The sequence below is a fragment of the Salarias fasciatus genome, chromosome 10, assembly GCF_902148845.1.
Source record: "Salarias fasciatus chromosome 10, fSalaFa1.1, whole genome shotgun sequence".
NCBI classification, from domain to species: domain Eukaryota; kingdom Metazoa; phylum Chordata; class Actinopteri; order Blenniiformes; family Blenniidae; genus Salarias; species Salarias fasciatus.
In genome coordinates, this window is record NC_043754.1 from 14324504 (window position 1) to 14385451 (window position 60948).

Here is a 60948-nt window from a genome sequence, read left to right on the forward strand (position 1 = left end):
GATCGTCTCCTGCTGCGAGTGTTAGCGGTCAAGGACACACAGTCCTCGTGGTCCTGTGTCTTCTCCATCTGTCCTCATGCTCGTTGGTGTATAGAACATGTTGTTTTGGTATCCTTGCACACACACGCTCGGCCTCACACCTTGAGTCTTCCAAGAACCCCGAAGTGTTCTTAGGAGAGCAAACCGCTGCTACAGAACCATCTGCTCGAGACATCCTGTAGAAGGCACAAAATACAAAATCACTTAAGTGCTTTACATGGAGGATGTTTCAGAATTGCATTATAACTTATTTTTCTTTCTGTATACACATTCTGTTTGTGTGCCAACACAAATCATCTGTTAATAAAGAAGTAGTTCATGGATGGTAGCCTGTTCTCGTTTGTTGTTGAAAAGAGCGTAGCGGTATAAATCAAATGGGCTAAAACTGAATCATTTGATGAATTTGCTGGTCTAGATTTGGTCCATCCATGCCCATATCTGACTGGACTACCCTGGAAGAGAGCGTGAGGCCAGAGGAGTCTGGGAGTGGAGCCAGCAGCAGTCGGCCAGACACAGCGAGCCACCAGGGAGTTTCCAATCACCTCCCGGCCGCTCCCCTCCTCCTCCTCCTCCGCTTTTTACCAGAACTGAATAAAAGAGCTGTTGCTTTCAAACTGCTGCGATTAGTTTAGCTGTATCCTGATACTACAACAACTGTGATTTGCGTCTCCACAGCGACACCTGCCTCTGACTTATTTAAAGAAAGAGGCGGAATCGTCAGCCTGCTGCATCCACGATGCCCCAGTCGGATGGAAGTGATGCGGATGCATGAGGAAGTGAAATAATCGAACATCCGTGTTGCCCCCCTCTCCCCTGTGTACAGATGATTATACTGACTGCTGTCTGGCTTTCCTCACAAAGGATTCCCAGAGCTGCACTTATAATGGCACCATGAGTCAGGAACCCCCCACCACCCCCTCCTCCCCAAGGAGTCTGAAGGATCTAGTGCTCTACAACAATGAGTGTTTATTAGTTGGCTTGTTCCACTTATTTCTGTCTTTCCTTTGTCAGGTTTACATCATCAAAGTGTCCTGGAGCGATGGCAGCACGGAAATTATTTATAGACGCTACAGCAAGTTCTTCGATTTGCAGGTGGGTGAGCGTGTTCACCGTCTGTACGTGTGCCTTGTTTGTCTTTGTGTGCGCGTGTGTCTGCAGCTTATTGTTCTAAAGGAAGAGAAGGCAAGTGCTGTCTCCATTATAAAAGACTCTTCCCTTGGAGACCTTGTCCTTGCTGGCAGCCTCTCCCTGCTCCACCCGTATGACACTAGTAATTACACCGCGCGAGACGAGCCGGAGAATGTCCCAGTGAACTTAATAGAGGACGGCGATGAATGCAGTGACCACACCGATGACCGCAGAAATGTCTGAATCACTCGCGGACGTCACGCTGGTGGTGTGCGTTGCACAAGGAGGAGGCAATCTCATTAGTATCCCAGTTTCCTCTTTTGAAGGTAATGGATCTCAGGCCCTGGCTGCATCTGGGTTTACAGAGCGTGGACTCCAGGAAGTCCTGTGAGGCAATTGCTTTTAATGAGCACATAGTCAATTCAGGCAAAGCACACTGTCAACCCTAATTAAATTAAATTCCTTTTAATTGATTGGGATGGTCGGAGCATGAGCAATGAAACGCGGAACTCCGAGGGCTTGGCATGGTTTCTGAGAGGTCAAAGACGTAAATCTAAACAAAAGCATGTGAACTATTCCATTAACAATTTTATTAGCATGACGTGAGCTTGTAAATACTGGCAACAAAACACTCATAAACATGCTCTTACATCGCTTTATGTTGCTGCAGCGTAATAAATTAGCGTAATATAAGAATTATGTTACAAATCCATGTTTTTGTCACCTATATTTCAACACACATCACGAGTTACTGTGAGGCTCAGTATGGAATCAGCTCGCATGAGATGCTCAGCAGGGGCTTTCCCCGCCGGTCCTCACCCCTGCCGCGCCGTTCAGCTGCTTCCTGCTGCGCTGACAGCCTGTGGGTGGGCTCTCAGCAACCGACGGAGATATAGATAAGCCTAATTGGATAGATTACAAATGTATCTCCAATCTCTCAGGTTGGTTTGGCACAAGTAGAGTAAGAGTCACACTGGAGCTGCGGCATTTCTGCGAGAATGCTCCAAATCTCGTCAGCTTCACGGTGATCAGCGGGATTATGCATGTCTGCTGAATTAGTTTCAGAAGGACATCGTCGTTTTAAGGTTTCATACTGTGGGCTGTGAGGATTAATGAGAAGTTTCAGCTCATCGGCCATCCTCCCAGGTCCCTACCGTCCTACGCTGACACACAACCGAGTCATTCATTTCCTCTCATTTTTCATTTCCTGTAATCTTCCATCTGCCTTCATCCAATCGTATCCTGTCTTTTCTCATAAACTACTCTGGTCATCTCTCATTCTCTGAACTGATGCCGTTGTCTTCTCATTCGGGAGGAGTCGTATGTTAATGGAAAAGGATGACACGGTTGATAAATGACATATGAGCTGTCTGAGGGCATTTTAGAGTTTCGCAGCTAGACAGGAAGTATTATTCACTACATCCTGTCGACGCAGCTGGAGCGGGCAGCTGAGGATGTAGTCTGATCGCAGCAACATGTTTCTGTGTGTTCACTGGCGCCGACTGCTTTTATCCACTCACCTTGACTCATGAATCGAGCAGTATTGATTAACGTGATGGATTTGAAGTAAAATGTGTAACCTGCTGTCGTATGGATCGGGAGTTTTAAAGTCTTTTTGAAACGTGATAAATGGGGTCAGATTTGTTTCTGCGGCCTCGTCACTCCTTGATTTGTCCTGTTACCTCATTGTCCACCTTTCTGTGACGCCCCTTGAATTGCGGCAGTATAAATACATTTGGACCTGTTTAAGACGGTAGTAGTAGTTGTCTTTATTGCATTGACACGTACAGCCATCTTTTGGAAATAAAACCAAACTGTAGAAAGTCAGATAGTCTGTCTCTGAAAAAGTTTGGCATCTCTTGTATTACCGGTGTCTTCCATGTCTGACAGCGTTCACTTCTAGAGAAACATTTAGCTTGAACCAGATGATTTTCCACACCGAAAATATTCCTACCAGCCTTTTTCTGAAAGGCCTGAACCAGATTATCCGCCTCGCAAGAATGAAAAACTCTGGATTTGCTAAAAAAGAAACCGAGCATTTCATTTTCATAATGATTTGTTTTCCCCTGCATCAGCATGTGAAATACATCATCCAAGTCTGACCGTAGTGTTTACTGGGAGAGATGGAAAGTTGAATGTTTTTTTTTTCTTCTTTTTTCGTGCCATTGGATCATCCTTTCTGCCTGACAGTTATATTTCTGTGTCAGAGACAAGAGTTTCCGTGCCGCACACGTGTCCTATTAACTTCACAGGCTTGAACTTCCATTGCTGTGGATACATAAAACGCTTCTGCTCCGAATCGGTGTGCAAACGCTGACACATTGTTCCCTGATTATTCCGAGTTGTACAGCTATTGCGCATTTTTCATCTACGTGAATGAACCAGCTCAGATGTGAAGTAGCGCTATGAATGTCTGCAAAGGGTTAAACATGACCTCATGAGTGAAATGTACAGAGAGCTGGGTTTTAGCTGCAGAGAGAGCAATCATTGTTCATGTTCTCATTCAACAGTCTGTTTCTTCTGGGATTGTTTTAATTGGGTCTTTACGTGAATGCTGATGTTGTTGTTGAAGCGGATACGAGCTAGACAAATGATAGCCTCTGGAAGATTAAGCGACACTCTGAATCAGCAAGAATATATTAGGTGAAATAACTGTGTTTAAAACTTTACAGGATCACAGGCGTATTACGGGACTGGCAGCGTGACATGATGAGAATATAACAGTGTTGTTTTCTCTGTCCTGCTTAATGGAGTTTGAAAGGAACAAATATGTTATGTTGTTATGAGACCTTTTTGAACACAGTTCATTTTCACAGTGGAGTCATTATTTCCATTGTTCAAGTTTCCTGATCGGGATTTTCCTCTTTAGTGTGTGTAGTATTGGTGTTTTCTAAGCAATGCATGGAATAAGATTTAACTTTGAAGTTTTTGGAGTGAATTTCTGATGTTATTTTTTTTGTGGAGTCCGACTGTTGTCATGCTTCTCCCTGTAGACCATGAATACTTGATGTCGAGCGGATGATGCAATGCGTACTGTGTAGAGCGGACTTGACTCTCTCCGCATGCCTTTCTTTTTGTTGTGCGTCTGATTACAGAGTAGATACAAGTTTTGGAGCAGACGCAGAGGCTGGGGTTTGCCTGCACTCACGGGCAGACACATGGGAACAATTACAGTGTGTGGGGCATTGGTTCGTCTGTGTGCTCTCCGTCTGACCATCTCTGTGTTTATACCGTCTTCAACGTCAAGCTGTGCCATCTGCAGAACGTCTGACTCTCGAGGTCAAAAGTTTGATGATTTTTCCGAGTTCACTGCTTTTCTCTTCTCCTTTCTAAACATCCTTTGCCTTGCGTGTTACTGCATAAAAGAGAATTAGGGAAGAAAGCTGCTGTGTCTTCCACATTTCTGGTTTTGCTTTTGTCGAAGTATCGCGTTCTTTCTTGCAGACGTCTCCTGTTTGATCTCACAAATGAAATTTTAGCTTAACTGTGCAGCGATTTCACTATCAAAGCTAATTACAAGTCATTTAATTACAATCATATCTGGATTCCTTCATGCCTGAAGGCTGATCTTCAGCTTCATAAAAAAAAAAACAATTTTCTACAAACTGGTGAGGTACAATTACTGCTGAAGCTCTTCTTAATTACTTTTTTTTTCCCCCAATAGTATTTATCACCGTGAATGTTAACAATCTCAGATTAGTTTTAAATAAGAGTTAATTGAATTCTTTTTTAATGGCATGCATGGCATGTTGGGCATAAGAAGCCTTGTAAAGCTTATTAGGGGTTAAAATTAGGTCAAAGTGATGAAATCAGGCTCTTATGAAACTTTTGAGAGCTCTTAGGAAAGATCAAATCCAAATTACAATAAGTAAGAAATGGCGCATTACTTTTTTTTTTTTTTTTTTTTGTTGAGTCCCAAATGCTAACAAGATTTTAGGAATTGTCACTTTAAAAAAAAAAAAAAATCACAAACAGCAATTTAATTGTTGTCGAACTAAAGTTCCAGCTAAGAATGTCTTGAAATAATCAGATGAAGTATAAAATGATAGTGTTCTTAGTAAATGAAAATCTTCACAGAAAAAAATGCACAGTCTTGGCCTGGCATATTTTTAAATGCCTCCCGATGATTTTATACTTTATACCAGTCACAGTTCTGAGATATTTACCTGGAAAGACATGGAGGTCATCTCTGGCTGATATGTTTGGTTTTGACCCTCAGGTGTCTCCACCAGCTTCAGCACATTCTTCTGTCAGTAAAGAGCGATACTGCTGAGGAAGAGAGTCTTCTTCTCTTAAAGCCCTGCATGACCTACACTGGATTCTCATATCTGCAGACGGGCCAGAGAGTCTTTAGGAGGACTGATTTATCCACTGTGACGAGCCATAAATCCAGTTTCTCATTGGTTGAACGGCTGCTGTGTTTTTTTCCCAGACTCTTCCCAGATCTCTCAGAGATGGATGGCATTCTGGAGCTGCCAAGTGTTTGTTAAATTTTTAGTAACATTTCTTTTCTCCCACACTATGGATCTGGATTTTTCTGGCTTGAAGCTCATGTGGGCGCAGGTTGTTAATGCTTCCAGAGCCTCCAATACCCACCGACTCCCTGGGTGTGTGGTCCTGTCACTGTCAGGCCGTCTATAAAGGCCTTGATGGGCGGCTTGGTCAGAGACCCCAGGCACTGAACCTCAGCAGACTTAACAAGCATGGTGAATCCATTGATCACTTTCCTTCATACTTTGGGGTTTGGTGAGCAGCAACGGGTTTGGTCTACTTCCTGGCCATCTTTCACCCTGTCTTCTGTGCTTCTCAGCGTAACTTGCCACCTCGAGCTTCTTCCCACATCACCTACTCTGCCATAGTCCACAATATGAAACGTGTCAAAAGTTTAAACCATCTAATGGTAACGGTCATGCTGTGGAGGTGATGATCCGCTTCCCCATTGGCCATCGTTTCCAAGATACTTGCATGTTTGTCAAGCTGGAGACGCTCTTTGAGGACACTGGAGACGGTTCAAAACCAACGTCAGAAAAGTGCATCGGGAGAAATCAGGAATCACTGCTTAATAGACGACTGAAGATAATGGAAGCAGAAATGTTCCACTATGTCACTGTTGCCTTGCTGCAAACAGCCCCTTCGCTAAGGCAACACATGAGGCGGAGCGGAAAACCATACCATCTGCTCAGTACATTCCTAATTATTGGCAGGCCTGTCTTTATTGGCCAAATTCCTTGTAGAAACTGCACGTTTTTTTTTCCTTTTAACAAATCAGCGTTTCCTTCCCACCTTCAGCTGTTTGAGTTATTTATATATGCAGTGTGTGTGTGTGTGTGTGTGTGTGTGTGTGTGTGTGTGTGTGTGCGCGCGCGTGCGTGCGTGTGAGCGTGCGTGTGTGTGTGTTAAAACTGTATGTCTTATAACTTTTTTTGTGTGACTTCAGATGGAGTTGCTGGATAAATTTCCAGTGGAGGGAGGCCAGAAAGACCCAAAGCGCAGGATTATTCCATTTCTACCAGGTAAGAGTTAAACTGTGTCATAAGCACACTTATTATAAATGATTGTTCATCATCCAAGTAAACACAACAAGAATTTCTTCTTCTATATGTCAGATTTAACTGTTTTACACTGTCTAACTGAAACAATCTTGGAATAACTGAGTTTGAGCAGTCATGGTGCATGTTTTTCATTCTTTGTTATTTAGTCCAAATTAACTAAAAAGGCAGCTTATCTCCAAGAGCAGCAGATTTATTTCAACCATCTGAATTAAGCACCTCGTTTCTCCCAGAAACAGACATGCTCTGGACAACCTATGAATCACTGATAAGCTTTGAATAAACAAGAGATACCATCATTGCGACTGGAATGGCGAAAAGCACATTCCGTTTCAGCGTCAATGAAGTTTGTCTTTCAAGCTCTGGGTGTGCTCGACTAACTTTAGAGGTCCTGCTGAAAGTAATCCTTTCTGAGAAAAAAAAAGAAAAGCCTCTCCCATAAACTCCACCCATGTCTCCCCCACCAGGCTTGGATGGGTGGGGGATCGGATTTTTTTTTTTTTTTTCTTTTAAATGCCCATGCAGGTCTGGAACTCATTTGACAAACGCTCACATGCACTCAGTGTTTGATGAACTCTGAGTAGGAGGAGGAGAGACGTGGGGTTGCTCAGTGCTATCCCCTACTGCTCTATAAAGCCTGACAAACAATAAGTAGTTTTTTTCCCCCCCTATCTTTTCTGTATTAGAAAATGAATCTCCCTGAGGGAAATCCTGAATCCCCACCTGCTCCTGCAGAACATATAGCTTGAGAAAGAGCTGGATGGAAGGAAACGTCAGGGCTGGAGCTGTTGTCGTGCAGATTCCTACTCTGCTCTTAACTCCGTCCATGTGACCTGCTCATGTTTCCTGACAGCCAAGAAAAGGTTTCACTGACAGAGCAGGAGTCTGAAGTGTGGACTGAGGTCAATCTAACAAGGCACGGAAGTGGGTTTTTCTTCTCGGTTTGGTTTGATCACACCCTTAAACTGTTTTTATACCGCTGGTATCTCCACATCAGCAGCACTGCGGCTTGCCTCTGGGTGTGCACAGTGCAGGATCGCCGCTCAGTTTCATTCCAGGTGCAACTACCACGATCCGCTTTTCACTCTGACTCTTTGACTCCTCAGTGAAATTTCCCAGAGGTCCAATAAAACTGGAACCATAATGATTTTCCCCCAGTCTTTTATTATTTCAAAATTGCTGCGTGAATAGAATGCGCATGCTATCAATTTGTTATAATTTGAATACCTGTCGTGGGAGTTGGTTTTTGAGATGGGATCGTACATGTCACTGAGTGAAAATGAGTTTCATGTCATTTTTTTCCCAAACACCTGAGAAGTTATACCTTATTTTTTTATTAGTATTTCACATTACTTCCATTTGAAAACACTTGTTGGAAACGTAAAGTTTTTAGTTTAAGCAGAATAATCTACTTTCCACAGTGGAGAAAAAAAGAAAAAAACAAAAGAGCTAAAAAGATACTCAGACCTCATTGTTTGTGCTTCAGTCATATCTCATTCATCTCTTGTCTACAGGAGAAAGCAGACACTGTTTTTTTTTTTTTTTTTTTTGTGCCAATAGCAGATCTCTCTGTCTACACTTAGTCAGCAAACTTTCCACGGACGGCCATATTTGCAGCTCAGACATTAATCAGTATTTCATCTTTTGTAGCTCACAAACTTCACATATTTGTTGAAGTTTTATCTGGAGAATTTACACTCAAGGCTTTCTTTTAGCAAAAATGACAGTGGGCTTCAATACTGAATCCTCAAATGTTAAGCTGCAAAGCATTAAATGTCGAATAAATGTGTATGAAGTTTTTCAAGAGTTTTGAATCACACTAAGTACAGAACAAATATTATTGAGTATTTCATTGATTTATCTGATTTTTACTATATTTATTGACTACTATTATACTTTAGACCAGGTGTATGAACACAGTTTTGTTGTCATTCTGTAAAATGACAATAAAAAGAAGCGTCTTATCTAAACTCTTACTTTTACAAATAGCAAGTGACCGTTTCTCAGTCACTTTAGCTCCAGTCTGTTCTTCTGGCATTCAGAGTTTTGACTCTCTGGCTCTTCTCCTTGGCTCCGTTTTCCGTTTTCTTTTTTGCCAAGTCTCCCCGGCCTCAGCCACGGCGGCAGCGCTCGCCGTCTCCCTCCCCAAACAGGCGCTTTTCATCAGCTGCATCCCTGAGCCGTGGTGCATACAGAGTGGGCAGTGTTCAGCCAGCGCCACTCTCCTGACCCCAGAGAGCTTTGGAAAGCCTTCAAGAACACTTTGTGTTTGAGGAGTGACGGAGGAAGGAGAGTGAAAACAGGACGCCGAAATAGGGGCGTCGAGGAAAGACGCTTCTAAGAGCTTCACGTAGCAAGATCAAATGATAGCTGGGATTCATCTTTGAATATCAGCATCGCATTTCATGACAAAGCACCTCAGTTTAAAAAAAGGAAACCTTTGTTCACTCAAGCACTTCTCTCTCTACATGCCACAGTGGTTTTTGGTTTGTGTGTGTGTGTTTTTTATACCTGAGTCAACAAAATTACAGTCATAACAGAGGTGCAGTGTTTCGAGCTGGGTGTTGGCGGTTGTGGTTATTATGTAAAATCTGCAAAATCTGCTTTATTTTTTCCTGTGTTGTTTTTAGCTCGCCGCACATTTATCCTTACAACTCAGCAGTTTTCACCTAATTACACATTTTCTCTCTTTTTCTTCTCACCTTGGGCTTCATTTTAAACTCCCCCTCCAAGACAGAAAGCAGCATCTGATCATACATATTCATAATCAGACACTGAGGTGATCAGACACTGTCTGCTGTGGATTTCAGCTGCATGGGCCGAAGCAGCAGCAAAGTCCTTTTCATCTGTAAAGAGTAGAAACTGTGGACCTGCGGGGGGCTGATTACTCAGCGGTGAACTCCTGTGCGACAGATTCAGGTTTCAGCACGCCTGCTTGAAAAGCAAACAGTAGAGCTTCTTGATGGAAGTGATAGAACTTTTCAAAACATTTTCTTTCAGCATTCAAGGCCTTTTTTTTTTTTCCTTTCTTCATTTTTGCCTTCCTGCCCAGCCTATGTTTTCATTTGAGCTGTCCCGGTTTATGTCCTTTATTATTCTACAGTCAGAATAAAGTAAAAATAGATGTTAGCGCTCAGATTTCCTGCAGAGCATTAAGCTAGAAAAGTTTGAAGAGGCCTATTTGTAGCCATTTCTTGTTATTGTTATGGCTTTTCTGTGCCTGTAGTTATGTGTGCGCGGAGATAAGAGCTGGGGAGTAACGTTTAAACTGTCGAACACATAATTCGCTTTCCCAAAATCATTTATTCATGACTTGGAAAGGGCAGCTATTCACCTCGCTGCTTACCCACCTCATTGTGCTGTCAGTGTTATTGATGACAAGATGGTATTGTGTCTGCGCGCAGATTTATTGATTTATGAGTTTGTTTTTTTAAAAAAAAAAGCTACTGTATCCTTACTGTCGGTCGATGAAGGGCTTGTTTTAGACATCGGCTACATGAAAAAGTTTAATTTGTTGTTTCTGTTTTTGTTTCAGGGAAGATCCTGTTCAGGAGGAGCCACATCCGGGATGTGGCAATGAAACGATTACGGCCCATAAACGAATACTGCAGGGTGAGTCGACTGTCCGGCGCAAGGCTTCCATCTATAAATCCAACATATCACTTGTAGCTAATGTTGGCTCCGCTAAACATTTATATCAGGGTAGATAACCCAGTGGTTAAAGGGAAAGCAGCACCGATATTTCACCCATGTTCGGCTAATTTAGTTCCTGAACTTGTTTTGCGTGCAGTGAGGGGGGATGAGGACACGGGAGACAGAAGGTGTTTGAACAAGATGATTCGTCGTGGCTCGTACTGAGAGCTTCGGTTCGAAATGCTTGTAGCTGTTACGTCTTGTTACGTCTTACGTGTTCATGTCTTCAAGGGTCATTTTATCTCATGAGAAACATAATGAAGCTTGAATAACTCTTCATTTGCAGTTTAACCTTTTGTTAACCTCACCCTGTGATATTCACTTCATCAGTCAGATGTTTTTTTTTTCTTGTTTCTACTGAACAGCTTGTTCGCAAATGCCCTTGCCTTTTGAACTGGCTTTCTCTTTCTCATAAATGGCATGCTTATCTCCCCTGAGTGACAGCAGGCTCTGTCACACACTCCGACCTCCCTGCGAAAAAGAAATATACTAAAATCCATCTGGAGAGATCAGTAGTGTATGGCAGAATTCATTGTGTGCCTTAATGAGAAAAGGATGTCTTTCCACCTTCGTGTTTCCTCTAGACAGGAGAAATGATGAATGAATCACTTCGAGCTGCTGTAGCCTCAGAACGGCCCGTTGTTCCGTCTGAAAAGTCACCGCTCATTTTACTACGCTCCTCGACAGAACCCAGAACCTCTACTCAGTCATTTTTTTTTTTTTTTATCAAAATCAGTCCTCAAAAGTTTTTGGATTTCGTCCAGTTAAATGCACCAGCAGCAATGAAAACGAAAAAGCTGATTCAGTGGATACCAGCGAGAAGCGATGCGCCAGACAGGATATGTGCATGACCCGAGCTTAAAGGAATGTACAGCTGCTGGAGGTAACATCTTTAACCTCTAAAAAGGAGGAATTTGAGGAGTGGTCTGGCCGCATCTGTGAGTGCGGATGTTTATGAGCGCAGGGCGAGTCAGCTGTGTTTTTTGATGGTGTTTTTGTGGAAATACAGCAAAAGCTGTAGATTTGCCTCATTTGACGCAGAATTGGAGAATTCCGCTCAGTCATGGAGAGCAGGTGTCAGTTTCAGTGTGTCACTGTTTTGTCGAAGCAGTATTTAATGACTTCAGACAATGTGAGAGAATTCTGTGAGAGATGAACTTGTGGGAAACTTGAAACATCACTCAGCTTTTTGATTTTTCTGTGCTGCTCTGATCTCCTAATTCAGCTTTTGTAGTGAATAAAAGTAGCCATGTTTACTTCCAGAAACAAGCTTCACTGCCAGGAAAGTAAATGCGTTTTCATCCGCCCCCACATGTCTCCGAGTTAACAAGGTGAAGTTTAATGTTTTTCTTGTGAAAGCGCCGAATCAGCCGTTCACTCGTACAGCTGAGGCTCTAACCTGACTCATACGGAATTTCCCCGGGTTATTCATGTCAGGAAACTCAGTCGGATAAAAGTTTTTGCATCAATGATTGTTTGCTTTAACCAGGGGTGTCAAACATAAGGCCAGTGGACTAAAACTGGCTCGCAGCAGGCTTCAGTCCAGCCCGTCAAACCACCATGCAAATTGTAAGGATTTCAAAGAAAACATGAATTTTTCTTGAACAAATTTCTCAAAGTAGTCGTAGATTTTGGCTGCCAGGAAGGTGAGCAACTTCAGACTGACTTATCATGAAACAAAAGGTTTTATTCCTGACATTGAACATTTTTTTTTAATCTTTTTTGTGGCATTATCTCACAGATTAAAGTGGCATCTAAGCCCTGCTCTGTCAATGACGTAGTCTCAGTTCCTGCATCTGGATTTAAAGCATATTGTGTGGGATCCAGCAGCACTGTGCTTTACCTCATGAGAGGCAGATCTTTCATTTCCATTCCATCTCTTCCCTCAGAGAGTACACACATATGTACGCATGCACGTACGCACACGTGCGCACATAATTACCTTAATGCTGCCTCCTGTAAAGAACACCCATAAAGTCCATTTACTATAATGTACCCCGTGCCTCCCTCCTGTCTCCTCCCTGGGGAGAATGGTAATGAGTGGACTGACAGGAGGAGAGCAATAAATCCGAGCGGAGCATCGTCAGTGCAGGATGCTCTCTGACCTCAGATAGCATTTCAGCTGCCAGACGTAAAGCTCCGGTGCTCTTCTGGTTATGATCTGTTTAAAAACTCCTAAACCTGACGGGAGATTTTTACTTTAAAACAGCTGCATTTCGGTGTCTTCACTCCTCATTTGCATTTCATTAGGTTTTGACTTTGCGTGGGGACAAGGACGGCGGGGTCGGGCTTCTGGCTCGGGTTCCACATCCGCCAGTTGTGACGTGATATCGGCGCGTGTCAGGGAGTGCAAGAGGTAGACTCCACTCCCTTAAAGGACAAAACTGGAACACTTAGCAGTATTAAAATCAGAGGCAGATGCCAGCAGAGGAAGCTTGATGGCTTCGAGCCTCGCTTGCCAACAAACGGAGGAGTAGCTTCGCTCCCTCGGAGGTAGGAGAGAGCGTCTCCTCGGGGCCGCCGGCGGCAGTTGTTCCGTCTTCTGGTTCGAGACATGAAAGTGTTGAGGCGATTATCTGTGGCACTGCTGGCCTTTAAAGGTTTGATTGAAAGTGAGCACAAGAAGGAGTAGAGGAAGCAGATAAAACACTGTCAGGGGAGAACAAAAAAAAAGAAAAAAAATCACCAAGAGAAAAAAGACCTTGCGATAACATGACTACCTGTGTGTGTGTGTGTGTGTGTGTGTGTGTGTGTGTGTGTGTATGCGCGTGCGCGAAAGATCACAACACAATTGAGAAAAGTGAGCGTGGCTGTTTGTCTTTCATCTCCGGCCGTCTTGTCAGAGCTCATCTGTCTGCAGCTTGTGATCGTCCACAGAGGCACAAGATGAGGGAGGAGGGCAGGCGAGACGGATCAATGATCTGAGCTCTGGACCAGAGAGGAGAAGACAGCCCGGCGATATGAGGGAGGGGGAAAAAAAAAAAAAAAAAAAAACAATGGGAAAGAAGCCCAAAACCTCAAGTGTGACTGAAAGTTATTTCACTTTTACGCTTCAATTACTTCAGTTTTGTTGTTTATAACTGAATCAAAACACTTGAGTGAATTCCTGCTCTGGGTTGGAGCCTGGCTTCGATTGAGAATTGAGAGTTCAATTTGGCATGGCATTATTAACAGTCATTTACTGTTGATTTACAGTATTTTAAAGTGATTTTGACTATTTTGATGACTTGTGTGTGCGTGAAGTTATGTTTCTGTGTGAGTGGAATAAATCAGAATGGGTCATTTTATATTCACGAAAGACTATCGCAGGAACAGCTGTGTGAAACATCTGGGGGGTTTTTTTCCACTTGCGATCATCATATCGACTGTAAGGCAGCAACTTGCTTGTTCTTAGCAAGTAACATTGTTTCGAATTAAAATTCAAAGTTTTGAGTCAAATGAAATGCAGCATTATTATTATGAGAACCAAAACTGCTGCAAAAAACTGATGACTAAAATATTTTCCAGGATATGTTCTTTCAACACTCTAGAACTCGAACATCGGTAAACAATTAAAACTGAGTAAATTATGTGATGAAACTTATTTTTGTGCATTATAACATGTGTCTCTGCTCAAGTGGACAAACCAAAACTATCCTTACATACTCTTCGTTGGAATTTTCTCTGAACACTGAAATATCCTCTGTTGACCTCCGTCTGCGTCACTTTGTCTCAGTACTCATGCTTCTCGCTGTGTTTTGTGCTTGCAGGCTCTCATTCAGCTGCCTGTTTACATCTCCCAGTGCGAAGAAGTCCGGGTCTTCTTTGAAACCAGACCTGAAGACCTCAACCCGCCAAAAGAGTGAGTACAGCGTGCGGAAACAGGCGGCCGCAGTCCGAGGCCCTCCGGCTCGCGTACAATGGCGACTCATTGTCCCCCCGGCTCGTGTCATGTCCTGTCCTGCCAGCATTTATCCTCCACTCCGCTGATAATGAGCATTCATTACACCCTCTAATGAATATGATTTCATCCTCCTGCGCTACTCGCTCGTTGGGTTTTCCAAGCAGAAACGCGCTTAATGGGTCATTTTTAAACGCTGACTCTGCGCCGCAGCTTGTAGATGCAGCTCAAGCTCAATCACAGGGCTCCAGACAGCTGAGGCTGCACGGCCCTTCCGAGGCCGAGCGGGCCTCTTGTAAACCTCACTGCGCGCGTCGACGTCATGGCCGGCGCTCACAGTAACTATGTGCTAGGACGAAGACATCAGCGGATGCCAGCAAACCAAAACGCGTACGCGCGTGCTGACACAAGCTTAAACACACACACACAGGCCTCGGTGACAGTCGCGGGGTGATTAAAGTTACCGTCACCTTCAGGGCAGGGGAGGAACCATAATATGGAGCTCACATGGGACAGTTTTATTTGTCATCTGTCATCACATGCACGAATAGCACAAAACTTTTTAAATGAACAACAGTGTGGAGTAAGAATATATATATCTTTGTAAATTACAACTTTTAGTCCGATTCTGCAGCTGTGATGGAAGTGTGATGCCAAAAGATGCAGTCTTACATAGAAATTATAGATATTTCACACATAGGTGTGTGAGCAGCTGGGATGTGTGTCTCAAGGACAGAGAGCCGCTGTGGGGACCGAATGTGAAATGGCCTTCCTGTAACTGCCCACCATACTGTCATCCATAATGTGGATGGATTTACCGTCGCTCTGAAGTGTGCAGTCTGTCGGAGGTGGTGGCTTTACTGCGGAGGCGGGGGGATTTGGTGGATGTGCCACTCAGAGGGGTTTTTTTTTTTAATGCCACCTCAACATTTGTACTAGTGCCACAACATGTTACTTCCTAATAAAACACACAGTGAAATACATTCTTAGTGATGGCACATGTTTCATAGAAAGTTGGCCAAAGGATGCTTGGCCGCTTCACCACCATTGGTGTGATTTCAAGAAAAAAAGAAGTAAATTCTTGTGACAGTTTTATGTGCACATCCAGTCAATAACACAGGGCCAAGAAAAGTGGAGATTTGTATCCGCTTTGATGTGGGCGAGGTTTTCACAGCCTCGTGGCTATCTCCCAGTTTTATGATTGAGATCAGACATCGATCTCTTAAACGGCAACGTTGAGTGTCTGATATCCAGACGGCGATGTTCGAAAGAATCAAAAGCCTGTCAGCAGTCTTATGGTATGTGTATATATACTGTGTGACGTTTAAACCTCTCTCAAGCACTTATTCTCCTTTGCCCCCCCCCTCCCCGTCTCCGAGGAGGTTGCCAAGGTCACATACCTCCTCACTCCTCATACAAAACCACCCGGCATCTGCTGCAGGAGGCAGGAAAGAGACGGAGCCTTTACTCAAGGCAAATGAATATCAAGGAGAGACCTTGGTTTGTCTTTATTGAAATTGGATTATGGCTTTCTGTTCGCGCAGCCTGTTGTTTGGCAGACTGACAACAGGCCTGCTGGACAGACACGGCAGCTACAGGGGGAGACGATTTATCACGGCCCATAAATCTGCTGCACGGAGCGAGGAGAGCATGTTCGGCTCTCTCCTTAAGAGCAGGGAGGAGAAGAAAGGGGAGGAGCAGGAGAGTTCAGCTGGAAAGAGGAAGTAGAGGCAGAAAAAGAAAGACATCTGAGGAAGAAAGAAATCTGTCGAAGGGGAAGCTTTGCAAGAAAAAGACGAGGAAAGGAAGAGTAGAAGGGGAAAAAGTAATTCTAAATTAAATAAGAGGAGATTAAAAATGAACATTAGAGAACACAATTTAATATGATGTCCGCTTTGATGCTGTTTGTAATGAAGTTTTGTATTAGATGGAGAAACTTCATTGCTTTTATTACAGTAGTTAATTCCAGAGAGGCTCTTCTATGTCCCACAGCCATCCCGGAGTTATTCATCTTTCCGTTATATCTCTGGCTGCCATATGGCTTCTCTCGGCCTCAGACTATGACTTTAGGATGACTCATGTGAGCATTTGTTTGATTCTTTACCCAATTTGTTCAAATAACCTCATTTTGCAGAGGCCCCGGCCACTGGCTGTATCCTCTCCGTCGTTCGGGCGCCGTCTCACTTTACTGAAAGGACAAGCAAACGCATGCATTACGCAGCTTCGGCTCTATTAGTCAGAGTCACTGATGCTGCTTTTGCTGGCTTCTTTTTGTAGTGCATTATTGGACACAGAAGAAGATTTATTCAAACTTAAGTCTCCACAATTAACAGTTCGACCAACCGAACGGCGCTCTGCGTGGCTGGGAGCGTTCCCGCCGATGCCAGGAAAAGGAAACAAGAGCGCACGCCAACGAAAATGATCAAGGGAGATGAAGGGGCGAGTTAAGCAGACACGGAAGATGCGAGACGGAAAAAAGAAAACGATGGAAGGTCATAAAACACCGGAGAAATATTTAGATAACGGAGAGGGCGGGGCCAAGCGCGTGAGAGAGTTAGATGCTGAGCGTAAGCCACCAATGAGCTTTCTAGGCATCTGGCCATTGAATCGGCCGCTGGCGGCTGCTGTGGTGTGATGGTCTGTTTATCTGGCTAATGTCTAAACCAGACACAGCAGATGCTGAATTGAATTGAACATCAAGCCAAATTTCAGAGATCGGTGATCTAGATTCTCTCCATTCACATTAAACAGAGACACAAACAGACAAAGTGTCATATTAGTTCAGAGGCAATAATGACGACCATTGTTAAGATCTGGAAATGTATTGGTAACAAAAGTGATAATATAAAGGGAGAAGAATACGTCCATCCATTCATCTTCTAAGCTGCTGTGTCAGTCGGATGGTCACAAGGCGCAAGAAACAGATTAAATGCATATTTTAGGACTGTGAGGAAACGAGAAGACCCCTAACCTTTATCTGAACTCAGGCCTGGTTCAACATCATCCAGGAGCAAAATAACATTGATTTAAAGACAAACTAAGGATGGAAAATAACAGGAAACACTTTTTTTTAATATGTTTTTGTTGTCTTAAATGCATGAAATAAGGGTGTAAACTCATGTATTCAGGCATATTTTCTTGCACTGCAGTGACTTCCTGGTCTTTTCTCTCTTTAACAGTGAACCTATCGGGAAGAAGAAGTCAGGTAAGACACCAGTGTGTCCTTCTGGATTGTTTGTGACGGGAAATTAAAACTGACGTAAACACATCTGTTTTTATGCCTTGTATAGTTAATTGCATTAAGAAAAGAAGATGTCTTCCTGTGTTACGTTATACATAACATTGTCTCCATCTAGTGGAGACACCGTTTCACTGAGGCGAAATCATTTATCACCTCTCTGCCCTCTGTGCTCTTCGAACACATGGAACGCGTTGTTCTGTGCTCTTTTTAAATACTCTGTATCCTCTCACTTCGACTCTTTATTCTGAATGTGCATCCATGGTTTTTTTTTCAGTTTTCTTCTCCATTCATTTTCCTTTCCATCAGGGTTTGTGGAGAGAGCGACCACTTTCCTAAAGCGAGGTAGTAAACACACTGTCATGCTTGGTCGTGCTGTGTGTAACTCCGAGGGGTGCTAGTGGCCCGTCCCGTCCCATCCCGTTCCCCCCCCCCCACACCTCCCATCTCCCCCCTGGGCCCGGGCAGGTGGGATGTGGCTTTAATGAAGGCTGGGGTCTCGTGCTGGCTCTGTTAGCAGGATGTTTTCGGTACCGCTGTGGCTCGTATTGTTCCAGCCGGTGGATTTACTGAGCGCATAATGTAATGAAACTGGGCGAACAGAAGATGAGTAATGGCTGAATACTGTGTAATTGTAGTCTGGCCATGCTTTTAGCTTTATACAAAGTCTGATGAGGAATGACTGTTTGATAAGGGGAATATTTTCTTTTTTTTTTTTTTTTTTTTGCAGCACTGCGTCACTAATTCCTCACTTTTATCGTCTTTACTGATAAGATCCTGAATAGTGTCATTATGAGTTCAACAATTCATGTCGCTTTCATTGCACTTCCATTACGCCATTGTTTTATACATGTCTACATGCTTTTTAGTGTTAGTTTTGTCATTTCATGCCTCTTTTAGAGATTTTTATTTTGTGTGACTAACGTTTGTATAGATTAAATGTTGACTGCTTCTCTCTGAAAGAGGCACAAGAAAAAGATTGACTGTGTTTTTAAGTTGCTTTAACAGTTAAAGTTTCAGTCTCTTTTTATAATATTACAGGTTGATTGAGTTTTACTAGAAGTTTTGTGTTTTTTTACTTTTAGTTTAAATTAAAGAAAGGTGCTCTTCCAGTGAGTAGCAGGTCATACTGTACATCAATCCCCTTAAGTAATTTTACTTTAATTCAAGTTTCATTATAATCAGTTTCACATAAAAGTCTAAAAAGAGCCACAGTGAAAATGAGTTTGAACAAAAAAAACCGAGAGCCCCCCCGAGTGTGAAACGTGATTTTTTTTTTTTCTCATGGTGTTCTGGTGCCGACGGTGGTGGCGGGTCTTTATAGTTGACGAATCAATTAACCATCTCCACCTTGTTGATCTGTAACCTTCGCTCATGATTTCTAAATCTGCCTTCATTCCTCTGTCAGCTCATGTTCCCTTCACGCCATCTTCCCGATCACGTTCGCTCCTTCCTCTGCCGCATGTGTGACTGAACCTCCGGACTGTAAATAAGCCTCCTCTCTCTAACAATTTTATGAAATAAGATGGATTTTTTTTATTCTTGGCATATTATCAAAATTATTTGGTGATTTATTTGAGTCTGATTATCTGACATTTTAAAAAGGTCATTTTTTTTTTCCATTGACATACAAAAAAAATGTAAAGGTCAGTATCTCAAAGCCACATCGATGCAGTTTTGTAATTCCAGTTTCATGGACATGCTATGACAGTATTAGTAAATAATGCCAAAGATCTTGTGTGAATAGCAGAGGAGACTGTGGAGGCTTTTTCACATTACTGAGATTTCAGTCTAAGCTTGCATAAAAGAGGAGCTGACAGAAAGAGCTAAGTAAACTTCTATTCCGATTTCTTTTTTCCCCTGAAACAGGAGATTCCAGCGCGGCAGACCCTCTCCTCCTCGACCAGTATGTGGCAGTGACCGACTATGAGAAGCAGGAGAGCTCCGAGATCAGTCTGCACGTGGGTCAGGTGGTGGAAGTCATTGAGAAAAATGAATCTGGTAAGTGTCTTATAGCGTTCAGTTCACCGTCTTTAGTTTGATTTGTGATTTCTGGTTTCACTGCTCACCGGTACACGGTTAATGTCTCACTTTACGCTGCGTTTGTGTTGGACTCGTTCAGGTTGGTGGTTTGTGAGCTCAGAGGACGCCCAGGGCTGGGTCCCTGCCACATGTCTGGAGGCTCAGGATGATCCCGATGATTTCACCATTCCAGGAGAAGAAGGTACATCAAGACTCACATTTCAGTTCCAATACTGAGATGTTTTTGTCACAAAACCACGAGTTCTGGAATATAAATAATGATAAATCATTTTTAAATAAGGCCGTTTGCAATTCATTCCCATCCCACTGAGACAATAGCAGAGTGTGGGAGGTAACTGGAACTTCCAGTGCAGTTTTTGGAATAACTCTACGACACATGCTGGGAGTCCAAAGAAGCGAGTTCAGTCAGCTTGATCACTACACACAGAGCAGGACGTCTGTTTGCGGTGAGAGAGGATGTGGTTTGCAAGTAGACAATGAGCTGCCTGCCCTCTGTCAGGCCAGCTACATTCAATATTCACAGATATACAGAGTAATACAGAAGCAAAAAGTGAAAAGGTATGCAAGAATGTACCACTGATGAGAAAGACTAACTTATTTTAAGATGATCGAGAAAAATGAATTAACCTTGATCTATTTTATATGTTGAGTTTTTTCTGGTGCAGCAGCAGGTGAAGGTAAAGTCACAGAATGGAAAAGAAATACTATAAATTAGCAACCTTGAAAACCCTGCATTTATTGAAAATCACAAAATGTGTTTGCTCACTAAAAAGAATATTTTTTAAACAGTAAGTGGATAAAATAGCACAGAGTGAGAGCGTAATGTCCAGCAATACTGAAAGTGCTGTCAGTCAGGATGGAAATACCCTCGAGACGGCATATGTAATGTTCACTTCCTATTTCACCCCGACTACTGTGCTGGGATGGCAGTCCCTCGGAGATTCTGGTCACTGCCAAGGCACGTGGGTCGTCGCAGAACTTTAGGGGATCTATTCAGCACAGGCTTTGGGCAAGGTGGAGCGCACGCCTTTCTTTCCCCCCTCTATGCCGAATGTGTCTGTTTTTACCATGCATGCACGCACAGCCATGTGCATGTATGTTTGTGTCGTTGCATGCAATCAGTAAATAAGCATGCTCATTAAATTCTTACGTGGAATGTGCATTTTTTTGTATTTAGTATAATCAAAAGAATTATATCAAAAAATGTCATTTCTATTAACCAGAATTAATAAGTTCTTGATCATTCATCAGGCTTTGTGTAGGATGTTAGATTATAGAAAAGTGACAAGAGTAGAAAACCCTCTTGCTTGTACGTGTGTCCAGTTTGTGGTCAGTGTTTGTGGAGAGAGAGCATGTATGTTCTGTGTTGTACATTTCTCTCGTTTCTCTTTACTCCACAAGATGCTGCTCAAGCCTTGTGTCGTAATAATGCAAATCCAACACATCTTAGCAAGTGCAGTTGTAATCAGTTTCACGAAGGCAAAATCTCTGAATGTAGTTTCCTGCAGCAGTAAAAATAAGAGAAAAGCTACAGATTGACTTAAAGTCACTGTGATCCCAGGATGTCACTGTGTGCTTCGCCTCCCAGCTGTTACCCCAATGCGCTCATAGCTGCTTCTTGAAACCCTTAAACTGTTATTCTGTAAACAAACAGTCTATTCTGTGATTTGACTTTATATTTCCTTTCAACTTCAGAAGAGAAGTACTCTGTGATCTATCCGTACTCCGCCAGGGACCAGGATGAGATCGACCTGGAGAGGGGAATGATTGTTGAAGTCATTCAGAAGAATTTGGAGGGCTGGTGGAAAATCAGGTACGTCAAATGAGACGTATAACCTGGGATTCGTCTCTTCTAGTTGTTGGAAGTGTTTTAAATCTTAACAAGTTATTGAAATTGCGTGACTGTATTGGGACATTTTAGTGTGTATCGATCTGCTCTCTAATTTAGGTACCAGGGCCGTGAGGGTTGGGCCCCGGCGTCGTACCTGAAGAAGGCCGACATTCAGAGCCAGAAGCAGTCAGCGGGATCTGCTGCCCACGCCAGCACAAACGACCTCGATGGGGTTTCCAAACAAAACCAAAAAGACAATCGAGACAACCAGAAAGAAAACAGGCTCTCATTTTTCTCTGAGAACAAAATTAGTAAGTAGACTAAACTAATACATGATATTTCTCAGAAATATGTAAAAGATTTAATATATCAACTGCCAAATTGTACATGTTTCCTTTCTGCAGAAGTGGGATTAAGACATAGACCTCCTCCACGCAGAGATCTTACCATTGTAAGATTATTTACAATTCCAAAGAGTTTCAGGATTTATTATTTTTCCACCCATCAGCTAAAACTTTTCGTATCTTTCTCACATCCCACAGCCACGTGGTACAAACTTGCCCAAGCCGCCGGTTCCCCCACAGGTTGAGGAAGAATTTTATACCATAGCTGACTTCCAGACCACCATTCCCGACGGCATTAGCTTCCAAGCTGGAATCAAAGTCGAGGTGGGTCAGGCAACGCTTAAGCAATAAAATATAACAAATGTGTGTCTAAAATAAAAGGTTATGCTCTTTGTTAATTTACATTAAAACAATCTTATTCCTTTTTCATGTGTTAGGTGATTGAGAAGAATGCGAGCGGCTGGTGGTACATCCAGATTGATGACAAGGAGGGCTGGGCGCCGGCCACCTTTATTGACAAATACAAGAAAACCAGCAATGCCCTGCGACCCAATTTCCTTGCTCCACTGCCCAATGAAATGGAGAAGCTGAGGCTGGAAGACGGCGGCTCTTCCAACGCTTCGGGCACAGATGACAGCTGGTCCAAGCCCTTACCGGATGAGCCGAGCGCAGCTGCCGAGTCCTGCGCCCGGCCTAAGTTAAGAGATTGGAAGACAAGTGCGAGCAAGGGAGTGTCTGCCTTCTCTGGACCGTTGCCCCCAGCACCAGTTGCCCCCCCAGTTGAAGAGAAACCAGCTCTGCCGCCTCGACGGGAATCAATCAACAAGAGCTTTGAATTGGAGGTGGCGGAAAAACCGAGATCTGATAATTCCAAGCCTATGCCCCCCAAACCCCCAGCTCCTGGGGTCATCGTGCCTCTCGTTGCACCCAAGGCAGCGCCGTTCAAACCAGACAAATCAGTCGAAGCCAAGAAGGAAGACAAGAGCAAAGCTCTTCACCTTCGGAATGAGATGGGTCTTGAATGTGGCCACAAAGTCTCTGCTAAAGAGGTGAAGAAGTTCAATTTGAAACCTGTGCCTAAGCAGCCCCCAAAACCCAAGTCAGAGGTGCCAGAGGAAAAGCCGGAGGCGCCCGGCCCGGCAGTGCTCACCAAGCCGAAGCCCATGATCAGACCGAAGCCTGCTCCGGCTGCCAAGCCGGATCTCGCAGCAGAAAACAAACTAGACATTACCAACCTGAGAAGCAAGCTGAGGCCGTCCAAACCGCAAGATTTTGGCTCTTCGTCAGCAGAGGTCAACCATCAGAGTGACGCAACAGTCCGAAGTTCACCCCCAAGTTCTCCTCCGATTCACATCCCCACACTCAATAACGGTGAGCCAAAGCTTCCCCCGAAACACATGAACGGCCACAGTCACGACAGCTCATCCCCCCCTGCAAAGCCAGCAGTGCCCCCTCATAAGGAACCCCCCCAGAGACCTCCTGCCATGGCTCCAAGGAGACCACCTCCTCCAAAGAAGGCCGACTCATCAAGCCCGACCGAACTGAAACCTCCGCCCTTTCTAAAAGAAACCCAGGACACGGCCAAGGCTGGACCGCCGCCACTCAGCAGACCCCCTCCCCCAAAACCCAAAGGGTTATTCCAGGCACCGCCAAACAAAGAAAAGGAAGAGTCCAAGGTCAATAAAGTCCCAATTCCTCCCAAACCCCAGCTGAAGAATGACAAGCCTGGCCCACCCAGGGACAAGCTTCCACCTTTACTGAAGGAGCCGAGTAGGGACGAGCTGTATCTGGCCGTGGCGGACTTTGAGGGGGACGAACAAACATCCAGCTTCAAGATAGGTACAGCGTTTGAAGTGCTGGAAAAAAACAGCAGCGGCTGGTGGTTCTGTAAAAATGTGGCGGAAGAAGTCGAAGGCTGGATTCCTTCGAATTACCTGAGCAAGAAGAAACCCTAGGTGGTGAATATGCTCACCAGTATAATCAAAATAAAAATAAGTCAACATGAATATTACCAGTTTCTGGCTACTTAACATTTTTTTTATTTATAGGTACCTTTTTTATTGTGCTTTTTTTTTTTTTTTTTATGTTTGATTTTGTTGAAACGATATATTCTACCTACCAGCTGAACCAGCAATAACACATGGCCTCGTCGGGTTATGTCATGTTTACTTTATTGTGCTTTTCATGTTGATGTTATACGAAATCTTCGATAAAAACCTGAATTGTCTTCGTTGCCACATGCTTGTTACAGCCGAGGGCAGTCTTGCCACTACTCGGGCAACACACTATTACTGCAGCAAACGTATGCGCCCTTGCCTTTCATGATACGGTGCCTCAGTGTTATACGCAAAGTGCTTCGGTGTACGCAACTGTAGAAAGACTGTGGGGAAACCTCGAAATCATTTGTCTAATATCTGCACCAGAAGAGTAGATGTTCATAACACACACAAAAAAACAAAACAAAAAAAAAAAAAAATCCCAAGTTGCTTTGAGTGAAAACTGCACAAAAAACTCACAGGAGGAGTTCACTGCTTTCATGTGCTGTTAGCAAATACTCCTGAATATATCTTTGCCAAATAGAAGAGGCATTTGTTATATTTGAACATGCATATTTTTTTTTCTGCAATGTTTTTTTTCCTAATTGACTGCAAAACTGATGCAGTGATGTTACAGTTGTGCACTTTCAGTTAGTTCAGCTGAGGAAAACAAAGGTTTGCACAGTGGGAAAAGAGGGGAGAAGAGCCACAGTGGGATTCAATTTTCTAGTGTTATTCCCTTTAAATACGCCATATTTTAATTCTCCGTCCTCACTGCAAACGTGCAAAGACAAGGCTAGATATTCCAAACTGACGAGGTCGGAACACATAAATAATTCACACCAAAAAGAATAAAAACACTTTTGTAAAATGTGAATGGCAGAGCACATCTGCTGACTTTGAAATGGAAGAACTGCAGTGGTTTGTGCAATGATTTACAGTATTGCAAGTGTACATTCTGTTCATAAAGTTTGGTGCTCAGATAACAGCAGAGTTTGACCATTGTATAAAAATAAGGTTTTACATTAATGCTTGACTGGTCTCAAGCATGGTCAGTATAGCAAATTATTTTTATTGTACAGTAATAAGATTCCTATCTTAACTGTCGTCACTTTTCAATGATGGTCCATAATTAACATTTTTTTTTTTGTACTAATTATCAAGAAGAAGGCCTGGGAGAGAGCTAAGATGGTTGGGTTTTTATTTGAAGAAATGAAAGCAATTTCATATTATGTTCACATGAAATGAAAAATCTGATTTCTTTGTGAAAAACTGGATGCAAATTTCATATCCGGTAGTTCAACATATCTTTGCTTTTTTTCTTTTTATTTCATTGTTAGATAATTGGTGTATCTGTCAACCCGACTTGGAACAGTAATTAAAAAAAGAGATATGTCCGTTTTCTTGGGAGATAATTCGACAAGGCTACAAGCTGTAACAAGGATTCTGTTCTGCTTTTAGTCGCTATGATGTTAAACCAGCTTCCTGCCATATTTTACAAGGAAATGATGGTATGTTGCCAACTTGGAAAAACAAAAAAATAATAATTTTGTATTTCATATGTCCGAGGGCAGGAAGGTCCTTTCGCAATTTACAGAAAATGTACTAGTTGATGTCATCATTTAAGTATTGTAAACTTTTTACTTTCTTTGCCATGCATATTTCATTACAAGCAGTCTGCTTTTGCTTTAAGTCAATAAAAGTTTCAAATTTTTCAGTACAGATGTCCCACTGTGTCCAAATTTGCTGTTTCTTTAGGTCATGTGAATTAGTTTGTCCATCAGCAGAAATTGCAAAAGTACTGACAATCTTTAACCTAAGAAAGAATTACTCTTTTCTTGTTTGTCAAAGACATATTTAAAAAACCAAACACACAACTTTTGAATCACAAATAAAATCATTGTCCAGAATTGACTACAAACGGGTAAGTAACCTGGCTGGAGTTAATATAAAACACAATGGACTGAAGGACTTGTAAATATGAAATGGAAACCAGAAATCTTGAAGATCAGGTGTGTTTTCAGTTGCTTTGATCCTTTCACTGTTACTCTGAAACAAGCCATTTTCAGAAATCTGTAGATATTTATTCTAATGCAAGTCCTAAGAAAAACAGATATGTGATAACATTTACATAATTACTAAAGCAACGCACAAATGTATTTCCTACTTCTGCAATTTGTAGTCCAAGATAAAATTGTACTAACTTGTGTCAAGTGGACTTGAAAATATTTCTTTTGTGCCCTTCTGGTGTTCCACTATGACCCACCTCTGTTGGAGGTAATGCTGCGATCCGATCGGCTCTGATGGCGATGGATCCTCCTTCACAGAAAACCCTGGCTGGAGCAGCTGGTTTGTCACATCACTGCAGGCCAGAAACCAGTGGGGACGCTTCACCTGAAGCTGCTCCTGTGCGAGAAAATATATGAAACATTTCATCCACAGCAATGGAATTATATCATCAGCAGGCATTCAGAAATGGAGCTAGATTTACTAAAACTGTTGAATACTTTGTGCCAGAAAACAATATTTAAAATTCTGTTTGTCTTGGTGTCCTTTTAATAGTTACATTTTGAAAGAAAATACCTTTACTTCTTACTGCATCAGCTTCAAGTTAATTGGCAGCAATAAACCTGTTTGAAGTGTCAATATCAGTAAAATTTTAATCATTTATCACAATAAAAATTTATCAGAACTTGTAATCGTGCGGCCATTTTTAGTGGAATTTCTGCAAAAAGGGAATAAAATCTTTAAACAGTGTTGAATAAATCAGATACACACCACAGACTGCAGACGTGAGGACAGCCCCTCCTCACAGGCAGAACAAACTCCTTCAGAAACTATGTGTAGCTCCACAGCACGGAGCACATGGCTCAGCACCTGCTGGTGAAGAAACACCTGAGTGTCAGGTGAGACACTGCGGCTGTAATGATTGACTGTCAGCTCTCGACCAATCAGCTTGCAGCACAGACCACCTGTGCAGAAAGAGAAAATCCTAAAGAGAGGAAACTACAACTACACTGAGTGGTGTCTTAAAAGTCTAAAAATACTTTTCCATATTGTTCATCTGTATTGCAGTCTTACTGGTTCTCCATGCTTTTTTTTTTGACATAGTTGGCTACTTGACAGACTGATTTTGGCCCACGTGCCTTATGTTCGACAACCCTGACCGAAATGCCCACTCTGGCTTAAATGATGGAACATTATAAGATCTTCTATCACAACTATGCAGATGAAACAAAGCTGTTTATATTAGAGTCAGTGAACGGCCACAGCCCCTTTTAGGTCTTGAGTGAGGGCATAAATAAAAAGTGGATGTGTCACAACTTTGTTACAACTTAACCCAGAAAATATATGCATTAAAAATGCACAATGCATCAATTCTAGATTAAAGATAAACAATTTACATCATACAAACCGGTCATGCTACTACTCCTAAAATTAAAAAAATAAAGTTTCCAACGCAACTTAGTAATTAGAAAATCAGAATTTATTAGATTTTCTTCCAACAGTGGTTCCGTCTGACATTTTCATTCACACTCACAACCCCGACAGTCAAACAGCATCATATAAACTGAGGCAGACATACATGAAGTCATCAAACAGAAATTTTCATACATCAAATTTAAATACTTCCAAGATAGTGTGCGAGAGGACAAGAGAGATTAAGCTGTACCTGATTGTGGACCTGATCCAGCGTAAAATCTGCAGGCCAAAAAGCTCTAATGCACACGTTCCATCTCTTATAAAGGCAACAGGGTCTTCACCTGCCAAACTTAAACAGCTCCAGGCATCTTACAGCAGATTATACTGTTGCAGCCACATCGAAATAATATGAAAAGCTGTTTTCCAAAACCAGATTAGACACTAAAAGGTTGTTAAATCTATTTTGGGGGGTTAACTATACATATTATTTCCCCCCTCAGTGCAAAAGGAAGGCAAAGTTTAAGAAAATATACCTCTTTAAGCTTAGCAAACACATACATGTGATATTGCACATCGGTTAGCAGGCAGTTTTTTGACTGCACTTGGTTCGACAATTATACAATTAATACAGATTTCCAAATCCCCGATTAACATCCATTCAAAAAGAACACACAGACAGTATGATACTTTGGCTTGGTCAGTTCCCATCCAGTGTGACTGATTTTACAGTAAAAGTCCAACAGAAAGTGACAGCAACATCATTAAAAAAAAACAATTCTTCTTCCCTTGTTTGTTAAAGCTTAATGACTAAATAAATCTATAAAAGGAATCATCGATTTCCAGTAAGCCTCAGCCCTAAATTAAAAAAAAAAAAAAGATACAAAATTAGAAGCACATGTTTTAAAGCATGGGTTAAAGACAGAAATTAAATTAACACGCACAGTAAGAAATCGGACTCATGGTTTTTTTCAAAATAAATAATGGCAGACTTTGGTGTTTAAATGTGGCTCGTGTCAAATGGCACGGCGGAGAAAAACGTGGCAAAGAAAAGAGCAAAAACTGAGCGTGTGATGTTTACAAGACACCACTGATCATTTGGAATCAACAATCGCCTCAGGCTCAACAGCTTTCGTTCCTTACCATCATAGAAATTAGAAAATACAACTATTTAAAACAACCCATTTGGTACCAGCTCGCCCAAAATTAAAATAAAAAAAAAAAAGCTGCTATATCTATTTATTCTTATGTTGCACTGGTGAGCATCAAAGTGTAGCTTTAAGTAAATGATGGAAATAAAAACACTGTATGGGAGCAGATATAAAGCGCGATCAAATACTATCAAAGAACATTTCAAAGAATATGACTTAAAACATAAATATATTAACTAAGGTAATAATGAAACCGAAAGGAGGGAAAGATTATCTGCGGTCGCTGGTTGAACAAGTTAAAATTGAGGCAGCAGGTGATGTAAACACACGCCGATGTGAAGCTTTTTGTTCTGACGAGTGGGCACAGAGTATCGCGGAGCTTTTATGTGTTGAAGGGTTCCTGGTAAGGCACGAACTTGGAGAGTTTATTGGAAGAGCTGGGGTTCGGGCAATCGGAAGCCTCGGTCATCTTGAAGAAAGCCTCCTGTTCCCTCTTCTTCATGTTGAGCTCATCTTCGAGGGCCTGAAGGGTCGAGAGCAAAACATGTCTGAGGTTACCTCTGCGAGAAATGGATTCAAGCCTGCAGGACCAGCATTCAATTCAATGAATATATGGAATGAACAGACGTAGTTACCCTCTTCCTTGGTTTCAAATGATCCCTCCACTCCTTCAACAGCTGGTTGTGCTGCTCGTCCAGCTGCTTGAGCCTCTGAGTCTCGTTCTCGATGAGCAGGTGACATTTCTCATTCTGTAGAGGTAAAACGAGCTCATGTTAGCAATTCGCTTAAAAAAATATATACAAGTGATGCCGCAAAACCGAAAGAATGAAAATCAAGAAACAAAAGGATGTGTAACAGAGTAAAAGTTTCACTGGCCTGTAGCTGCTGGAGCTCTCTGACGTTGCTGTCACACTGGCCAATCATCTCCCTCATCTGGTTCTCGTGTTTTTGCTGCTGGTGGAGCCTCTCTGCTTTCTGCCGCTTCTCCTCCTGCTGAGAGAACTGGAAAGAAACCAAGATAGTGAGATCCTGAAAAATTCACCTTAAACAGAGATAAGGATGGGGGAAAATAAAAAGGAAAAACTTTTCCACCCTACCAGTTTGATCTTGTCCCTGTCCTCTGAGGAGCTGCCTGAGGAGTTGATGCGGAGGCTCTTCTTGAACATGGCCATGCGGGTCTTGGCCTCGCCGCGCTGAATCTTGGGCAGCCGGCTCTTCTCTTGCTGCTGCCGCGCCTTCAGGATCTCAATCATCCGCTGGTTGTAGCACTGCATCTGCTCTTGCTCCTGAGGCAACATGGAAAGCGGTCAAGCGGTGTAAATGCACCACAAAACTTTAAGTTTGCCGTTTGAGGATCGCCGAGAGATAATTCTCAGCTTTGAACTAGATCGTGATAGCGTGTGCGTGATCCACTACTTTACCTTCTCGTGTTTCTTGAGCAGTTGATGCCTCTGGAGGAAGTACTGATCTTTCAGCTGCTGCTTCAACAGCTGGTGTCTCTCATAGAGGTTCTTCTCCTCCATGTCCCAGAGTGTAGCTTCACGATCTGATCGATAAGACACAGGGAGCCAGGTCATGCCGAGAAGAATCGAATGATGGAGACCATGTGAAGTTAGGTTGGGTTTCAAACACCGTACCTCGGATCAGCTGCTGCTTCTTGTCCAGGCAGTTTCGCTCCATCCCTGCTATCTCCCTCTTGTTGTTGGCGATGATCCTCTGCAGGGTTGAGTCCAGCTGATTCTTCTGACCTGCCAAAAACTTCTCCTCCTAATCCACAGGAAGTTGAGAGACACAAGGCCATTTCAGGAATCTCTCAAAACAGAGTGGGACACGCTCGTCAGGTTAAATAGTCAAACGGGTTCCTGACTGAACGACGCACCTCTCTTGCTTTCATTTCTTGGAAGCTGCTCATTCTGTCCTTCAAGGATTCTTTCCGTTGACTTCTGGGCAGTTTTTCTACAGAGTGTTTTACCTAAAGAAAGAAGATTCAACAACAATCTTGACAACTGCTTTTTTTTTTTTAACCGTCTGACATTTGCTAACTCTTGCACATTGTTTGGGATGTACCTCTTTTTTCTTGTTCTTGAGCAGCTCTTGAAACCGGTGGAACTCCCGCTCCTGTTCTGACTTGATGCGTTTGGTTTCGTCCTTCAGTTTAATGTTGTGATCCGACTCCATTTTCTCAATGGTCTGCTTCTGGTGCTTCTCCAGGTTTTCTAGCTCCCCGTCATAGTGCTTCTTCTTGTTCTACGACACCGATAGGAAACAAGCACATCATCACTTCACGTTAACAGCTTGGCATGTTCTACATGAGGCTATTTGGCAAATGGTAAAGACCGACAACACACCAAATTCCACCACAAACTACAGTCATGGCAAAATTTCAAAACACTAATACAAGCCTGTGGATTTGCCTTGGACCCTGCAAGCTGTACTAATAACTGTATTAATCTGAGTGTTTGTGACTCACGTGCATCTCCTGGTCACAGCGTCTCTGCATTTGCTCTCTTTGCGTTTCCAGTTTGGCGTTGAGGGCGGCCTGAGCCCGCTGCTCTTCCTTCTGCAGCAAACGCAGCTCACGCAGCTCCTGACGTCTGAACACACAAAGTTTTTCAGCAAAGATTAGTCAGTTTGATGACATCCCTATAAAAAAACGGTACAGTGCACGGTGCTTTGGGACAATCTGGAGAACATCAAATATCATACTATCAAATGCCAAGGCACAATTTTGTGGAATTTGTACTGAAAGCCTTTCAAAATTCTCCTTTCGCTGCTGGAATCATGGACTGTCAGTGACAGATGAGAACAGCTTGAATAGCATCATCTAAGTCTGCTTCAGAATCACTGGGGCTCACCACCAGAGGGACTCTGGGAACAATCTGGGAGGAACAAGTGGCTGGAAAAGCAAAACGGATCATGAGCCAGCCAGACCACGCTCTGCCAAAGGCGTTCTCTCTTCTGCCTTCGGGCAGACATTACAATGTGACCCGAAGAACAACAAAACTGCCACTCAAAGTCCTTCATTCATTCTGCTATCAGGCCTCTAAACACACACCACAACACTTCCAATGACCTTCAAATTACCTTAAATGAGGTTTATTATTTATTTATTAAGAGGACAGATTCAACAATTTCTTGTCTTATTTCTGTTTTTTCTAAACGTTTTTACGTTTTTTTTTTTTTTTTATTACTGTTTTATACTGCCTTGTTTTTGTCTTATGTTCTTATCTTTTATCGCTTCTGTTTTTATCTTGGCGTTTACAACTCTCCCTCTGCCCGATATGTAAAGTGTAAGTGTCTTCTTGACAGATGGATTGATACAACTGATGATTTATTGGGTTGTGCAATGAGTGCGTACGGTACATGAGTGTGACGGCACACTGGGAGGCTGCAGATCTGCTGCTGCTTCAGATGCAGTGACATTTTCTTGCCACTAGATAACAGCAACGCACAGTGACTCCCTCTGTGGTATGGATGGTTACTTTGAATGTAGACTTTGACTAGAAACAAACTTTTACTGATGATTAAACAAATGCTACTGTGTACATTCCTGGCTTGGGGCACATGGATTCTTTACACTAAAAACTAATGTTCCCATTCAGCACTTTAACCTTGGAGTAACGTCAGAGACAGTTTTCCCCTCAACCGAACAAACTAAATTTGTCTTTTTCCCAAAACACTTTGGCTATTTGTGTATTTTGCTCCCCGGGGAGGTAAAGTTTCCAGGAGCAGGATACTTTAAATAGTGGCTCCACTAAGACCAACACTCAACAGGACTTTACTCCATGCTAAAGGACAGACTCATAAAGCCATTACTTTTATTGACAGAGAATGATGAAAAAAAACTGGACGGGTCGATACTGAGTGTTACAACAAACCTCAGGAATCTCATTTCCTCGTCTTTCTTCTCATCGTCCCTGATGATCTTGGAGGTGGTAACGCTCACTTCCACACCGTCGATCACAAACCTTCTGGTCCGCTTGAGAGTCTTACTTGAAAAGTCCTGACAAAGGAGATCAAAGGTGACAAAATGCACATGTTAGAGTCACTGAATCTTGAAATACAACACAAAGACCTGCTTGCTAAACACTTTGACACTCAGTTTTTTTTTTTTTTTTTGCAATAAAAGTCGATCTGCAAGCTGTGTTTTTCAGCTACTCGGAACTACTTCTGCCTTAAGGTGTTGGCTTCAGGCGGAGAGTGGCCTGGAAACATCTAGTGAGTTCTCCAAGTTCAACATCGAGGCGCCCAGGTGTCGCAGGATTTCAGCTCCTTCTGACATAAATAAATTTTACTAGTTAAACTAGCATGTTTGTTTTTTTTTTATTCTTATCAGGGCAGAAGAAAAGCACCTTTGTGTGCGAGTGCTGACAACGACACTAATATTCTTGTCAATCAGGTTCGACTGTAACAAGGAGCAAGCTGTTCCAGCTGCCAAGATGCAGGAAGTAAGTATCAACAGCATGGCCTCATCAGCCAAATATGACACCATGAGGCCCGGCCTCTGCTGAGCACCGTCTCATTTACTGCAGTTTTAGGTTTTCCTTCTGTGAAAGCTTGGATTTAAAACATTTTAGCAACTCTTGAAATTAATCCTATAGGTTGTGATATCATAGGTTGAAATTAAAGACGCACACTGGATCCGACTCAATAGTCTCAACGTGTCTCAGATCGAACCACTGAAAATGTTTTGATTTAGTAAGGAAAATATACTGGAGCAATACAGTCTGGAAAACAGACTTCATAGGGGTTTGGTGAGCTTCCTGTCGCTACTGGCTGAGACATTAGCACTGTTCTGCGCAGCCGATTCCACTTCTTCCAAAGTGACACGTACGGTAGCGATAAATCTTTTTCCTTCCTTTGACGCGCCGATAATTACACACATGCACCGACGCCAGAGAATATATAGGTTATTCAGTTGCTTGGCTGCTCGACAGCATTGCATGCAACACACCACTCCGCTGTCTTCCACTTGCTTTTAATTCAGAGGATTGCGAACGCAGTACTCCTCCACATAAAGATGGATTCATGAGCACATCCACACACTGCCGCTTTGCAATGCTTCGGCTGTGCAGAAAAGCGCACTTGTTTGAAACCCCGCACAAAGCTAGTTGATTCTCTCGCTGCAGCTTTCTGGAAAAACTTAACATGTCATTAACGGACACGCAGTCAGTGGGGTTTCAATCCCGATCAGTCTATGAGCCACCAGAAGCCACCGAGTGACAATGAGCCTCATAGAAACGTCCGTCCACAATAGTGAATGCTGAACTGTGCCCACACAGAGGCCAGCACCGGTCTGGATGAATGGCAAGAGTTGGCTTCTCCTCTGACTTCCTAACATTCCTCCACACAACGGCTGTCCAGCGCAAATTAGTTGATTAAGATGAGACAAATTGTCCTTTGTGGGTTCAGGGAAATAACTTTTCAAAATTGGCCAATAAAACTTTTGATTTGGGGAAAATCTTTAATCTACTTAGACTGTTTGCCAATAATTCAGCGCCGGCACTCGGAATAAATCCATATCCACCTTAGAGACCTGTTTCAAACAGGAAATAAACACAATATCGCTGCGTGTCTCAGAGTTTGAGAATGTTAGTTTGTATCATTCTTTGTATTCTGCTCAAGTGCAAACTTAATGGGAGACAGGCAGCCTTCTGTTTCAGATGGTCACCACCCACACCCCGACACAACACAATGCACTTTCAGTTCCTCTACAGTTGCAGAGACATACTTTTTTCCAAGGAGGAGTTTTTCTGCAGAGACAGAGAACTGCTTCTCTAAGTCTTTAATTCTACTTTACTTCACTCTAAAGCTGTGACCGACTATATCGATGTTCTCTGAGCTAAAAGGTTTTTTCAGGTCATTATCTTTATCTTGGCATTCAAACGAAGACTCGAAAGAAGTGAATCGACACGGAGATTAAAAAGCCTAACTGATGGCTTTCTGCTTTTTTGCAGGTGCAAACTATCTGGATTGAAGTGAACTCACCCTTGAATAGAGCGAAATGCTCTCCTTGTTCATCGACATGTCCATGCTCTCAGACATCAAGCTGCCTGCTAGTGAATTGCGTTTGTTGCTCGTTCCGCCGTTGACATACGGCGGGATTGTCTCAATGTTTCCTCCCATTGATGTCCGCTCCGGAGTACCTTTGGTGAGGTTGTCATGTAACCCGGACCGAGGTCTGGTCAGTGGGGTGGGGGCGGGGGATGGAGTGGAACTGGGGGTAGGAGTTACGATGGGACTTGAGCTCGCAGCCGGCAGCTCTCCGTTGACTCTGAGGCCACTTTCTTTCTCAGAAGCCTTGTTTTGTGAAAGAGATGACGGGCGTTCTGTCTCCAGGGTTCTCTCAGCCACCTTAGGAATGACATTAAGAGTTAGAACAAAAAAAAAAGATAGAATTGAGAGAGTGATTAGTGCAACATATTGTTCCAGCACCTTCTCCTCCTCCATGGTGGGTGTGCTCTTCCCATCCTCGATGCCAGAGTCTGAGCTGGAGGTCTTCGTCGAGGCCTCGCTCCCACATTTCTCCGACTCGATTTCCTCCGAGTCTTTCGAGTGGGGGTTCAGTGGTGGCACGGGAACCGGCATCACCAGGACGGGGCCCGGCTGCTCCTCTGTCGGCGCGTCCCGCTCGGCCCCGCTCCCGGATGGAGGCATCGGCGTGGTCGGGGAGGGCGTGGTGGGGCTCGGAGTGTCCGTGGACTGGTCTCCTTCCAGACTGGTCTGACTCGTCTGGCACGGCTCCTTGCCTGGAGACTAAGCGAACAGAGCGGTGTTGTTACGCACTGGTGTCACTAAACATGTGATGTTTCCAGGCTTGAAGTGGTTGGAGGTCATCCAAATGTTAATGTTTTCAACCTTTGCTTTTAGTCCAAACGTTAATGGACAAAGTCATTCAGGCTTTTCACCTGCAGAGAAGGAACCTTTCCTTTAGTCAGGAATGCTGCAATTCCTGCTTAGAACACTCACATGACTGCTTTTAAACTAGAGCAGAAGTGACTGAGCAATTAGTATTTGTTAGACTGTTACTAAACACTGCTTAATTTTTAACAGAGACATGGCACAATAGCCTTTTAGTTTAGTACGGAGCAACACGTTTTTACTATATTTGACCTTCCTACCATCAAACCACAAACACACCTTATACTTTTAAGATTTTCAAAAGCATCTAAGGTAATTAGATTTGGGAAAATAGCATATTTGGAAAAAAAACACTTGAACAAACTTGTGCAAAATGAAGTTTGAAAGTGAAAAGTATTACAACTGAACTGACACACACTGTGATAAAATCCAAAATATTTGTGTGAAAATAGTCTAAACAAGCATTTAACTATGAAATGACTAAAACATAAAAAAAAAGAAAAAAAAAAACATCAGTGGCCAAAAGAAGCTTTATGTCTCACCCGTAATACATGAATTCAAGAAATTATCTTTTTTTTCCCTCCCCTCAACACTTCATCCAGTTATGAAAATCATCCGACAAGTCAGACCCAAGTTCTTTGTTCTGTAATTATAATATCAGCTAAAGCCTGTGTGAGCAGTTCTCTGTTATGTGAGCAGTTAGCATTTCCACTGGAGGTAAATAACACCACATCTTTATGGCCGGGCTCAGCCTCTCTACTGCCTCAGCAAACACTGTTGCTCCGGCCGCGTCTGATATATAGGAAGACATAAACAAGTGGATAACTGCTTGGCTGGCTTTCAGCCTCTTTGTAACTGTAAGTGTCAAAATGTTGCTGTGTGTGTAGAAGCAGGGACTTCTGTTTGTGTAAGTATAACACTCAGACACTAAGTGGATTGATGGAGTGAAACACACATTCTCGGATCAGTTGCTTGGCTATCCACTGTTATTCAAAGTAAATAAATATATTCCATTAAAAAAAAAGAAAGTAAATTAGTAACGGGGCTTCATTGTAGAAGCAGAAAACTGTGCCAAGTTTTAGCTTTTATTGTGTAAAACCAGAAAAGTGTACAATTATTCTGAAGTTTAGTAAAGTCATAAAGCATAAAGAATCATGAGAATCCTCCACATGGAGTCATGAACTCGTATTCCTGACCTGAGGAAGTTGGAATGGAATTGAAAAATGGAAGAATCAAAGTGTCACACCTACCTAGTACACTATTTGAGATCCATATTACTTGTTTAATCTTTCAGTTGCATCAAAGCAAAGCACCACCAGGAGAAATTCGAATCGAAATCCATCCCTTCCCAAGTGTCAAGATGACTCAAGAAATGTCAGGTTCTTAATAAGTTACTAAACCTGAAGGGTGTACAGCCCGTCCAACTCCACAGGAGCCAAGTTATTCACGTCAATAATTGGGAAGTTGTCACACAAACTGTTGACATTAGCAGAGGAAGAGATAAGCGGGCAAACAATCTCCTCCATGGAAACATCCACGATCAGCTCGCGTGTTTAGTTCCGGCACCTTGTTAGCAACGTGTGGGAAGGACTGAACGCAGATCCTGCACGGCTGTTTGGAAACCTGCTCTCGTTATTTAAGGCTTACTGAACAGCAGCAAAACAATAAGTGACCTTAAAGAATTCATTCCATGTAAGGTTGTGAGATGATGCCAGTTCCTATACGGCAGCGAGGCCAAATGCGGCACCTATATTTAACTGTGTGAGGGTGTGTGTGAATGCTCCTATTCCGGTTTCTGTTCCTTTGTTTGTGCTGAGGGCAGACGGTAAACTGCACTCTAATAATACTCTTACTTTCTCATCATATGTCCTCTGGGGATGTTTTATTCTGTCTAGTCTGCTGGGGAACGACTGAACACTAAGCCAGGAATCCTAACATGAAACGTGCAAGTGAATTCTGGGAAATAAGTACAAACACACAGGTAGAGTTTTTAAACTTAATGAGACTTTTAGAGGACACAAACTTTCAGGCTTTCTCTTTGTTAGTTTATCCCGATGTGTTTCCCGTCAGGACCACACAGAAGAAGGTTGTAGGCGGTGGAGAAAAACACAGAACGTCACTGCTAAAGTACGGAGCGGTGCTCTGAGTGGAGCCAATGGAAGAGAGGGGACTCCCCATCTTTTTTTTGGTAAAACAATGACATAAAAGAAAATAAATGAATAGAAAAGTGAAAAAATAAAAGAATCCAGGTTTGGTACCCCAGTGAGCTCCATGGCGTCGTCCTCCTCTCCTTCCTCTCTATTGTCTTCAATTTCCTCCATGACCTCCGCCTTCGCCTCGGCCACCAGCTCTCGCAGCGGACGGTTGGATGTCACAGATTTCACAAAGGGGTGCTGTGGACAGGAGTGATGGAGCAGAGGGGGACATTGGGGTTAGCTGTCAGTCAAACAAAGGATTTGGAATGACTTTCTGGCAGAAATTGGACAAAAATTTGACAATAATGTAAAAAAGAGATGGAAATTATATCATTAAAAGAGTTACAAGACAGAGGGTACATAAAATAATGTAATTAAAATGCTTAAAATACAAACTTTATGACATTATGTTCATGTATGAAGTAAATGAAAGGTTCAAGCTCTTTTAAGTACAATTACCAGAACCAAGAGAGATAGACTCGAAGACTTGATTTGACCCAAAAATTCAACACAAGCCGACAACATCAGCTGTAAGCAAACGGAGTCATGCTTGGATCAGTGTAAAACTGGTTCACTGAACTAATAATTACAGGATAATTTATAGCATAACGAAGTCACAACAGTGTCTATAAAACTGTGATGTGAACACAGTGAAGCAAATGAGGGAATTTTGAGTTAGAAAAGTCTGAAACTGGGTGAAGATGAGCAAATTAAACCGCACAAAAGGGTCACAGCTTAAAGAAGATAATAAAACGAAACTCTAATGAGAGAAAGCTACAAGAAGCTTTCACTGCGGTGGAAATCATCAGCCTGTTCCTGAGCAGCTACGAAATTGTAAACGCAATAGTTAAATCTAACGTTGTCCTCTGAAAATACCAAAAAATATGTTCATGAGGAAGTGTCTGTTGAATACAAAGACATAAGAAGTTGAAGTACAGAGAATAAAGCGCCGAGTTGAAAGTTGAGTGCACCCGAGATAAAAGGCTGATCATCCATTATTCAGAAGCTGTGCACTGCTGTGTAATTTCACTGGAACAGCTGACAGAGGGAAAGGGCTACAAGTGGCAGCGGACTGCGAAGTCTGCGCAAGTCGGAGCGTGTGTGTGTGTGTGTGTGTGCGTGCGCATATACACGTATGCCTTGTTTTTGAGCGCTACATTAGCGTTCAGCTTCTCAAGTGACAAACAAGAATCAGCTATTGCTTAATGAGTAGTTGTACATGCTGAGCGGCGTTTAACCAGCAGCAGATGTATGTGGACGATGCTCAAGCTAATTCGCAAGGAAGTATTTATCATCAACCGACCTATTGCTTGATCATTAAAAGATTAGAAAAAAGTGAGGGTTTCCACTGTATAAAAAACAATAAAAGGAGTAGAATGACTTTTGCTTTCTGATCAATAAGCAATGAGAGGAATTCCACCCCTGACCTCGTCATCGTGGCTCTATCCCTGACATAACTGTGTTTCCTGGGTCCGAGGTTACATGGTGAGAACGTCCAACAGGTTTGACAGATAATTATGCATCCTTCAACCTTTGGCCAGAATTCTCTTGGAAACAAAAATGTTATCAACAAGATTAAGCTGGTTAAATAACAGCAAATAAAGAAATAAGAAAGCAGATAGAATGAAAGTAGTTAAATTGAATAGAGAAGACCTCCCAGGCCTGAGCTAAACACAAGAACGCCGATTCAAAGCGATTGGGTAACTTCAGTTTGAAAAGCAAAAACAAAAAAAATTACAGACAGCATGGATCAAGATGTGGATCTGTGGCGCTTATGTCTTCTCTTTTAAGTTTCGTTTTCCTTCTGACCTCGGGAGATGAGAGATTTACCACGCATGGCTGAGCGTGAAGAGGTTAAATGTGAACAATATGGGGCTGCACAGGGGCAGGTTCGCCTGGGTGGCAATGACAGCGGTGTTTAGTGTTTCTGCACCGTCATTCTTTGGATAAATTGTGGTTTTAAACTTTGATTTTCAAGATTTGGGCGTCTCTGAAAAGACGTTAGAGGCTTTGAATTAAAGGGGGCATTCAGATTCAGGCCATAATGATGCTAAAGGTGACAAACAGGAATTTTATTTTAAACTTGACGTGAGTAAAGCAGACATTAATCCAGGAGGACAGAAAGACTGATGCTAAAAGATGCTCAACACCTCAAATAGCTGTTCCCATTTTCTATGAAGCAGCATGCCTTTTCCATGAAATCCATGCAGGCTAACAGCATTAATCTTTGACCTCTTATTTCCTGTTTTAACAAAGTCACACACACCACATATTTTAGCCGAGACTACAGAGACTGGTATCTAAGATTGATGAGGAATCTCTCAGCTCACTCACTACATTTGCTTTCCACATGCATTCATCCCACTGACTAACATCCCAGCTAAAGCCTGGCCTAAAACTTTGTCACATGTGCTGCCGGTAACTTCCAGAAAGCTGAAATCACTCGACAGTCATTCCACAGCGGCATAAAACGGCATCACTGCATAACTGTCTCCACCCGTTTGAAGCAGCAGGCACGATAAACATCTAAAACCTCCAGCACGGCACCAAAAAACGGACCGCGCCCGTCTCTCTTCCCCCACTGGAGAGCACATGCAGGACTCCCAGTGGGCTCAGGGTCTACAAGTTTTCATCTCTGCCTCTCTCCAATTGGCCAGAGGTGGCAAGCCGAGGGGGATCCAGGCACACGATTGGCTGAGAGTAAAAATGTAAATAGCTGGCATTCCCTCAGCTGTGGGTTTCAGACAGGAAGCTGAGGTTCTGAATTTTAATAGACACACAGCTCTTGTTCTTTAATCCACACCCAGTTCACCATTTCTCACATTCCTCCTCTTTGGGATTCGGGCGTTTTGGAAGCATCCTTACAAAGCCTTATTTTTTCTTTTGTGAAGAAGAACAACAGTCATAAGTAACTCCACAGGAATATTCCTGAAGGACGCGCAAGTGTAAACATTTAAGTTTCCCTTTCCTGTCAGTGTCACTACACTGCAAGCACGAAAACACACCACAAACAACTTTTTCTCAAGTAACAAAACCTCTACCTTGAACCCCCTCAGATGCTCCTTCAAGCTTTGACTTCCTTTCACTTAACTTTCCCAACTTCTTGTGTAATGCGACTCTTTAAAGGCTTGTTTGATTTCTTGCCCACTTCTGCACACCGACTGCGCTGTTCCTGATCACTAGTCTGTGCCCTCCACGGGGCGCGGCTCGCTTCCCTTGCATAGATCACTTCATTCAGCTCCTAAAATAGAAGATTAAATTGCTCCCTGTGTGTGTGTGTATATGTGTGTGTGTGTGTGTGTGTGTCAGCGCTAGATAAAATGTGAGAGAAGACAATGTACCGTCATGTGTCAAAGTTCAGCTGGATTATAAGTGCGTCAGGACTCACCGCCAGGAGCTGTGCTGCAGTTGGTCGACTCTCTGGATTTTTGTCCAAAACTTTCTTCAGGAAATCTTTAAACTCCAGAGACCTGTTGGAAAAAAGCAAGGAAACTACATTATGGTGTAGCGGTTACCTTGTTCTCATAACGTGAATATCCCCGGTTCGAGCCTGGACTGGATGGGTTTTCACCCGATATTCAGCTTTTTGCCAAAAAAACAAATGCTTAAGGTGAATTCGGTGACACTGAAGTTGGTTTTTGGTGTGAATGTCTCTGTGCAATGTGATGGATCTTTATGACCCTCGGTTGGATTGATCAGTATAAAAGATGTATGCATATATTACTCAATCACACATGAAGAAACACAAAAAACTGTGAACAAGTATCTCCAAATATGGGAAGCTGGGATATGCAGATTGTGTTTCTTGCACAGCTGCGGGAGTGATGAGTCAGCACAGCAGCCCTCATCTTCTCTCAGCACCTGATAACTTTGCTTTTGCTGTAATAAATGTGCTGCTGTGGGACATTCTGCATTGTAAAACTGATAGCAAAGTCGTCATAGTCCGTCGTTGCACAACATCTACCTCTCCGGAGTTGTTGGTTTTTTGGGAGAGGGCAAATGGAAGGCAAGGAGCGGGAGGACAACCTAATCCATCGTCCACAGGAGGTTACAGGACAGTGCGCGCGCAGACGTTTGCTAATAGAATGAAATGAAACCGCCTGGTGAAACCTCCGCGGCAAGACGTAGAGCCTTGTTGACACAACCTGTCAGAAGCTGCAGCCAATGGACCGTAACTTATGTCAAGGAATACATCCCTGGTTTGTCTTCCCACCCTGAACAAATTATGAGACGCAGCTGTTGACCAACTGAAACTCATTTCAGACACACCCTCACCATTTGTGCTGCTGCTCCAGGGTGGGGGGCTCCGACTTGGCGATCTTCAGCAGCACCCTCATGGGGTTGAGCTCGTGGTGGGGGGGCTCGATCTGCGCGAGTTCGATCAGAGTGATGCCCAGAGACCAGATGTCGGCTTTGTAGTCGTACGGAGCGTCCTTCATGGTCTCGCACATCACCACCTCCGGGGCCATCCTGAAACCAAAGCAGACGTTGAATACGTGAGAGTACGATTACAAAACATGGGATTTCTCCTCTCATCACATATTTCCTCATTTCATGGTAAACAGCTGTATCAAATAAGCATCAAAGTGACTTTTACATAACACCGACTGCATTGTGTAAGAAAAACCAAAACAGTGTTTAGATTAGTCATATGAAACAGAACTGTGATCACAGCATGATAAAGGCAGTTTACGCCATTTCTTTAGTGAGTTCAAATTAAATATGCTCAATAAAACTGTAACATTCCATCCGGGCTTCAGGAAAATCCTGCAACATGCGGGCACAGTCATGTAATCTCTGAGCAATTCTGATAAAGCTTTTCTGGTTAAACATTAACTGCCTGCAATAGATATAAAAGTATGAAGCAAGGTTTAGTGAGGAACCGTTCCAGGATTGCACTGTTGTGAAAACAAAGACGGGTCAAAGCCCTGAGTGAAGAGACTGGGTTTGGGCATGTATACACAACAGCAACATTCTTTAAAGTAGTGGTAATGCTTCAGGTGAGCAATTTCAGTTTTAAGACTGCCCCATTTGAATTAAACCCAATAAACTACCCTTTTAATTCAGCTTGTGAGCAGGATATAAAAGACAGTCATTTCTGGCAACTGATTTTTTTATGAAGTGCAATTTAAGATGGAAAAGTAGATTTCGATACTGTTCCAGCGTGTTCTCACACAGAGTTTATATGAAACTCACCAGTATGGGGTTCCAATGAAAGAATCCCGTCTCTGTAAGGTTTTGGTGTTTTTTGCAGACACCCCAAAGTCCGCTGTGTAAATAAAGAGAGCAGATAAGAATGACATGCAACACAGCTTCCCAGATTTGGTTAACAGTAGGAAAGGATGGGCCATGTAAAAAAAAAAAGACATTTTTTTGTGTTGAAGTTGAAAAACACATTCTAACTTGTAAAAATATCATGAGATTGTGACAAACAAGCCACTGGGACTCCCTGACATAACCCTCAGATTACAGGGAGGCCATTTTCATTTTTGGCCGAACAAGTCTTCCTCCTCTCTGTGAGAGTGTGACATGGTCCGGGTACAAAACCGTTTGGCAAAGAGTCCTGAGAGACTTAAACACAAAGCAACAGACTCACTGCTACAATTACAAACTGTACAAACGGGCATCTTCTATTACTGGGACGAAAATGGCTCTCGGTTTTGTGGACTGCAATTCATTTTCGTTGCCTTTCCAGTGAAGCGGATCATTTGAAAAGGGGTTGGTTGAACTCTTGCATGCATTCTTACTTAATCAAACACAAAGGGAGGGATGGCAATACTTTATTCAATTTACAAAGCATTTGTCAACATGATATCTATACTTGTCTGGAAGGTTTTAGGATCAGCTGCATGCTGGTAGAATGGGCAGCACTATGAATTGGGTCATAGGTCTCTTTAAATTGCAAGTGTTTTCACAGGAAATCCCAACTCAGAGGAAGAACAAAAACATAAATCTGATCTAAAACTGGTGTGAACATCATGACCTTGTGCCTTGTTTTGATCCAAAAAAAATTCAAGAACAACACAAATCACACAAAAGGCAGCTTCAGTGTCGTTTCACGGGAGGTTTTGATGCATTTTGCTCACCTCAGAAACAGTTAATTGCTGTTTTGTTTGCATTTATGTTCATCTAGATAAGTTCAGAGGCTGCAAATGAGTCCAAGTCATGACAGGATAAGTTTGGAGAGGCAACTCCCTGTGATTATATTGCAACAGCACAAAATGAGAAAGTTTCATACTGTAAAGAAAAGAACAACACTCTCCATGCAAATGAAACGCAGACGTTTCCTACTGGTTTAGAAATGTCGGGGAACAGAAAGTGTAATCTTTATAAACTTGTACTGGGATGAATCACATCAACAAACACAAATCAGAAGCACACCGGCCTTTGAGTTGGAGCCACAACTTCAGCTGTGCAATGTGAAGAATGTTGAGGACTCTTCAAAGGGCCATAAATGAAAATATGCAGAATGCACTTTTCCCACACAATGGTTGCCTATGATCCTCAGACACCGCTTCGGGAGGAGTGTGGGGCCTCTGAACAAGTGTGAATGTGGAGAAATCAGCTCCAGAAACAACCTTCACTGTGCACTAAGAATGTGAGATCAATCTGACAATCAGATACACTTGCATCATTCTGGCAGCGCGATAGTTTTATCTGGGAATGATTAAATGTTTAAACACTTCAATGTCACACTTTAATGAAAATTCTTAGCCTTTGGCTCTCACTTAGTACACATATCTGTAGTACTAAGTATTTGGTCATCCATTTCTTCAATGTACATGAATCATTGCTGAAATATCCTCCATCATTTGAAAGCAGCTGACACAAAAGAAAAACTGTGCATCATAGTTTTTCTTCCTTGCTGTTTGCATGTGTGAACAAATGCAATGAAAGATGCTTCTGAACGTGAAATGTTTACCAAGTTTGATGTCTCCATCCAGCATGAGGAGGATGTTACCAGCCTTCAGGTCTCGGTGGATGATCTTCATGCTGTGAAGGTAAACCAGAGCCTCCAACATCTGGCGACAAACCACCTTAATCTGAGGCTCCGTCAGTCCTCGATCCAACTCTAAAAAAAAAAGAAAAGAAGATGGGACGATGAATTATAAAAACAACAGTTGTTGAAACAATAGAGAAGCAGGATCAAATCCTATTAGCGGCTCATATTTAGTCTACCTCAAATCAAGGCATAGCAAAGCCTTGAGGAGCGAACTACTGTGTGAAACCATAACATTGGACAGCTGTGGTACCACATGAGATAATGCTGCTGTGAAACTAATCCCAGATTGGAGGAAAACAGTCACACGTTCAACGAGGACCTGCCCCGTAGATGCTTTTCTGGTTTGTGTTTGGTTAACTGCGGAGTTCTGCAGATGTGGATTACCCAGTGAAAACAGACCACCAGGAATTCCCACACTCGAGGACTCCAGTATGCTTCGAAACACAGAAGGCCAGTTCAGAAAAGCCAGGGTCAGAAACCATCTGCTGCATTTATTTTTCTTCAGATACAGAAAAGATCTTTATCTACACAGTTCATTAAAGTCACAAGAGAAGACACAGGTGTAGCCGCGGGTAAAAACCTGAGTCTTGTGACAGAAAGCAGAGTGGAGTTTCACAAAAGGCATGCAGAGAGGAGGACGTACCGAGCATGGTGGCATCTACTGCCCCTCCGGGGCAGAACTCAATCATGATCTGAGGGGAAGAGGAGAGAAGCAGTGAGATTAACCCCGACGCCGAGCTGCTGGAGATTTTCATGTGGCAACAGAAACAGCTCGCTCCATCTGGACCTGATGGATACTTATCACATGTTTTTCTTGAATTATCCTGAGCTGATGCAGTTCATCTGGACAAGTAGCTTTCCCATACATAAACAAGTTGATTTTTTTTTGTTTTGTTTTGTTTTTTTAAACACTGTTCATTGAAATGGTTTTACATTTCTGTATGGAAAATAAGGTTTTGGTTGTAAATATGACTGTAGAACAAGGTTCCTGAAAGAATAATTAAGAGAAAAAAACCAGTAACCCAAGATTCTTTCACAGTAGAATCACCCATTATTAAGTCTTTAGGGGGCAAGTTGAACTTTTTTTTTGTGTATGTGACCAGACAGATCTGAATGTGGTTTGATTTCACATTATTGGACAAATCTGAATAGAATTTCACAGAAAAGGACAAAAAAGTGAATTTTCATGACCCATTTTAAATGGTTTACATATGAAGGCAGCTGTACTTCGACTTTTCTATTCCATTTGTCTAATTATGAAACTTTATTTCAAAATGGTCAAAGATCACCTGCAGACAGCGTGCCTGCTGCGTTAACTCAAATGATAGAATCCCTGCGTCCTGCCTGCTATGACAACGTTGTCAAAGCAGCAGCGAGCGCCGGACAAGGCGTGGAGTTTCAGCATAGACAAAAGACAGAATCAAAACAAGAAAAAAAAAAATCAACAGATACTTCCGAGTGCAAGGAGGCATGACTACCTACAGGCACATGCACAAAGACGCACGCGCTGCAGGAACCAGAAGGTGAGGAATGTAAAGCTTAGGCGTGCAACAGCGGGGGGAACAATGGTCTTGTCTTTTGGATTGATGAACCCCCTCGGTTCAGGTTTCGTCATGCGTTGTCAGGGATGTCATCCTTTATGCTTTTCATTTCTTCTCAACTGACAGCAGAAAGTAACACACTCCACCGCTTCCATCCATCGCCATAAATGCTATCAGTTTAAACACCGGTTGAAATTCTCTTAAAGCACCAAAAGCATTGAGAACTGTTGAATATCTCCTGAAAGATACAGAGAGGTAAATTCACAATTTTCAGTAAAGCCAGCATCCTAATCCTGCTCCGTACCGGCCAATCTAGACAGCAGAGACAACTGGTTTGTGTTGTCATCAGCGTCTGCGTAGGAGGTTCGTTCTGCCGTCTTGGAGGAATTTGGGATGACATGCTGCGCTACGGTGAAAAATGTGCCCCAACCGGTCAAACTGCATGCGAGGCATTCTCACTGCGGCGCAACGCACGTAGACTCGAGCTGTCTTCCTTTCAAAAGCTGCTTTACTCAAGTATCAATCATTTGTAATGATGTTTATTTTACTTTGAGGAAATGGGGTTTGGTTGACCTTCTTTCAGCGTGACTGAAGAAAGCCAAACTGACAGTGGAGCTCCTAACCATTCATAAATCTGACTACACGTCTGAATCAAAACCGAAAACGGCTTTAAAATAGGAGCAGCGGGCCTCGCTGACACTGCAGTGTCCCTGTGCTTGAGCGGTCTGTACTTTCACTGTGATTTTCCACCTCATTTTGTCAGAAGACAGGAGAGAAAAGGGCTTTTTAACAATTGAGACCCACTTCAAAAAACACTAGCTGAGAGAAGAAAAAGGAAGAAGTTTTTTCACTCCATGTAAAACCATAATCAGAGCCAAGTATAACAAGTATAATCACTTTTTTTTATTTCTATTTTTGGTATGTGTCGATATTTTGTGTATGTTTTTACATGTCTGGAGGTAATTAATAATAATGACAGGAGCACTTTATGTTCCAGTTAATAATTTCCTTTTACAATCTTAATCTTTGAGACGTGTTTTTCTCGAATGTCACCGAGATTATCAGAAGTGATCCAGTGAACTCAATCTACTCCTTTTTTCCATTGTGTTTTCCGTACGTAATCCATGATACAGAAATGAAGAAAATAGGAAAAAAGCCATGTCAGAGCCTTCTTTGTCAAACGAAAGCTGCTTGACAGGCTGAAACTTTGTTTGGTCCCACTGACACAGATTTAATAGCTGCTGTATACTTACCCAATGAAGGCTGTGACAGGGCCCATAAAACAAATCATGTCAGCCTTCATGAAGATAAAATAGGTAACGATGACTCATTAATTTCACACAGCAGCAGATGGAGCAACCGTCGGGAGTTCAGTACGAGCAGAGGTGAGGTTTCTCCACCAGTGTATGAGACAAACACCACCTTCCTACACAACACATTCAAATCCGGTATTTTATTCGTAAGGCTGAAAATAAACACGCTCTTCACTCGGAATGTTTTACATTATAAGAGAAACTATTTAAAACAAATGTGATTTCTTTAGCTCACATGGTTTTATTTGAGTGAAATGACCCTTTAAACAGACTTGGCCGTGCTCACTGTACGAAGTGATGCCGTCCTCTGTTCCTCGCAGAGCCGTCATTCTGTTTTACGGCCCTCCTCTCCGCTCTTTATCTGCTGCTTCGCTCCTCTCATTGTGCTGACTTTCGCAGTCTTGTCTCCTCGCTAAAGGCCTTGTTTTTCTCACGCCGTAGGCCTGGCCGCCTCAACGGCAGATTGGACCAGAAGTGGAACAAGCAGCCTTTTCTCCCCCGTTACTGTGTCCTTCCCTCGTCTTTCTCCCTCTATCCCCGTCCGACGGGAGAAAGCGGAACGGGTGGGTCTGCGCTGGAATCCATCCGGTTACCCTGCCCGCTCCGCCGCACCGCTGCTCACTGAGGCATGACCACCAACCACTGAGCTCACTGTGATTCTTGAGGCGAATGTACTCACGTTGTAAAGTTTGTAAAGAGTTATTACATCGGGGCAAATGTTCATGAGGAGACATGAGGGTCCATAAAATGAAAGAATAACAAAAACCATAGAGAGATTGAATGTAACTGTGTGTAAAACACACATTAGAAATGAGACACAGAACTCTGAAGCCACACAAGACTTGGCTCTATAATGCAACTCACTGAAACGTTTTTAAAACACACCGTCGAGGCCCGAGTCAAACTCTGACAGATGAGGAGTGCTCACCTTGTCCACTCAGGAATTTCAGCTATTGTGGACAACAGCCACAGGCAGCAGTGGGCCTGCCGTACAGCTGTGCACGCACGCAACTGCTCGAGGCATGTTCTGTATTAAAACAAGCATATAGCTGTATCTATATACGAAGTCATATCAAAAGATTTTGTGCTTGCATTTTGTGTATATTTTGACATGTCTGGAATGACTTTATGATAAAAAAATAAATAAATGTGCATACAATGTCACACCTTTTACAGCTGATTGTATAAATGAATCAACAGCTGATGTTTCAAGCTTTGAGTTAGTGACAAGAAATGCATTGTGACTGCCAAAGCTCTTAGGAATGACATCAAATACAAGCTATCAACCAAAACACTGGTCATGCTTGGATTACCACTGTAGCTCGGAGCTTTTCTCAGCTAATATTGACAGAATTTTTCAAATCCAAACAATACAACAATGGACTGGTTGCAGCTGTTCAACAGTCGTTTAAAGTTGTATTATATCACTTTTTGTTGCTGCACATACACTTTTGATACAGTTACAGGTGCTATTATTGTTAAGAAATAATATTCATGACAGTTTTTTAAATGAGAAGAGACATACTAGTCAAATCTCATTTCTACAAACTACAATTATGGCAAGATCCCGACGTGAGGGATTAAAAAAAGAACAGCTATCTTTAGTCATAACGCCGCTTTGTAATTCCTCAGATATTCGAGGTTGTGCTTCAGCTGAGGTCACTATTATTTGTCTTGGCAAGATGGAGTGGGAGATTACAGAGGGAGCTGAAAAGTTTACACTCGATCCAGTGTGCGAGTGCGGGGAGAGAAAAAAAAAATGACTTGGAGAGCAGAAAGCTGTAAACTGAAATGGATCCTCATTCCTGCAGCAACATCAGGGTGAGGACAAGGTCACCTTTTGATGCCTGATGTCACTCCGGGGACTTTCTGTCATTCCAATTCCTGCAATCTAACATGTCCTGTTATTTTTTCGGGCTTTCACATGTGGGAGAAACACACTCTCCATCAGATATGGTTGCACTAAAAACAGTAAAATGTTACATCCTGAATGCCTGCCAGCTTCCATAGACCAGAGGTTTGTTTTTCAACACTTCCCTGCTGATTGTTCAGGTTTGTGTAACATGGATATGTTGCAATTTGGAAAGATTACAAGGAAAACTCAGAAAACTCCTTAACAAAGCAAAAAAAAAAAAATAAATATGAGGAAGATGTCATGGTGGAGACATCAGATGAGATTTATTTATAATCATTAGCAGTATCAGTAGTGTTACTTTGTGGGAAGGAAGATCATATTTCTTCAAAGTAATTTTGAACTAAATGCAGCCTGTGCATTAGCTAAAGTGCAGCTCTGTATTTCCTTTTTCTTTCTGTGGCTGCTTGAAAAGTTTTCATGCATGAGAGAGAAAGCAGGGTGTCAGGCATGTGGTTGAGGCTGCAGGCCGTCTTCTCAACCTACCCACAGTTTGTTGTCATGGTAAAATGCATCAAGCAGCTTGACGATGTAGCGGTGGTCACATTTAGCCAGGATGTCAATCTCAACCATGTAATCCTCCAGCTCTTCTTCACATTTTGTCTCGATCACTTTGGCTGCAGCCAGAACTCCAGTGTCTTTGTTCCTGGCCTGAAAAACAAAAAGAGACAATCATGAATCAAACATGCACGAGTTCTGAAAGATCTTCTCTTCTTCTTTGTTTTTTTTTCCCCCCTCTTGGGTTAAACTATTTCCAGCTAAAACGAAATAAAGTGTTTCAGTTTAATCATCCTCGGGGAGAAGGTGTGGTTGTGTAAAAGAGAAGGGTGTAAATCATACAGAATGTGAAAAGATAACCAAAGAGTCACGTTGGCCACGTTGTGTTGTGTCGTCTCTATTCGCGTGTGTGAATGGATGAAAGTGGAACAGTGAATTACCGTGAGACTGCTGAAGTGAAAATTTGTCATATGGACCAACTTTATTCACCATTTCTCATTCAGTTTTGGCCAAAAGAAAGCAGACATATCAGATTGGAGCACAATGCTGTCTAGCAGATGAACCAGATACACAGGGTAACTAAATATATCAAAATGGCGAAACAAGGACACAGACTTTGAATTCAAGCTGTTCTCTGGAGAAAAGAGGAAGTCAAATATGATATCTGGTGAGAAAAAGCCAAACCAGGAACCAAATCCGAAGCCCTCACATGGCAGTAAGACACATAATGTCTTTATTGTGTAAGAGTCAGCCTGTGGAGAACGCTGACTGGGGAGATTTTGTGGGTTTAGCGAAGTGCCAGCGATCACCTGGAGTATGAATGACGTGTTCTCAAGTGATTATATGACTTCAACCACCAAGACAATCTGAGACTTAAGGTACAGTCAGTGACCAACACCTCAAACGGTGAGTCGTATTAGAGCCACGCCATTTTCAGGAATCTGTGCATTAAACCTTTTGCAATGCTGTCAAACCAGAGATTTCTAAGAATTAAATTCCTGAAGGTCTGTGAAAAAGCAGATTATGCATTTGATTATTGGGTGAAACTTCTATTGTTTCGGTTTTCATGAAAAAAATAAATAACGCAACAGAGAAGTTGTCTTGTTGGGACTTGTCCTTGCCAGAAATGGGCCAAGGTGTGTATTGAGAGTGTGTGTTCACCCAGTGACCTGCAGAACATGGCAGACTAAACAGTCTGCTGGAGTCGGATGCCTCCATGCTTCACAGGGGCTGTGGGAAAACATCTGAACAAACACATCAGGCTCCCAGCAACACACACGCAGCATCTACAGCCATGTGTGTGTGTGTGTGTGTGTGTATGTGTGTGTGTTTGTCAAACAGAAGCCAGAGAAGCGACCCCGCCCCCGCCACTGTAACCTACGGTGTAAGTCAACAAGGCGTCTCCTCCTGCCATCAAACCGTCAGTCAGTTAAAAAGCCTCGGCAGTCAACAGTGAGACAACACACACACTTTCACTGGTCTGCAGCAGCAGTGTGAGCCTCCATAAAACTCACTGCCTGCCACGGCTACATGCTCAACACTCGGATGTATATTGACACGTTGTGCTTGTTGGTGCCCTGAAAATTTTTGTAGAAATAGAATTATTGGAACTGAATGAAACTTGTCAGCGTGTCCCACGATCCTAACAGAAGACTTATTGTAAGCATTGCACATGGTTCCCATACTTAACTTTTCAACAGCTAACCTTTGACCCTGCTTTGACACACCTTTACATCTCAGTGGGGACGAGGTGGAGGAATGCACCTCTGGTCTTCGTGTGGGTTGCCAGAGGGGGGGTGGATAAAAAAAAAAAAACGTCCAGACTACGAGTCACGTGCGCCTGTGTGCTGCCTCTTCACGGTGAAGGGAATGTGTGACGTCAATGAGGGTCCTCAAGCGCAGCATATAAACGTGTGTGTTTATTCACGCTGTGGATGTGCACCGCATCTACTGCATGCATTCCACAGAGAGGAAATAACAACGAAACACCTCAAGGTGTCTCACATGGGACCCCATGACTTCTCAGAAATAAGCATATCATCAGTGCACGAGTGTGTGTGTGGATGTTCACCTCAGTGCGCATGTAAGACTAAAGCAACAAGGATGTTTTCCCCCATATTGCATCCTTAAATACTGTCCACAAGAAGCAATTAAAAATGAAAACATTTAAGGGTTAAAATTGTTCATGTTTGCACCGAAATACCAAATTGAACAACAGACTTCATGCTGTACTACGCATTTGAGCCTTTAAACTGCAAACATGCTAAAATTCAACTCTTGAACTTGTTGTGAGAAACTGTCCTAAAAAAAATGTCTGAGTTATATTTTTAAAAAATGGCATTATTACATAATACAAGTAAACAGTCCAAACCCTGCGGAGGAGAAACATACTGTAGCTGACCCGAGAGAGAAGAACCGCTCACGGTTTAACCAAGAAAACAAGTCTTCGGCTTCCTATCGGTTTGGTTTCCATCAGAGAGACTGGTTTGACTCGCTCTCTGCCCGGGCGCTCGCCCATTAGCTGGAGCAGCAGACCCCGACCTGGAGCCTGGAACTGGACTTTGGGGTGAGAGGGATCACGGGGTGACTGAGGCATGGCGTGTGCTAAAGATATCAAAATCTGACTTTGCAGATGATGGGGAAAAAAAAACACTTTGTAAAAGCTCGAGCGAAGCGAGGAAACTCCTCCTTGTTTTCATTTCTAAAGATTGCGCTTTTGTGTGTTTGTGTGCTCACGAGTGTTTTGCAAACAAAAAGAAGAAAGAGGGTCAAGAGACTTTCAAAGCCCATTAAAGATTGCAATAAATAAAAAGGCAGACAACCAAGAAGTGAGGCCCTGTTTACACATTTCACGTGAAAAAGCTGCATCCTGGCATTTTTAATTTCAGAAAGTGACGTGCTTAAACAATAACATTTTGAAAAAAACTGTCTGTTTACGCAGAAACGTGTCGGACCAGGAGTGTGTTCTTCACACTACCACTTGTGTTTAGTTTTTCATCAAGATTAAAAGTTCAGAGGTTTAATATTTCAGACCCGTTTAGATTGTTTTGGCAAAAAGCTACTGGCGAATTCTCAGAAATCAATCACCACAATTCAAATGAATTAAAAAAAAAAAAAAAAAAAAAAAATCTTGACAAACAAAAATTCAGAGTCAGACGTTCTCCGTTTATCACTGCGATTCTAATCTTTATCAGTAATCTTGACAAGAATCCCTGTTTTTTAAACCCTTAGTTCTATCATTGATTTATGTGACAGAGGCTAATATACAGTAAAATTCTCTTTTTCTGTCTCCTGCGCCACATTTATGTTTCATCGCTGCGTGAAAATCCCCCCCCCCCCACTCCATCTGTCACGTCATCAGTAACTGTCTGAAGCTGCTGCTTGACGAAAGATTTAGAGCCGGAAAACCAGATGTTGCTGGCCTGTGTGTCAGCAGAGCAAACATAACGCAGGTACTGACGGAGTGAGTAAACACCGACACAAAAGCAGGCTGTTTGCGTAGCTTTTCGTATTCAGATGGACATAAAATGAATTGTCTGAATGAGACGAGCTGGAAAGACATAATGTTCAATCCCAAATCTGTGGTGACTAAAGTATTAATGATTACCGCGGGTGTGTCGGCTTCAAAGCTCACAAGTGGATCATATTTGACGTCAAGATACGACATGATTATAAAAATACCCTGATAAAATAACTAATAAAACTTTTTTGGTCTATATTTGTCAATTAGGACTTTAAAAATAAAATCAGTCAGTGGAGGATGTGAAAAACCTTCCTCTGGGGTCGGTCACCTCCAGGTTAAACAGGATTACCAAATGCTGACGTGTATTTTCAGCTTCTTCAATAGTATCCACAAAACACACACACACACACACACACACATCCCTTCAAGGGAATGTGTGTGTAAGACCTTTGCACCATCATAAACCTGTAAACTGCCCCACCTTTGCAGGCCAGCCCCACGTGTCTGCGAGCAGGAATGTGGTCTTCAGCTGAAGTCTAACCTTTAGAAGCAGGCGTCTGCTGAAGCCATGACCTCCAATTCAGAAGAAGGAGGGTGGCGCCCGAGCAAAGTATGTCAAACAGCCGGCTTGATATAAACTTCTGCCCCATTTTATAACAAGGACTGAACCACAAGCCTTGAAAGTTTATCTTTATTGCCACACGCCATTGATGTCAGTTTTACAATGTTGTTCAATAGCTGAGGTTTAATTGCATTTTGGGTCTATTTACATGAGAACAGTTCTCAAAGCCACTAAACACATCTTTCTTAAAAAAAAAAAAAAAAAAAAGGCTCCAAGGGGGAACTTCAAAAACGCTCCGGCTCATCTCTGTGGAAAATCGTGAAATGCAGCTTTCTGAAAATGCTCGACTCTGTGTAGACGGAGGGGAAAACAACTTATCTGAAAAGCTGCTCGTGCACTTGTGCACCACAGCCATGGTAAACAGTTCTTCTGCACATTGTTGGACAGTGACAGCAATGACAGCCTACAAAGTGGCACGATTCCAAGTCCTTATTCTCCTGGGACTTGGTAGTTTTAGAGGCGGCAGTCATCCATAACAGCAAACCAACTGAGTCATCTCTCCAGACGAAGGCCTGTGTACTCACAATTGTTAGTGCTTATGGCATATTTTACAGTGTATCATTTCCTGCGAGCAGGTATGTGTTGTTTAATTTCAAAAGCTATTAACACCACCCACGACTGATGCTACAAGAAAACTACACCATCAATAGCCTTTCTTTAATTTTATTGGCCATGTTTACTTTTTTTTTCAAGTTAACTATTCCAAAATAAATAATTCAGAATCAAAGTATTCTCCTTTGAAATAAGGTTTACATGGACCGCCTTGGGAAGGGTTGTGATTGCAAAAGAGATATATTTATGTCAACTGGAAGCAAAAAAACTCCAGTTCCTGCATTTTTTTCTTCTGCCGCAGTTTTGAAAAGGTCCACATTTGAGTGCTTCGGTTCATCCACTCTTTTCATTATATCCATTTCTTCTCAGGTTCCCGTTAAATAAATCGTCTCCATTCGAGTCCGACGCTTGCTCCGGGCAGCCATCTTGGAATATGTGCATTGCCAGGAACAAGCATGTGCAGAACGACAGGGATGGGACACGATGGGTTGGCACGTGAAATGTCACGTAAATAAACGCCTTGATAAGCGCTGTTTCTGCCTCACTTTTCAAAGTTCTATTTTTATCCCTCTCATCCCCACTGTTTCACCTCCAGATGTTCGGTAAATGACAACCGACTCATATTGACTTCATACATTATCAGATATTGAAAAGGCTCAAATGTTAAAAGCAGGGGGTGATAAAAGCAAATGGTAGATTTTGGTAAACTGGGTCTTGGTGGGGATCCAAGAATATCTGCCAAAAAAGCAACAGAATGTGTGAAAGGGATATGAATTCCATGAAAACACCTTTATTACTTAATGGTCACATACACCCATTGCTTATAGTCTTATCAAGGAAGTATGGATCAATAATCCAATAAATACTACATTTAACCTTGAAGTGAGTAGTCACTGAAGCAGCAGGTTAATAAAAAAAAAAAAGCAGGAAGACACACCCCGGCCACGCTTGTGTTCTCAGTGAATTCACAGAAGACCATCAAAACTGTGAGTCACTGTGAGTTTCAGACGAGAGACTTCCTGATTACAGTCTCCATAAAGCAAGTAACAACACATTGGAGGGGTTTCACACTCACTGCGTGCCACTAAACCAAGCTCAGACAGGTATGGCAACATACCAGATTAAACTGATCCGACTCCACTCAAACAGCATTTACAAAGTGCTTCAGCGGCAACTTCAAAAGAGGAAGGAGAAACTGTGTCACAAGTAAATGTCACAACGAAAATTTACAGCGAGAAAAAGGTGCGCGGCTAATGGAAGGGTTCGAGCGCAAGCCGTAATCATATCACCATCACAGCTTCATGTTTGGCTGAGCACAAGCAGACTAGAAGAAGCGGATGTCGGAAACCACACGCAGCCTCATGTAGGTGTTAAGTCAACAATGTCGTCACAAGGCTGAGCGCGACTCCTTCCACGCCGAGCCCCCACCCATCCAGCAGGGCTGTTATCGGCCGTGCTGGGCCCAGCTGCTCCGGAAGATTAGAGCCAGGGAAACCCAGGCTATCAGAAGCAGCGACGATAGACCCACAGACCACGTGTGTGTGTGTGTGTGTGTGTGTGTGTGTGTGAGTGCGTGAGACACTGCCATCTTCAAAATGACTGTTTGTATAATCTCACAAGAAACCTTGTGGCTTCGCTTCACAAAAAGGAAGTGGTAACTGTCGCCCGTACCCACCCATTCACCCGCTGTGGTTACTTGTCACTTCTCCGAGGAGGCTAGTCAAGTTTACAGTTTTTGCCTCGTTCGACCATCTCTCTCATGTTCATGAGTGTTCAGAGGTGGTTCAGTAGAGTGGAGACAAACTTCCTCCAACAAAATTAAAGCCCAGTCCACTTAAGACCCACAGGGACGGGACTCAATGCGGCTTTCAGCTCACAATGGAAATGTGACAGAGCGTAAACTTGCAGACCGTGTGTGTGTGTGTGTGTGTGTGTGTGTGTGTGTGTGTGTGTGTGTGTGTGTGTGTGTGTGTGTGTGTGTGTGTGTCTATGGAAACGTTTCAGCAGCAGCAGCAGGGCAGTGTGCTCAGCGGCACGTGGCTCATTAATTAGTGAGAAGGGACCACACAACTCCTCCGTTTCATGCTTCAGCTGCTGCCGCACACCTTCGCGCAGACGCACACACTCCTTCGAACAAGTGCAACCATGCAAACATAAAGGATGACACGGTGGGCGTACAGGAAGTGAAACATTCGCTTGCATGAAAGTCACCCAAGTGAGAGGTGGAAAACTAAAGAGAAGATAGAAATTATGAGTGTTGCAACATAAAACTATTGGCACATTCAAAGGATTTCATACATGCACCAACAAGGACAGAAACTTAGACTGATCCAACTTTTTTTGTGCCACTTCACACAACTTGGACCTTCGCGGGGTAAACACAGGGAGACAGAAAATACCACACATTCACATATCTGTCTCCTCTTAACCTTGAATGCATGCTTTCTGACTGTGGAAGGAAACCAGAGTAGCTGGAGAAAACATGCTTATTACACACAGAGGAGCCTTTAATCCCAGACTGGAATCAGGGACATTCTCACTCTGAGGGAAAAGCAGTAACTACAACCAATGTTAATAAATCAAAGTGCAAAAAAAAAAATCTCCAAGAAGTACACATTTCCTCTCTCAAGACGGTATTCTTACTCAATACATATAAATTCTATAAAAGTTCAAAGGTTTTTTTCTTGCCATTTAGTTCTATTCCAAGTCTAAAAATAGTGCTCAATATTTTCAAGGAATTGGGATTAGGTCAGAGTTTGTGTCAATGTTAGCAATGTACTGCTAAATCTCTCTCTCTTGCGCGCACACACACACACACACGCACACACACACACACACACACACACACACACACGATCGGTGGCCGTGTTTACTGGCTGAACAGCCGCGTTAACCAGCTGGTGGTTAGTGATACTTCAAACTCATTAAACAGAAGACCTGAGGTGTTACCATAACAACAACAACTCGGTCATGTGACATATTTGCATAATAAATGCCATGTCATTAATTACAGCGTTTTTTTAGTGAGCACTCCAATGTATTTTTCAAATATCGATGCAACAAGAATTATTCATTGTTCTCATGACACGGATTATAAAACATGCTAGGTGTTCAGCAGGACTTTCAGTTAATCTAGCAGTTACTCAAGCTTTTGACCCACGACCTTCAAAAAAAAAAAAAAAAAAAAAAAAAAAAAAACCTAAGTCAATGCTATTAAACAACTTCAAAATAGTTGGAATTCTTTCCACAGATAAAATGCAGCGAAATGTTTCAGTAATTTACATCGAGCAAGGTTTCAGAAGATGCTATTAAGGATAGAAAGCTAAACTTAAATCCAATGTTGCAACATGAACACCAACTCTGCAGCAGCCTGACAGTAACACAAATGTGGAGCTGCAGCTCCAGAATAAGACTCCAGAGCTACAGCGAATCATAACAGACCATTCACTGCATTGTATGAAATCTTTCTTGCAGTGTTCCTCCAATAAACACAAACAACACACTCGACTTGAACTGTCCTCAACATTCCCCCTGAAGCGAGCGAGTTGTTATTCTCCCAGTGGTGACATTAACCTTTCGAGGATCCATCTGGCAGAAGCACGCTGTACTCTCCTCCAGTACTGCGCAGTTTAAGGGGGTCTGTGCTTCATCTTGAACAGTGAGCTGCTGCTGCCTGTCACATCTACAACTCCTGCACCCCCCCTCAACCTCTGACAAGCAGCTGATTTCACTAGTGAAAGAGACATCCATTCTCCTCCCCTCACGCCTGCTCTATCAAAAGAGTTTAACGATGGAAAAAACATGTGCAAGTCACCACTTGAGGCCTTTCCCTCCCACAGACGAGCTGATTACTCTGAGGTTTGGGAGCTGCGAGAGGAAGTCGCCCCGTGATGCTAGTCCCACGATTTCCTCTCTCTCTCTCGGCTTATCGTCTGCTCCTACTCCCCCTCCCTCCCTTCCATCTGACAGCTGCAGGTGTGGAGCCGTCCTCCTCCAACCCACTCAAGGAGGGGAAACTGGATCCAAGGCGCAGGCAAAAGGCAAACATCACATCTTAGAAAGCTTGCCAAATAAATAAGTGGCACTTAATGACAGTAAATGTATGAAGACACGTGTGTGTTGTTAGCTGGGCTCAATCTTCAAAAACAAATTGACTTCACACTGTGGAAACTTCTTGAACTGAGGCCTCCTCTGCGTCAGCCATTGTGTTCCTCAGAAGCAAACCGAAAGCATTGTTGTCTTTGGTGTGTATGTTGCAATTTTTTTAACCCTCTCATGATAAATCATGTAACATTTCACAAGCCTGCTCTGTTCAGAATGTACATTCCATCCATCTAAAAAACAAATATAACCAATTCAAGGTCGTGGGGCACAGGAATTGATCCCAGAGTCCATCACAAACAGACAGCCTCAAACGCTCACATTCACTCCACGGTTTAGGCTCAGCATCTAACCTGAAGTGAAACAACAGTTGCAAAGTACATTTTTCAAGTAGCAGCTGCAACTGCTGCGATTTTACCTTTAATACAAGCGTCTCCTTCAGCCAAGCATTACATATGAAAGAACCAGGTTGTGCAAGAGAAGGGGAAAAACTAAATATCTAAACAAGGTGGACCCCTCTAAAAAAGGGACTGCATTTTCTATTTGTGGCTGAATTCTGCTTCAGCATCACTTCTTCCACCCCGGCATGTCAAAGACGACCACTGTGCTCCAGACACAGAGAGCCTGTGCCTTGCTCTGCAGAGGGGACTGACCAGCAAACACATCCAGATGAAATACCTCCTCTGAGCCAAAACTGCTGCTGCTGCTGCAGAGCTTTGGTAGCAACTAATAAAAAGTGCTTTCACTGACACTGAGTTACTCTATGCTGGATGCACAGCTTGGGTTTGAGTGGAATCCTGTAACCTGTGTTCTGCAGCTGTTGGAGAATCATGAAGAAAAGGTGTCCAGCTTCTTCTGCAGACTTTAAAGTTACTTTAGGATGATTTGAAGCGTTTATATTTTAGAAAAGAGGTTAAATGACACTTCAAGAACTCATTGAGTTATTGTAAGTTCAGGAAATATGTAGCTGGATTAAGAATTCCAATAATCTCTCTAAAATACTTTCATCCAAAATGCTCCATGACGTTAGTGGCCTTTAACACTGTCCAAAAACAATTCTCCACAAGCTGCATATTAAAGATTTGTTCCACTATCTCTACAATGCTGGGATGTTAAAGCATCCACAAGTGATAGGAAGAAGTCCACACCCCAAAATAAGACAGAGCCATCGTGGCATAAGAGTGAACAGGTCTAACGTGGCTTTGACAGAATTACAGTGACTGACGTACATTTTGTAAAATATTAAACAAACATCTGTATGACACCAAGTAAACTCGTCACGGTAACTGAGATCCACATACACACAGGCTGAGCAGTGCAGGTGTCACACTCACCTTGTAGACCTTTCCAAACGCGCCGTCGCCCAGTTCACCGACAATTTCCCATAAATCGTTCGGATTGATGTCCCGATGGACGTGCTCGTACTGTTTGACTTTCTTTTTTATGTCAATAGTGGGCAGGCGAAGGATCTTGCTGAATCTAGCTAGAGCCATTTTTTGTTATTTAGAAGAAAAATATATATATAAATAATAGAAAAAAAAATTGCTCAGAAGAGCTTTACGCACGACAAGGGCGCGCAGTCTGCTGATCTACTAAATCACTCTTTACTTTCTACGTCCACTTTCTTTTCAGAAAAGTAAAAAAATAATAATAATAAATAAAAACACGAGCAGTGTCGGTTCAGCGAAGTTATTCTACTCCATCCATGTTGACTCTCGGGTTTTCTTTAAATCCAAACGTCAATCCGTCCTGATGCGCTCCGACCACCTGCCGCCGCCGCCGCCGCCGCCGCCGCACGAGACGCCGTATGGAGGAGAAACTTGTTGATTCAAACTACGTGAAAAAAAAGCCCCACCTCGCTCCTCAGTGCCGTCATGGAAATGTAGTTCAATAGACGGCGCGAGACGACGTTATTACCGTGCCCGTGAGGTAAAGAAGACTTCACGTCCGGGTCGGTGCGGGGCGTGTCCTGCAACTCCCAGCAGCTGTGTCATTACAGCGCGTGCCCGGGAGCTCCGAAGAGATCCTGAGCTGAGTTTACACACAGTCTGAACCCGGTCTCCAGCTTCATTCCGCCTTCTCTTTTACTAGAATGCCTCGTGTTATTGGTTCGAGGTTTGTCCCTTTATCAACGGAGAACAAATTGACATTTTGTCTTGAGTTAATTATTATCTAAATTCATAAATAGTCATAAAAAATAATGCAAATAGACACTCAAAGATTAGAACCCATGTGCAGTTAATTGGTGATGTGGGCTTTAGTTTCCCCTCCAGTTCACCACTTCCACAGGAGGTGTTACAGTGCACTCTAGTGGCAAATTAAACAAATGGAGCAGTCATGGTGTTCTCATCTACAGTATCACACCTTTCAGAGTAAAATCATACCTCATCAATGATTATAAAGAGCCCATTAATAGGAAGAATATTTGCAAATAAATATAGTATCAATTAACACATGCGCAAAACACCTATATACACACAGATTTACCTTAGATAATATTTCAGAAAAACACACCCAGAAACTCTTGGATGAAAA

General features: G+C 42.7%; 2 protein-coding genes across 5 annotated transcripts in view; one reads left to right on the forward strand and one right to left on the reverse strand.

Moving 5' to 3' along the window:
• sh3pxd2b (SH3 and PX domains 2B) overlaps positions 1–24238 on the forward strand; it is a 25886-nt gene extending 1648 nt beyond the window's left edge. Inside the window, exons 2-15 of one of the 4 annotated variants that reach the window (XM_030100609.1) lie at positions 1051–1131; positions 6605–6680; positions 10252–10328; positions 14159–14250; positions 17469–17494; positions 17837–17872; positions 19397–19528; positions 19650–19751; positions 20501–20584; positions 21266–21383; positions 21519–21712; positions 21806–21852; positions 21944–22069; positions 22183–24238. In XM_030100609.1, coding sequence (XP_029956469.1) covers positions 1051–1131; positions 6605–6680; positions 10252–10328; positions 14159–14250; positions 17469–17494; positions 17837–17872; positions 19397–19528; positions 19650–19751; positions 20501–20584; positions 21266–21383; positions 21519–21712; positions 21806–21852; positions 21944–22069; positions 22183–23700 — 2709 coding nt within the window. In that variant the 3' untranslated portion in view covers positions 23701–24238. The remainder of the gene's footprint in view (positions 1–1050; positions 1132–6604; positions 6681–10251; positions 10329–14158; positions 14251–17468; positions 17495–17836; positions 17873–19396; positions 19529–19649; positions 19752–20500; positions 20585–21265; positions 21384–21518; positions 21713–21805; positions 21853–21943; positions 22070–22182) is intronic. The other 3 variants (XM_030100611.1, XM_030100610.1, XM_030100612.1) reach the window with 3 other exon arrangements.
• Positions 24239–27246: 3008 nt separating this feature from the next.
• stk10 (serine/threonine kinase 10) lies at positions 27247–59906 on the reverse strand. The gene is made up of 20 exons (XM_030100608.1): positions 59748–59906; positions 49664–49828; positions 45055–45103; positions 44331–44480; positions 42605–42677; positions 41684–41878; positions 40797–40878; positions 37472–37606; positions 34788–35108; positions 34341–34706; positions 32231–32355; positions 30823–30946; positions 30420–30599; positions 30232–30324; positions 29990–30119; positions 29774–29898; positions 29450–29638; positions 29229–29354; positions 28988–29101; positions 27247–28875 (listed from the first exon to the last, which is right to left on the reverse strand). The coding sequence occupies exons 1-20, from the start codon at positions 59904–59906 to the stop codon at positions 28735–28737; spliced, it is 3042 nt and encodes a 1013-aa protein (XP_029956468.1). The 3' UTR covers positions 27247–28734.
• Positions 59907–60948: the final 1042 nt, after the last annotated feature.

Coding starts and splice junctions, on each gene's coding strand:
- stk10 (XM_030100608.1), bottom strand. CDS start 59,906: ATGGCTCTAGCTAGATTCAGCAAGATCCTTCGCCTGCCCACTATTGAC. Junction 40,879..41,683: donor CTGGAGCAGCAGCACAAATG/GTGAGGGTGTGT, acceptor TTTTTCCAACAG/GTCTCTGGAGTTTAAAGATT. Junction 29,639..29,773: donor TGCTCAAGAAACACGAGAAG/GTAAAGTAGTGG, acceptor ATGTTGCCTCAG/GAGCAAGAGCAGATGCAGTG.